The sequence below is a fragment of the Rhineura floridana genome, chromosome 7 (assembly GCF_030035675.1).
Source record: "Rhineura floridana isolate rRhiFlo1 chromosome 7, rRhiFlo1.hap2, whole genome shotgun sequence".
Classification (NCBI taxonomy): domain Eukaryota; kingdom Metazoa; phylum Chordata; class Lepidosauria; order Squamata; family Rhineuridae; genus Rhineura; species Rhineura floridana.
This window is the reverse complement of record NC_084486.1, coordinates 45,536,625-45,608,713: the sequence shown is the minus strand read 5'-3', so window position 1 is coordinate 45,608,713 and position 72,089 is coordinate 45,536,625. Positions and strand designations below refer to the sequence as shown.

Genomic DNA, 72,089 nt, shown 5'->3' with positions numbered 1-72,089 from the left:
TATCTGAAATTAAGTTTCTTAGATTGACAAGTGTATAAACTCTTTATCAATTCCTCACTTTTTAAGAATTATGAGAAATATAACAAGGATAAGAACATACGCTTGCTTTATCTATGTAATACTGTATTCCTTTCTTATGATTTTAATAACATTGTTCCTTGTTTTGCTTATGAAATCTATATAATGTTGCTTCAATTAATAAACCGTGCTCTCTTCCCTGGCAGACTGCTGTCTGTACAGTTTAGAGACCCCTTCTTGATCAAGCAGTATTGTGTGTGTCTGTTTATGTTTGGTATGTGGCTGAACCACTGAGACAGGTAAATTACATTGTCAAGCTTGCACTCCTATCCAGGGCGGAGGGGTGCATTAGCTCGCCCCTTTAGTAAAGGTGGGTGCTTAGATTTGGACCCAACACAACCATGCCACAGAACCACAAATGGGACATCTTTTCCTATACTTTGAAAGTGGATCCAAGGCTGAAGCACTTTAACCATGACTATAGCTCTATATGCCAGGGACAGCACCTAGGAAAACTGTCCTTTCTGTCCAGCTACAAAATGTCCCCTGGATTTACCTGAAATCCCAAAATTCTTGTTGGTCAATTGACAAGTTCTGGTGTCTTCTAGACAAAGTGTTTCCTCTTGTATTTATTATCCAAACATCAAAGCCAGCATCTCTGCTAGAAAAAAATCCAAGTCTATTGTTGGGAAGATTGGGGATCCAATACCTACCTTTATCAGTAAAACAACTGGCTTAGGCCCTGGGAAAGAAAACAAAGAAGGGCAGTTTGAGGATGGCCTTTCTGCCTAGTACCTAGAGAAGCAAAACTGCCCACTGTGATGCTCTGTAGTGATGCCCTCAGCTGGACACACCTGAACTTCCACAGTTAAAGAAGAAATGTCACTCTTTCTACGCCAGACATGTTCCCACGGCCATTTAATCTGAGATAGAGGCTCCCTGCATACCTGTTAAATTCGCAGTGATCACATGATGTAGGAGGCAAAGGGGAGGCGTCCCGCTGCTTTCCCCTTTCAATCTGAAGCAAAGTAACCCGCAGAAAATCCGAAAAGAGGAAAAATCATATCAACTTCTCTCCCCTGCTGCAGTGTAGTTGCTTCTTCTCCTCCGATGTTTGACACAAACATATATACCAGCACAGTCCACCAGGGGGCAACATCTCATTAGGACACAGTACAAATTTGGCCATGCTTATTTATTCGGTAGTAAAGTCCAAGGAACCCAATGCACCTTACTCCCAAATAACCATGCACAAGTCTTTGGAAGCTATTGTTCGAGAATAATAAGCCTAACTATTAATATAACTGCACAGCAGATGGATCTATTAGGGCGGCAGGGGTGGAATAGAATAAATACAAAGGCTCTGTACCAAACCCCCATTTTAAAAGACGAGTGCTCACAAAACCTTTCATTCACCGACTGAAGCTGCCGTGCTGGCCCTTTCACTGAAGCCCCCCTCCCCGGAAAAAGTCGCCCATTCTGAGCAAATTAAGGTTTCATTCCACAGCCCACCGAGCAGGGAATGGCCTTGAACTAATCCCATGGTCCCAAGGGCATCATTGGTAAATCTATTCAGGAAGAACATTAGCATTGCCTGCCAACTGTAGTCCCTGGTGCAGTTGTTAGGACCCACTGAACTTAGGAGAGAGTTCTGAGTAAACGCGTTTAGGATTGCACTGTTGAGGAACAGACTGTTAATGAATCCTAGTCGCAGTGGAATTTTTTTTCAACTATGAGTTTCAGGGAATATCACCCCTTCGTGCTTTTTTTGCCCACTCCTCTGGTGCAAAGGGCTTTTCTCATCTTTCCTCAAAGGAACACAAGGAAGTGTACATGTGTCTCTCCCCCAACTTTAATCCTAACAACAACCCTGTGAATGGAAGCCAATCAGAATGAAAAGGGGAGTGTGTTTGCCAATGAGAAAAGTCTTATAGCATGTTACCTGTACTTGCCTGCTATTGGAGCCAAGGTGAAAGGAGTTAATTCTGCCAATGAGAAGACTCTTCTAAGCAGCTAACATTATCCTCTTCCATGCTTATGGACTCCTAGGAATGTCTGTTGTTGTTGGAGAAGGTGTTAAAAAGCATCTCATTCTTAACCCAGCAGCAAAAAAAGGCAGGAGGGGGCATTGCTGTCACTATCATTAATATACCCTTCTGTTCTGTATTTTTTAGACTTTAATGCATATTTTAGATTTAATGTAAACTGTGTGTAGTTCATGATTAAGTGGTATAAAATCTCTGTTAAATAGATGCTAAATAGAAATAAATTATTTTTTGGCATCCACTTTACTAAACAGACTGCTCACAGTTTTGCAGGGGAATGTTAACCACTAATAAGTAAAAATGATTTTTTTTCACTTCGTTCTTGCTTTGCCACAATATTTAGTTGCTGCACATTTAATAGTTTATCTTTTTGTGCCAAATCTGTCTGCTCCATTTTTAAATACATGGACATCCACATAAAGCCCACTAATAGATCCATAAAAACTTGATGCTTTTCCTGTTTAAAATCCATAAATCAAGATAATACAGAACAGATGTAAAACCAGATGACCCGTGAACAGACACACATCAATTTTTGAATTTGGGGGAGTAATACTTTCTTCCTGTGTGGAGTTATACCTTTTGTGATGCAGATCTTGTCCCTCCTGCACAAAGAGCACGACAAAGGTACTAGCTGCTTAACACAACGAAAAAAGGTTCACCACTGCTTAGCCAGGTTGAAATGTGCATGAACGCCAACCCGATATCTTGTGATACACCAGTTATGCTCTTAAAAGCATAATGTTGTCATCTCAGATCACAGTGCTCCCCGCACTGAGCTGGTTTGATTCATTTTTTATTCATTTTAATTCTGAGGGGTAAATTTACTTATTATGTTGCCCTCAGCTCCTAAGAATTGTTTCTGGTTTACCATGTTAATTATAGGCAGATAGTATGAATAGTATCGCAGCCTTGGATCTTCCACAAAACATACTGAGAAATAATTCTAATTCTTCTCTGATTTTGTTGGCTTCTCTACTTTAATGTTTTCACAGACAGAAAAGGATGGGGAGGTTAAGCCATCCTTTCCTGTCATTTACAAAGATCTTTGAAAAAAGCACTTCAAATGAAGATTTCAGTTCTCCACCAGGATTTTCTACTCACATAGGAAGCTGCCTTATACTGAGTCAGATCGTTGGTACATCTACCCCAGTAATGTCTACACTGACTGGCAGCAGCTCTCCAGAGTTTCAGGCAGGAGTCTTTTGCAGAAGGTCTCTCAGGTTCGGATCCGGATGGCACCTCTCCTACCTGGAGATGCCATTGGGGACAGAACGTGAGGGACCTTCTGCATGCAAGGCAGGTGTATCAGTGGCCCTTTCCCTACACTCACAACTGTGCTGAGATACTAGGAGGCATTCCAGAATGCTTCTTATTGCCACATAGCACTGTTATATAAGAGCACCAGGGCAAGCCAAGGACAGAACAGTAGATTAGAGACTGAAAAAGGGGTCTTTCTAAGGTCAAACTTTTGGTCTCTGAAAGTGCCATGTTACCAAATTAAAGAGACACATGATAAGTAGGACCTCCTGCCAGACCTGGTGTGAAATCCCTGCACAGCCATGAAGCTTGCTGGGTAGCCTTGGGCAAATAACTGTCTCTCAGTCTAACCTACCTCACAGGGGTGTTGGGAGCATACAATGGGGAGGTGAAGAACCATCTTTGAGTTCCTTTCAGAAAAAGCAAGATTATCAATGAAAATAATACTAGGAGGTTCCCAGCTACAGCTGTAGTGGGGGGGGAGTGAATTCATATACAAAAGCCCCAGGACAGACCTGAACAATGGAAGTTTGAATGTAAAAGGAGAGGGAAGCTCTAAACACTCTCTTCTCGCTCTGATCAGTGGGGCAAAGAGAATGAGGGGGTGGGGAGGCAACAATTGTTATGTAATTAAGGCTGCAATCCCATGAATTTACCGTGCAGTAAATCCAATAGAACCCAATGGAGCTTACTTCTGAGTAGATGTTATTGGATTGCAGCCTTAAAAAATCAGGAAAGCTGTCTTACCTTCCTTTCAAGCTCCACATCCCACTCTTAGGCTGCAATTCTAACTACATTTACCTGGGAGGAAGCCCTTCTGAATTCAACAGGGCTTACTTCTGAGCAGACATTTGAATAGACATAGCTAGCCTCTTTTTCATCTCCTCCCTCTTCAGAAAGGCAGGTTAAAAACACTTCATAGCCACTTAGGAGACATAATGGAGATACACTGCTCTGCAACACTTTTTTATCTTTGCTAAAAAAAAAAAACCCAGCCACCCAAATTGAGTAAATACTTTTGGGTAATAACAATAATGAACAAAATAAAAGAAATGATACATTTTTTGTTGAAGCATTCAAATTTTCTGAACGAAAGGTAGTAATTTGCACTGTGAGGACCAAAGCAAGTTACGTGTGTATGTTAATATACTAATTGCACGCCTCCAAGAAATAATGTGAGATATTTTTCCCTGGATGTACAACTAACTCTATAGACTTTCGAGCTGTTCCCACCCTACATGTAGTTGTCTGAGAGGCAACTTCCTTATTTTTTCCCCATGCTGTTTCCACCCATAGGAAGCAATGGAGGCATCAAGCATTTTAGTGTACCGTTGATTGTGCAGAAGCCTGTCCACTCAGAAGAAAAAGGTAGCGCCACAGGAGTTCAAGCTCTTTATAACTTAAGTCTTGCTGCACGTGAAAACGATAATGCGTGTATGGCTTCAAAAGGTTTTTTTTTTAAATCCCTACTAATACAAATGCCCATTCCCATAGACTGATTGGATGTTTGCATGACTGAGGGAAATAGTGGCTTACAACAGCCCTGCAATGTAGTCCACTGTGTTGACATTGCAGGTTAGAGACGCGGCTGAGGATTTGCAGCCCAAAATTCTCCATTTGGGGTTGCACCAAAGATCATTAAATTGCCCCTCAAGCCTTCCAGCCCAGGTCCAGTTCTCGGTTGCATACAGCAGCGATGCTCCAGTGGCTTGCATGCCGAAGTGTTGAGGCTTTAAACTGATTTCAGTTCTCTGCCCCAAAATGACCTGAGTTAAAACAGAGGACGCACACAGGTCAGGAGGGTTTCCTCGTCAATTGCGTGCCTCCCCCATGGTCTCCAGGCTTAGTGTGCAATCAGAGAAAGGAAACAGTGATACTAACCTTTCAAGAGGAACACCATGTGAATTGAAAGTAAAAAAATCTATATTGGAAGCTGGGGAGTGTGAACCTAGCAAATCGATCACGATGGCAAAAGGTGCGGATTTACTTTGAAGTTAAGTTCCCGTGTGAACAGGCCCATGGTTACTTGTTATGGGGGAGGGGGTTGTACCCAGGGCCAGTTCCATAGGGCGGCCAGGTTGGGCACTGGCCCAAGGGTCCTGCAGCTACAGGAGACCCTGGAGGGCCCCTGAGGGGCCCTCCTCTCCCCTTCCACGATCCATAGCATGAGCCACGCCGCGGATAGCAAGACAAGAGCTTCCAAGCCACCCGCCGCTGCCGCCCGCCACCCACCACCATCCCCCCCTTCAGTCCCTTACAGAAACCTTGGCCGCCATCTTCATTGATGGCAACCCTGCATGCGCAGTGCATGCAGCTGCAAAGAACAGCAGAGTAAGGTAGGTGAAGCGGCTGGGATGGTGGCGGTGGCGGCGGCGGTGGCAGGTGGTTGGGAAGCTCTTGTCTTGCGATCTGCGGCGCAGCTCATGCCACAGATCGTGGAAGGGGAGTGGAGGGGCCTGGGGCAGGCTGATGCCCAAGGGCCCTGGCATTCCTGGAGCCGGCCCTGGTTGTACCACTTCTTATCATCTAACACTTCACCAATGAAAATAGGGATGCTCTTATAGTACCCCTCATACACCAAGAACCACTGCCTTCCCCCCCCCAAACATAGCACACTACACATTGCTGTTGAAGGTTTTCCTTCGCTGCCTACATTACTCAGCTATAGCCTGGGCTGGCTTTAGACTCAGACTGTGTTATTAAATACTTGTTTTAAACTTTAGAATGTTCAAATGACTGAATGTTTATAGCCCGATCTCATGCATGTTCACTCAAAAGGTGAGTACTGTTACAAAGTTTACAAACACTATTTGTTAAGTAGGAAGCATGCCATTTCTATTTTATTCCTGGATGATGGAATGAAAAATGAATCTTATACCAAGGGTAGCCAACCTCACACACTCCAGATGTTGAGAGCTCCATCTCCCTTCAGCCCCAGTCAGCATGGCCAATAGTTTATGGGAGTCGGGAGTCCACAACATCTGAACTGATGTTGGCTACTCCTGTCTTATACAGTGACACTGGAGTGTCATGGATCCAAAAAGGCAATAAAATAAAATAAAATAGAGACAGCATTTTACTAGGGACAGATTCCATAAAATAGGAACTGCTACTAGTAAACAGGAACAGTTAGGGTGTAGGCTTCACATAAATCCTCTTATGATATCTTGCTCTCTTAAGGGGGAGAGATTCTGTGAATGGTACCTCCATGCAATTGTACAGTTTTATGTTCCAAAAATACCTGTCTTTCCAGGGCTGTGTTTTCCATAAGAAATTCTGTTTGCCTTCCCATAATAGCCATCATCGGTCAGAATTTCCTGCTCTTCACTGGGATATTCCCAGTATTGGATTATTTCATTCTGCAGGTAGGTAGGAAATGAAATCAAAAAATAAAATACAATTTAAAAACCCAGATATATAAAGGTATTCAGGATAAATAACTTTACTAGCCTCTAGGTCAGAGGTAGAAAACCTGTGGCCTTCCAGATGTTACTGGACTACAACTACCATAGTTCCTGTGCAGTAGCCATGCTGGCTGAGACTGATGGGAGTTGGTGTCCAATAACATCTGGAGGGCCAACAGGTCCCCCACCCCTGCCCTTAGCCTTCTTAAGATAAGAATCTAAACATGAACTGTTTAAAAAGAACTGCCTAATTTGATTCAATAACTTAATTTTGAAAGCTGTAGTTCTTTATTGAACTAGAAAGTGCTTTAATCAAATTTTACCTCAGTCATATGTCACTCAGCTGGTGTAGCACAGTGGGGAGGAGAGCCTGGCTGGGAGTCCAGAGTCTGCGAGTTCAAATCCCCACTCGTGTCCCCTGGGTGTAAAGGGCCACAGTGAGTGGCTCAGGTGTTATGGGGGCAAGCTGCATAGTCCCAAGGAGCCCAGTTGCCCCCCAGCCGGCAGTTGTGGATAAAGAAGGGGCTGACTTGTGTAGCTGCAGCATGCTGAGCAGGCCCTAGCCAGCTGGGGAGGACTAGCCTCAGAGGGAGGCAATGGTAAACCCCTTCTGAATACCGCTTACCATGAAAACCCTATTCATAGGGTAGCCATAAGTCGGGATCAACTTGAAGGCAATCCATTTCCATTTTATGTCACTAGGTGCCTTTAGGTAATCTCTCAGCTTCAGTCTTTTGTGTCAGCAATATGTGTGCAATAATACTAACACACTTTGGAGGGTTACATTAAGGGTTTACTAAATAACACATGTGAAAGACTTTGAAGTTACAAAAACACTGAAGGGCTGTTACAGAGAAGATGGAAAGGACTTGTTCTCTGCAGCTCCAAAGGGCAGGAGTAGATCTATGGTTTTAAGTTACAGGAATTTCAGCTGAACGTTAGGAGAAACATTTTGGTGGTAAGAGTTGTTTCAGTTGTTGAAAAAATTACCTAGAGAAGTGGTGGGTCTCCCTTGCTGGCCGTGTTCAAGCAGTGGCTAGACAGGGAGTGCTCTCACTCTGGATTTCTTGCATCAAGCAGAGTTGGATTAGATGGCCTACAAGGTCCCTTCTAGCTCTGTGATTCTGCATAATTGAAAAGTATTATCATTGCCTTAATCATAGTTTTCAGGAGATGCTTCAAGTATTTAAAAGTGTACTTCCATGAAGGTGTACTTCAGGAGTTCAACAGAGGTGAGCACAAGTGGCAGAGAAGGGGACAGTTTCAGCAAAGTCCAAAGAGGTGTTCATGGGAACACCTTCATAAATTCAATGAGCATATAGTGATAAATGTGCCAGCTGCCTCACTCTGCCACCACCTAGAGGCCCCATGCTCAGCTCTAGTAGAAAGGAGTGTAACAGCAATCCAAGGAAGAATATGTAGAATCTGTAAACACCCAAAAAAGCTTTAATCTAAAGCTCAATTCACACATTAGAGCTGTCATAGAGGCTGCTTTCCATGTCACCTAAAACACGGTTCTTCAACTTTAGATCTCCAGTTGTTTTTGGCCTACATCACCCATCATCCTTGGTCATTGGCTAAGCTGGCTGGGGTTGATAGGAATTGTAGTCCGACAACATCTGGGTATCCAAGGTTGAAGAACAGTGACCAACACAAGGATAGCCACTGTGTGCCCTCTACAACTCCCATCATCCTTGACCATTAGCCATGCTGGCTAAAATTGATAGGAATTATAGTCTGCAACATCAGGAGGGAACAATGTTGGCTATGCCTGTTCCAACACCACCAATGAACATTTGGGTGATATTTTTGTGTGCAGTGGCCTACCCTGCTGACCTCTGCTGGTTTTCTCCATGCTGCCACAAATAGTGAAATAAAAGCTAGTCTACAGAGCTTAAGGCAAACAGACTAAACTGTGCTGTAAACCACAGCACAGGAATGTGTAATAGGTATGCCAACTATAAGGTTTTTCATGAGGAATTATGTTTGCCTTCAGGTAATGGCCTCTTATAAACAGAGACATTATTAGTGCACACTCAGCTAATGTCAACATTTGCAAGTGAAGGGGCGAAATAAGACAAGGACACATCAGCTTGGGTTGAACAAGGGCCACTTTATTAAACTATACAAAAACACCTTTTAAAGTGACCTGCAGAGGGAAACCTAGGTGCGGAACTATCTATAAGCAAGCATCTTGCCATACAGCTCACGGGTGACCAGCCCCTGCTTGGGACAAGGGCAAGCCCCATCTGCTTACCCCTTCCACTAGCCACACCCAGTAGGTGAGTAGGGGCCCCTTCTCAGGTCACCACCCCCCGGGGCCGCACAACCCTCGGGTGGATGAGTTAAGTTGGCCCCAAAAGCAGTCCATATCCTGCCCTCAAGCTGCAAAGCTCTGACAGACGGGCCTCTGGAACCGCCAATCACCTCCAAAGGTGCCTAAGGGGGCCACCAAGCTGTCCTTACTTATTTCCCTTTCTGCACCTTCCCACACCCGTGCCCCAATTATAAACTGCCCTCCTAGGGCAATTAAACTTCGACCATAACAAAATAGCCAAATTAACCTATTAATCACAACGCCCCCTAACCTGATTCCATCCCACTCTCACAGTGTGGAGTAGGCAAAAAACCTGCCCGCCAAACAAGGGTGGGCAGGGTAAAAATTCCTACTCAGTCCCGAAGCGACCATTGAACACACTATAAGAGAGGGAGGGCAGGGTGGGCGTCGCTTGCTGAAAGAGGAGGTAGGAGGGGCGGCCTGGCCTTAAATAGGCCCATGGCCCCTCCCCTCCCTGCCGCATGTCACGCACACATAACGCTGCGACACATGACGTTGCCCTTAACGAAGATGGCCGCGGCAGCATCGCTCCCTCCTCGCAACTATGCCCCGCTTATCCCTGCTGCGCACGTAAGTGGGGCTTCATTTGCGAGTGAAGGGGCGAAATAAGACAAGGACACATCAGCTTGGGTTGAACAAGGGCCACTTTATTAAACTATACAAAAACACCTTTTAAAGTGACCTGCAGAGGGAAACCTAGGTGCGGAACTATCTATAAGCAAGCATATTGCCATACAGCTCACGGGCGACCAGCCCCTGCTTGGGACAAGGGCAAGCCCCATCTGCTTACCCCTTCCACCAGCCACACCCAGTAGGTGAGTAGGGGGGCCTTCTCAGGTCACCACCCCCCGGGGCCGCACAACCCTCGGATGGATGAGTTAAGTTGGCCCCAAAAGCAGCCCATATCCTGCCCTCAAGCCGCAAAGCTCTGACAGACAGGCCTCTGGAACCGCCAATCACCTCCAAAGGTGCCTAAGGGGGCCACCAAGCTGTCCTTACCTATTTCCCTTTCCGCACCTTCCCACCACAAAAGGGGACAAATCTCTATTTAGTCCCCTTTTACCCACTGCCGAGTAGCACCTCTCGCAGACACCTCTGCAGGTCTGCCAAAAAGACGTTACCTGCGTCAGACAGGTGAACGCCATTGGCCCTGTACAGTTCACCCATCCAATGCTGAATGCAGGATGTGAAATAGCCAAACCCCCCTGCCCCAGAATAGCCAACCGAACTTGCCGGTTGGCCTTCTTTCGCGCTTGGTCCATCCCTATCGGGCTCCAGACACCACGCCAAACCCTTCGCGGGAGTATGTCTGACCAAAGCAGACGTACCAAAGGCCGACGTTGCCTTATTAACTGCATGCCATGCATGCCTGCCAAACTGAGGGCCATGCCCTTTCGTTGCAACTGAGGGCCATGCCCTTAAGTAACCGAGGCCATCGTTGCCTCCTGAACTGCATGTCCACACATGCCTGCCAAACTGAGGGCCATGCCCTTCCGTTGCCTCCTGAACTGCATGTCCGCACATGCCTGCCAAACTGAGGGCCATGCCCTTCCGTTGCCTCCTGAACTGCATGTCCACACATGCCTGCCAAACTGAGGGCCATGCCCTTCCGTTGCCTCCTGAACTGCATGTCCGCACATGCCTGCCAAACTGAGGGCCATGCCCTTCCGTTGCCTTGCCAACTGCATGTCCGCACATGCCTGCCAAACTGAGGCCCATGCCCTTCTGTTGCCTCGCCAACTGCATGTTCGCACATGCCTGCCAAACTGAGGACCATGCCCTTAGGTAACCGAGGCCATCGTTCCGAACTGCATGTCTGCACATGCCCGCCAACTGAGGGCCTTGCCTCAAATACTGAGGTCATTCCCAACTCGGGGAATGACCACCACATGCGGAGATGTCCGCACTGAACCAAGCTGAAACAAAGTGGGTAGGAGCCCATCCCAAAGTATTCCTCGCCAGCCAAGCCACCACACTGCAGCCCATTGACTGAGGCCTAACTGTAAGCCCAGGATAGGGTGCGCAGCTGCTCCATCCCTGTCCAGCAACATTGCCGGTCCATCAATGTTATACAGGTACAACTCCCTTCCATGGAGACATCTGATTGCTGGAGGGCCTGTTGAGACAAATCTCCCTTGGGTCCGGCCACCACCTCACCTATCCTAAAAGCTCCAAAAACCAGCATAAGGGCTGCTGCCTGGAATAGTCTGGCTTCATAGCTTGAGGAGGAAAAATAAAGTGTCTAGCATCCACAAAATGCAAGAAAAGGAGGTAAAAACCAGAATGCTGAAAAAGTATTTATTGTATGTACAAAAGTACTAAAAATATATATATATACAAAAAAGATTTTTTGAAAAATAATAACAAAAGCTTAGAAATGTATTACAAGATGCTCTGTAGAAGCTTAAAGCCCAACGCGTTTCAGCTTGTGCAACCAAGCCTTCATCAGGGGACACATTGATTTTTCATCAAAATATTGTAGCCAACTCTTACTAATAGTTTTTTTCAATAAGAGTTGGCTACAATATTTTCATGAAAAATCAATGTGTCCCCTGATGAAGGCTTGGTTGCACAAGCTGAAACGCGTTGGGCTTTGAGCTTCTACAGAGCATCTTGTAATACATTTCTAAGGTTTTGTTATTATTTTTCAAAAAATCTTTTTCATATATATATATTTTTTAGTACTTTTGTACATACAATAAATACTTTTTCAGCATTCTGGTTTTTACCTCCTTTTCTTTCATAGCTTGAGGAGCACAGTGTTTTTCACTGGCCCACCATACTCAATAAAATGTCCCGTGAGAAAGGGCAACGGGGATCAAGAGTGGCAGGGTGTTCTCTAGCCCACCCAGCTAACATACGGCGGACTCTAAAGTCCCTGGAATAAGTGGGGAAATCATCAGCCTTTACTTCGAAGTGCTTGGACTGAGAGGCCCAGTCTCCAGCCATTCACTAGGCAATCCCAGCAGGTGACTCACTGAATAGGCCACTCTGGTGCATAGCCCTTGCCGGCCCAGAAGTCCTTTAAGAAATATATCTATCAATTTTTCTCCTAATAAACATGTCGATTAATCCATCTCGTTAATAATAATAATAATCTTATTGTCATAACCATAGTCCAAATAAACATATCGATTAATCCATCTCATCAAAATCTGTTAGGTCCAATAATTTCAATAGCCATTATTCCATTATCCATATTAATTCCATCTTCCATCTTCAATAGTCCTGTTAAGTCCAGTAATTTCAGTGTCCAATCTTCCATTATCAGTATTCCATAATAATCTTGCTGTCATAACCATAGTCATATAATAAGAGTCTGATGGGAATTTCCTCTATCCCAAATATTTTCTTGCCATCAATTCTGAATAAGTTGCTGAAATATTGTTGTAAAGTCATATCTCTGTTCTTCTTTTTTACAAAATGCACTGGCTCATCTCTTGAGAGTTTTTCCATTGTCACATGGCTGCAGTTAATTCCATAGATTTTCTCTATATCAAGCTCCATCACGTCATTCCAGTCCAGAAGATTATCCAAGTCATTGATAACTTTATCTCTAATATCTTCATTAATTTCTTCAGAGATAACGTTAAATTCCAAACAGTAGATTTTATTTCTAATATCCATAAACTCCAGATCTTTTTCCAATTCCACATTTGTTCCAATCTCCAGGGCTTGTATCTTCCCTTTATTTTTTCTTTTCTCATCTCTGATCTCATTCTCCTCTCTCACAGGATCCCCTATTTCTTTAAGCTCCTGCGTCATTTTGCTCAGTTCCATTTTCAGCTCCTTACTGCCCTGTCGCAGGGTTTGTTTCATTATCTCAATCTCATCCATTATTTTCTGAAACATAATTACTTCCAGATTCTCAGCCACTTTCTTGATTGCCATTTTTAAAACCACGAAAACAAAACAAAAATAAAGAAGAACCACTTCTTATTTCAGCAACAATTGGGTTAATATTCCAGGCTTGATGACATCACAGTATAAACAGAGCAGCCTGCCTTATCTCTCTATGTTCAAGAATACAAAACAAATTTAGTTCCCAGCATCGAAACAGTTAGTGGCGTCGTGAAGAAGCAGATTCGTCAAAATAAAATAGACCAAAAAGAGAATAGTCCCAGACAATATAATGTTCCTCGGAATAGAAATCCCTCTTCTGTTTATATCTTTAGAATGCACTTCCAGGACAGCTTTTTGCAATAGAAACAGAGATAAGCTGTTAATTTCGTGAATAACAGAGAAGAGTTATAGCTCACCCAGAAGTTCTTTAAAGCTGATTCATTTGACAAATCTCTTTTTGCTGCAACAATTTAAACCAATTAAAAAAAATAATAGAAAGAAGGGTGCTTGCCTGTTAGTCCGTTTTCTCTTTGAAGAAAAGATAAACGTATCGCATTAATCAGATAGAGCTTGTTCGGAAGTCCGTCCGGCATTGCTGGCTGGACCTTTTCTCATAAATTAATGAAATCCAGTCCTCCCAACAAAAACAGGCTTTTGAGGTTGATCTCTACATTTCTCCCTGCCCGGGAGAAATTTCATCAGTCAAAAAAAAAATGTTCTGACTGATTTATATCTGAATAAGCTTCTTTTGAGGCGGGAGCCCGTCTCAAAAGCAGGCACAAGCGAAGTCACCCTTCCCGGAAGTCCCCCTCCTGCATTCTGATAGCTGTTGAGCATGCTGGGGTGACAGACCGGCTTATGGCCATCTTTGACTCTGCTCCCCAATCTCCTAATGTGCGGTTGCACAGCACAGCTGAACCGCTCCACCTGAGTCTACCTTACCATGCCCCAAAAGATAACATTAAAATCTGGGCACTAGAGAACAAAGGAACAGACAAGGGCCATAACCCTACCGTTCCGAAATAGAAGAAAGTCACAGACCTATCCCATGACCATGTTATCCCACTAAAATGGATGGGAGAGTTCCCAAGCCTCACTGCCTATAAGTCCAAGCCTGCAGCCAGCACAAAACCCCCGATGCATCCACAGACTTCCAGTTCTACATCCCAGCCCTACCTAGAGATGCTATGGACCTTCAGCCTGCAGTTCAGAGGCTCTAGCCCTGAGCTATGTCACGTAATTCTACAGCAAGTTAGTTAGTTCTTCTCCAGGAGTGTGGGAAAACTAGACCAGAATATAAAATGTAACCTGCAGTTTGGCTCTAATTTCTTGATCAATATTTGATCACAACAAGCATTAAATTATTATACAGCCACAAACCTGAACCTGTAGTAAGGCTGTGAAAGCCCTGCTACGACCTCATAAACCACCGGAAAAGACCTCTAATACCTGGAGGGCAGACAAGAAACACTTTCTCGGCCTAACTGGCATGAAGCCCTTACTGACTGACCACATGAGTATGATTGGTGGTGAATTAGGTGGTATGCCCAGGAAGGTTAACACCGGGCAGGAGATGAACCAGTTACATAGCCATTCCATAATCTGTGACATCAGGTGTTAACATGCATCCAAATTTTTTACCCTCTCGTCCCGACAGCCCCTTCAAGGAAGGAGCTGAAGCGCTCTGTGTGAGAATAGAGCAGCCTATATGTAATGCTCTACCTCATAGAATTGACTGAAAAGGCAAAAACCCAGCAGCTATAAATCCCCTTGTATCCCCACAGTAGATGAAAAAACAGATTAGATGTCATACTTTCCCATAGGCAGTGCATTAACTAACTGGTAGGAAGCCATTACTGATTGCCATTGCGTCTATGCCCAAGACAAATTTAAGAGCGCAGGCCCTTAAGGCAAGCCCTGAGACTACAATCTGGGATCCAGAAACTGAAAGAAAACCCCATAACTAAACAAACCTCCCCAGGAACTGGGCAGTCTGCAAGCAAGGTCCCAGTAACAGGGAGGAACGCTTTCCTTGAGCAGCTACTACTGGGTGCTTCTCCTCACTGCTGTGAGGGCCACTGGCCTCATATTACCCTGTTTCACATAAAGAAAGGAAATAATTTATGAGTAAGCACACTTTCCCAGCCACCACTTTAGTGCAGCTAACCCAGTTCCCCAAAGCACAGATACTGGAGATATGGCGCTGCCACCCATATTTGGCCCACTGCAGTGGCCTCCCCCTTGTAGGCTTCCAAACACCTATCATAATATATGTCCAAAATGCAAAATTAACATCCTATATCCCTTTCTAGTAAATGATATCATAAATCCAAGAGCAGCAGATGCTGAAGATGTGTTGCTGTCACCAATGTGTGGCTGCACTATAGCAGGTTTTCCAACACATATCAAAACAGATGAGCCAATGCAACAGTTGCACGCTATATGTAATTCCAGGTAATGATATCAGAAGTCCTAACTAAAATGTAATTTCAGGTAATGATGTTTCGTTGTTGGTGCCACAATCCTCAGTAAAGGGGGAAAGAGTCTGCCTGGACCTTAAAAGGCAGCCCTATGTCAATAAAAGTCTAAGATCCTGTAATATGAGGGATCTCTATTAGGCAAACCGGGCTTTCCTCTTTGTTCCTATTCCCCAATCAATATGATTACCATCTGCTAAACTTTCCATTCCTAACTAAATTCAGGTAAATGCCTCTTCTGTCTCAGAGTGAACAAATAGCCTGAAATTAACACTTGGAATGCAAAAGGATTGCTCACTTAAGATACAGCGATTTAGACATTTTCTAGCAAACTGTTATCTCCGCCCTTATTATCATATAACTATGAAAGGCCCAAAGGCTAAAAAGGCTCACTAGGCCCCACCAATATACTAGTATGTAGTATAATAATCATATAATTAAGTACTTCAAACCTCATACAAGCCAGGGCCTAGCAAGAAGTTGTACCTATGCCTGGGCCTAGCAAGAAGTCATAAGCCTCACAAAAGGGCTCTGCTATCACATCATGCATCCACCCTGTAATAATATAACAAAGAACCAACCTGTGTATATCATCAGGGGGGTCTAAGCTGGTGACATGAGGGAGACCCTGTCAAGCATTGGCCTTTTGCTTACAAAGCATGTGCCCTACCACTGACCTATAGCCCTCCCCATTTAAAAAGTACACAGTATTTTAACATTGTTCTTTTCAACTCACTAATGAATAAACAGCATACCTAGGCTGAATCCATACTATGCATTTAATGCACATCCAACACACATTTGAAGCACATGAATCCCACCACAGAGTCTTGGAACTGTAGTTTGTCATGGGTGGCGGGAACTCTAACTGCGAGGGGGAAACTACACTTCAAAGGATTCTTTGGGGGAAGTCATGCACTTTAAATGTGAGTTGGATCTTTATAATTGCTGTGAGCTGCCTTGGTTTCCTCTGGAAGCTAACAAGTAAGGCCACAGTACCAAAACAAAACAAAACAAAACATTAACACATGGAAGGAATAGGAACCATAGGACTTCCAGTTATGCTTCTGGTCCTGGGGAGTTGCAATTCAGAACCTTCCAGAAGGCCTAAAAAAAAAAAAGCAACCCCCCCTTTTTTATTTTAAAAAAAATTGAAATAAAAGAACACAAGGTTGCCAGTGGTAAACTTACCAGAGCCAAACCCACAAAACTTTAAAGGAATTTATACACCTACATTCCTGCCGCAGATTGTGGAAGGGGAGTGCAGGGGCCCTCGGCCAGTGAACCGGCCCTGAACAGAAGCTACAAATTGTTTCCCTTTTGGAAAAGTGGATAAAATTTGCAGGCCCTTCAGAGTAGACAATGCCTGCCAAATTATAGGGAAATAAAGCAAGAAGTTTAATTATTTTTTGCAGAATCGTATGAAATTTACAGGCATGGTAGACCCTTCTGAGGAGATGAAACCTGCCCAATTTTGAAATGATTCTGCATTGGTTTTTCCACAAGGGCAATCTTCACAGTTTTGCCATGTGTAAAAAAGGAATCACTTAATCCCACCTCGTGTTTTGTGGCCTCACATCTGTCTGAAGCTGCCCTACTTCAGTTCAGGAGGAACACAGGAAGCTTCCTTATAGTGTGTCAGACGATTGTCCCAGCTGGCTCAGTACTGTTTTCAGTGACTGGCATTAGTTCTTCATCGTTTCAGGCAGGAGCCTTTCCCAGTCCTGCCTGGAGATACCAGGGATTGCACTTGGTTCCTTCTGCATGCAAGGCAGATGTTTTACAAATGAGCTATGAGTCTTCCCCTCAAAATATTCAGCAGAATCTTTTGCACAACCCTACTATTTTGCTGCATGGTACACATGGTGAGAATATGAAGCAAAGCAAGGCTTTCCTTTTTAATAGGCTATTGGAAAACTGCCATGAAGATAAAAGTTCAGCCCTAATAAATGTTTGTAATTTGTAGCTTTGAGTTTTATATGGTTTTGTAATGCGTTTCATAAATTATTTGTTTATGATGGAGAATACAAATAGTATTTCATTTGGATATATAATAACTGCTTCATACATGAGTAGAATTTAGATGTTGGAATAATAATGAGCAACAGTTAAGCACGTTGCTTTCCAGAATGCTCTCAACAGTGAAACCCAATGGAGAGAATAGAACATTCACTTCAAGGGGCAAATTCAGCCAAATTCAGCACTTTAAAACCTCATTAATTTTAACGGGACATACTTCAGCATTTGCTTAAAGGGGTATAAAAATCCTTAATTCCAGCTGGATAATGCTGAACAAGTCCTTTTCATTTTCATTTTAATCTTTACCTTTATATCTATTTTCTACTTTGCCCTATTTTTTTTATTCCAGATTGCATTTTTTCAGATCACCAAATGCATTTCAATGTACATGTTACATGATAAATATGTGCTTTAATTAAAACGCACACACAGTATACACATCCATTTAAATGACACACTCATTTATTCTGTTAAAAGCAAGGGAGTATTCTGGAACGTGGGTCTTATTGTTGATCCCAAAAGTAATTCTGATGCGAACAATCCTTTTATGGGAAATTCTGGATGATTTCAGCAAGATCATAATAGATTTCATGATGTGCATCAAGCCCAAAGAGAAAATCATAATGCATCCAGTGAGGAATTTCTTTGTAGTACATCAGGTTCTCCAGAAGAGGAAATAATGATTTAGTGTCCTCTGGTGTAGTATGTCTTTTCCAGCACTCCACACAATTGTTGGTACATCCATATATTTTATGTGGTGTAAGAGAGGGGTAGTCTAAGAGGAATAGAACAAGAATCTTTCAGGTCCAGCAAGTGCAAGTAAAATAACTATGGAACATCCTGTTAATTTTTGGAAGCCAGTACCAGAAAGTCAAAGGCAACACTATTTCCCTATCATTTTTTTCTTTAGTTATACATCACAGGTAAATAGGCTGTTTTTGCACTGGAATTTGCTCTCAGACACCCACCAAATTGCTGGGCTCCATGCCTGAACCCACCAAACAACACTAGACATTGTCCTTTTGCTCCAGCCTCAGAACCAATGGGATCTTCTCAAGATGAGCTCCAGGTTTGAAAGGTCCCCTGGGAAGGGGCCTCCCAGTGCCTCCCACCAAGCTGGAACACACATGGTAGCAATGTTAAGTTCCCACAATGCCCCAGAACCACAGTACATTGGATGCTCTAGGGTACTATGTTAAATTTAAAATTGCGGATGGCTTCCCAATTCCATTTACTGTCACTAGATAAATCCATTGCAAGGGATCAGGTAGGCAAAATATTTATCAGTGCTAGTTGGGCCAAGGTAGACATCAGTACTGGTGGACCCTGTCAGCAGTGGATTGCCAGCCCTGGACCCACCCGTAAACCCAGAGAGCTTTTCTCAGGTACCAGAATTTTAGATTTCAAGACCTGGCAACTTTTTTTCTATACATTTCCCTTCAGCCATGTATTAGCACCACCACTGTTTATCTCTTAAGTTGCCCTCTCCTTATGTACTAAACTATAGGCACCTCTTCTCCCAGGTAAAGCCAGTAGCTGTTGGGTTTGCATTTCTCCCTTCAGAGCTGGAACTGTCAAGCTAGCCTGCAAATGTGCAGTGGGGCAACTGAGTTGAGGTCCAGAGGCATGTGGCATCACTTCGCTCATGTCTGTGAATGATTTCTTTTTTAAAAAAATGTTGGTCATGAGTGGAGATGGCAGAATCCCTCAGTGGAGGAACAAAGGATGAAGAGAGTACAAATGTTGTGGCTGTTTCCTGTAGACTGAAGGAATATGCAGAGCACACCTCATTCATTACCTCTAATAATCTAATAATAATCTAATAATTCCTGTGCTTGCCGAGACGTTTACTGACCTTGGGAGTGCATTAGTTCGAAGTAATTTATTGGAGATGGAAAATATATGTGAATTACCTATTGGGCAACGACTGCTACTGTAAGTCAGCTAATTTATCTGTAATTGGAATTTATTTTTGAACTGGAATGATCCATCCCACTTATGATGGAAGAAGAAATTATGTTCTTTGAAAGTTCATTATTCTATCTACAAGCCGTTAGAACTTATTAGAAGAAACAATTCCGGTAAACAGCCTCATTACCTTCTACCTTAGTGCTTGCTGGATTTGGTCTAGGAATTTGTGATGAGAGCCATAAATTAAAGCAACAGTTGAAGTTGTGGGGGAGGCTGAACTACTCTAAGGAAGCCTCTTCTAAATCTAATATATCTGTGTTCACTTATTTGATAAAAAGAATTTTTATAGTGCTAACAAGGAAGAAGTGTAAAGTATAAAGAATTGGGCTTAGCAACATTCAGAGAAGAGAAGCTGTTAGAACTTATTAGAGGAAACAGTTCCGGTAAACAGCTTCATTACTTCCTACCTTTAGTGCTGCTGGATTTGGCCTAGAAGTCTGTGATGAGAGACATAAATTAAAGTAACAGCTAAAGTTGTGGGGGAGGCTGAACTACTTCTAAGGAAGCCTCTCCTAAATTTAACACACCTGTTTTCACTTATTCGATAAAAAGAGTTTTTATGATGCTAATGAGGAAGAAGTGCAAAGAATTGGGCTTAACACCATACAGAGGAGAGAAGCCTCTAAACCCACAACAAATGAAGGCCACTCAGTTTTTTACACCTAAGCAAGATGGTTCCGATATTCAGGAGATACAAGAGACTGTAACACCTTCGGATCCTTCCTTAGATTGGTCATTGGATCATAAAATGGGAACATACCATCTGAGCAAAAATTCCCCCTTGCAAAATCTAGTAAATGAATTACAGGATGCAGACCCTTATATTTTATCCTTCCCTGACGAGGGGGTGTTACCACAGGTGATGGAGACCTTGGAAGAAGTGGGGTCATTGGGGGAAATGTATTCACAAAGACGAGAATTACTACATCCTATATCTAGAACCGCTACAGATAATAAATCCATAAATAATGTGACTAGATCTCTTGCAACTTCAGGAAACTATATCCATCCTTTAGGTGGGACTCTTTTAATACTGGAGGAACTTGATCTTGTAAAAGGGTATATCTCTGAATGTAATAGTTTACTGAATACTCTGGCGAATGCAGTTAAGATGATCTTACAGAATAATGAAGATATAGCCAGAAAAGTGAACACCCCTTTTAGGGAGCGGAGACAACTAAATTCATCGGATCCTAAATGTAAAGAAAGGAATGCTACTAGAAGAATTATAACAAAAGGAAAAAAGAAAAAGAAAAAATCTAAGAATCTTAAAAATCAAAGACCGTGCTGTTATAAAAAAATGAATTATAAACCTCTTTTTAAGATTCTGGATACACTTATGCACTCACTGACGTCTTCCTCTCCTGAAATGAGACCCCCTAAGATGACCCGAGGGGACGGGCCTGAGCCTGATCCTGAGTCCCTGCCGACAACTCTTACCACACTATCAGTATATGGGTCCGAACTAACTCCTTTTGTGCCTTTGCCTGCTTCTAAACCCCTGAATGATTGCCTAGCCGATATTGGTGATCGACCTGAGACACAATTGCAACATTCCTGTGATACCGGCTATTCAATGGAAACATAACTACAACTTTGTTCAGACATATTTAAGAAGGAGCAAACACCCAAGAAGAAGTCTAAGAAGGAAACTAGTTTGCTACCCCCTGTTCTTGAGACATTTACTACACCCCTTGTAGCTTTGTCTTCTGGGGGTGTTAAGGAGTATATGGTCCCTCAAACAAAGGATGAAACAGAATGTTGGTCTTTACGACTCAGTCGGAACAAGATAATCTTATCCCTTTTCCCATATTCAAGTAATAGTGGTCAATACCTGAGTCGAAAAACTTACATTCTTAAAGTTTTACAGTCCTTGAATGTGGTCTCAATTAGAAGTGATGATATAGTCAAGGTTGAAACCTTGAGTGATAATCCCTCTACCATGGTAGTATTATTAACCTTTAGATCTTATAGTATGGTTAATACATTTTTAGCAAGAAGATCTTGTTTACTGAGGTTCGGCATCCAGGTGCAAAGACATTTTACTAACGTAGCAAGATCACGCCCTTTATGCGTAAAATGGCGCCAATTCGATCTAACACCTCAAATTCAGCCATTGGTTATGGAAAAACAGCCTTTGGATAATTGTGTATCTATAACATCCACCCACTTTAACATCACTAGTAGTGATATTGTTGTTTTGGACAGTTATAATGACTCTGCTAGCCTTCCATCTACAAGCACCCCAGCTCAATTGTCTCAATTGTCATCACAGTCTTTTTCCCAGGGAGATCATGAGGACAAAGTGTCTGCCTCCTCTTATGATGAAGCAGATGAGTTATCTAAATTTACCAGCTTTTCTGATACTACTCAACAAGATATTATTAACGACCTACAAGAACTTTTAAAATCCTTACAGAGCAAACGGTTGTTGGTCAGATCTTTTAAGGATGTAGAATTGACTCCCCCCTGTAAAGCCCAGATGACAGAACTGAATACTACTCATTATAGTTTACACAATGTAGCTTTAGTACATCAAGAGGTTTCTAAATCACCTTGATGTTATATGAGTCAGCAAGTTATTCTGTCTTCCTTATCTAGAACGATATTAGGGAATTCCAATATGAACTTGCCAAAGTCCCCAAGGGACCCTAGCTTTGGAGAATATATAACAACTTTACTCGGGAATGGGAGATATGATATGAAGAAAGTCTCATATCATTTTAAGAGGAAGCAACTTCATCGCTGGCTATCTATTCCTACTCGACTTCCTCGGCCAAATAGACAGGTGTACTTGGAGGACAATTCCCCCGGGTTATTAGTCCTGCTTTTCAATGCCAGGTCGGTGAATGATCTTATCCTGGATGAACGCGCCGACCTGATATGTATTACAGAGACCTGGTTGGATGAATCTGGTGGAGTCAATCTCACTGGTCTTTGTCCACCAGGTTTCTGTGTACAACAACAGGCTAGACCTGGGGGATGGGGAGGTGGAGTCGCAGTGGTCTATCGTGACTTCATCTCTATGACCAGGTGTCCTCTCCCACAAACTATCGGGTTCGAGCGTCTGTACCTAAAGCTTTGTGGGCGAGATAGTTTGGGGATTTTATTAGTATATCGCCCCCCTCGCTGTTCAACAGTTTCCTTACCCGGGCTCTCTGGGTTGGTTTCGGGGTTGTTGTTGGAGTCTCCCAGACTGTTGGTTCTGGGTGATTTCAATATCCATGCGGAATCCTCACTCTATGGAGAAGTCTGGGATTTCATGGCTGCTATGACAACCATGGGGCTATCTCAATTAATATCTGGCCCCACTCATATAGCAGGTCATACCCTCGACCTTGTTTTTTATGCGGGATGGGAGGATGATGATCCAGGAGTGACGGATTTTTCAATAACTCCGCTGTCATGGACGGATCATTACCTGGTCAGTTTTAGACTAACTGCGACTCATACCCTCTGCCGGGAGAAGGGACCTATTAGGATGGTCTGCCCTAGGAGATTAATGGATCCGGTTGGATTCCTGTCAGCTCTTGGGGAATTCCCTGTCCCTCAAGTAAATGATTCTGTCGAAGCTCTGGTCGCACTCTGGAATAGTTCAATTACCAGGGCCATAGACACGATCGTTCCTAAGTGTCCCCTTGTGCGTGCCAGAGCAAAATCAGCTCCTTGGTTTTCCAGCGAGCTACTGGCGATGAAACGCACTTGTAGGTGGCGGAAAACTCGCAGCGAATCTGACTGATTTCTCGTTAAAATATTTTCTAGAATTTATTCGGCTTCAAGACGATCTGCGCAAAAGGCTTTTTTTACGGCCTCTATTTCTTCAGCCGCCAATCAGCCAGCAGAATTATTCCGAGTGGTCAAAGGTCTAAACTGCGATCACTCCAAAATTAATGAGGATTCTTCTCCAACCCGTTGTCAAGAATTAGCCACGTATTTCGCGAACAAGGTCGATCACATCCACTCCGACTTGGACGCCAATATTAATGCACTCTCTAAGGATGTACCTCTGGCCTCTGTCTGTCCTATTAAGATGGATTCTTTTCAACTTGTTCAACCTGGAGATATAGACAAGCTTCTTGGCGGAATGAGGCCTACCACCTGCCCACTTGACCCTTGTCCATCTTGGATCTTGAAACAAGCTAGAGATGGACTGGCCACATCGGTATGTGGGGTAGTTAACGCCTCCCTTCACCAAGGCTCTCTTCCAAGTTGCCTGAAGGAGGCGCTTGTAAGACCACCGTTGAAAAAACCCTCCCTAGATTCATTGTGTTTGAGTAATTATTGACCAGTCTCCAATCTACCTTTTCTTAGTAAAATAGTGGAATGGGTGGTGACCATTCAATTGCAACGTTTCCTAGAGGAAACGGATTATCTCGATCCATTCCAATCTGGTTTCAGACCTGGCCATGGGACTGAGACAGCTTTGGTTGCCTTGGTGGATGACCTTCGCAGGGAACTAGACAGGGGGAGTGTGTCCTTGTTAATTCTCCTGGATCTCTCAGCGGCCTTCGACACTATCGACCATAATATCCTTTTGAGCCGCCTAGCCAGGATGGGACTAGGGGGCACTGTTTTGTGTTGGCTCTGCTCTTTCCTGGAGGGTTGGACTCAGAAGGTAATACTTGGAGACTCCTGCTCAGCTCCTTGGCCCCTGACTTGTGGAGTGCCACAGGGCTCTGTTTTGTCTCCTTTGTTATTTAATATCTATATGAAGCTGCTGGGTGAGGTCATCCGGAGGTTTGGAGTTCAATACCACCAATATGCAGATGATACCCAGCTTTATTTCTCCTTTCCTCCTGATGCCAAGGAAGCCGTCCAGCCCCTGAACCAGTGTCTGTCCTCAGTGATGGATTGGATGAAGAACAAGTTGAAATTAAATCCAGACAAGACGGAATTGCTCTGCGTCAGTCGTGGGACAAACCTGGAAATAGGGAACCTACCTGTGTTGGATGGGGTTACACTCCCCCTAAAAACTCAGGTTCGCAGTTTGGGTGTGCTTCTGGACTCGGCTTTGACCCTGGAACCCCAGGTCTCTGCGGTGTCCAGGAGCGCTTTTGCCCAGCTAAGACTGGTTCGCCAACCGCACCCATTCTAGAGATGTCCGATCTGACGACAGTAACACACACCCTAGTTACATCCCAGTTGGATTACTGCAACGCACTCTACGTGGGGCTGCCTTTGAAGACAGTTCGGAAGCTTAAACTGGTTCAACGTGCGGCAGTGAGAATGCTGACGGGGGCTGGCCTTCGGGCTCATACAACCCCCCTATTACAACAACTCCATTGGTGCCGTTTTGCTTCCGGACTCAATTCAAAGTGCTGGTATTAACCTTTAAAGCCCTACACGGCCTGGGCCCTGTCTATTTGTCCGATCGGTTGCTTCGTTATGAACCCTCCCGTCTTTTGAGGTCCTCTGAGGATATACTTCTCATGATCCCTTCAGTCTCACAAGCTCATTTATCAGGAACCAGAGATAGGGCGTTTTCTGTTGTCGCTCCTAGACTCTGGAATGCTTTGCCAGCGGAGGTACGGTTGTCTCCTTCACTTTTGGTATTCTTCCACCAGGTTAAGACGATCCTTTTTCGGACTGCGTTTAAATTGAACGTGGAATAGGAATTTTAACAAATTATGTTGTAAGCATTAGTTTTTTGTATGTTTTTAATGATATTGATTGCATGTAGAGGTTGTAAATTTTATTTTATTGTGTTCTATTTTATCCTTCGTTGTTCGCCGCTCTGAGTTTCTGGTTAAAATAGAGCGGGCTAGAAATATTTTTAAATAAATAAATAAATAAATAATCAGATTCTGTGTCTGCTACTATGTACTTAGGTTGCAAAACAACTTATGCTGAAGGAGAACATTTCTCCCTTCAATGAACAATGAACAGACTTCCACTATACTGCTCCTAAGTCATTTGCCTCATTTCCTGAAAACTCTGCAGTTGTAGATCTCTCACTTACGCTGAATCCCAGAAGCAGCTTGCTGTGTAGGGCAAAGCTGGCCTGCTACCTTTCCAACAGAAAGGTCACTGTTGCTTTACTGGGAGGGAGAAGGGGAGGAGGTCAACATGGAGCAAATGCACCAATAGGAATGCTGAATTGGCTCCCCTGTGCGTTTGCACTGCACCAACCTCCCCACTACAGCAGGGCCCGGCTTTACGGTGCTCTGCTTTTTGGTGCTTTGCTAATGCGGCGGTTTTGAATTGTGTCCTTATCCCATATGTTCGGCGCTTGTTCCGTTTTTACGGCAATTGCGATTTTGCGGCATGATGCGAATTGATGGCGCCCAACGCCCTGAGCACATCGTCACAGCTTGAGAACATTCCTTTTTTAAACTACAGTTGGGCTGATTGGACTTGTAGTTGAAACAAGGAACGTTTCCAAGCTCTGAGTCTGAGAAGAGCATCGGGCGCCATTTTACAGTACTGTATTGTTGGTGAGCGGGTAAGAGGGAACAAGCAAGAGAGGCGGCGGAGAGCGAGCGAGAGCTTGAGTGAACAGGCAGGGGGGAAAGAGAGTGGGCAAGGGGGGGATGAGTGAAGGAGATGGCGGAGGGTGAGCAAACAGGCAGGGGGAGTGCGAGTGAGCAAGGGGGGATGAGCGAGGGAGGCGGCGGAGGGCGAGCAAGCAGGCACGGGCGGGTGGGCAGCTCTCTCCCTGTGATCCGCAGCAGGGAGGCTGCCGCAGAAGGGGAGCACTACTCCCTCACCATAACAAGGGTGAGCAAGTGGGGAGGGAGAGGGCAATGCATGGAAAAGTGGAACATCAATCAGCTGTTGCAGGCGGAGCTTCAGGGGCCAAGCGCTGTCAGCTGGTGCTCCCCGCACTACAGCTGATTAATGTTCCGCTTTTCGACAATTTTTGCTTTACGGCAGGGGTCTGGTCCCTAACCTGCCATATAAGTGGGGCCTTACTGTACTTGCCCCTCCCCATCCTGGTAAGCAACTGCAACTCACCAGCTGGGAAGCCAGCATAATAGCTCTGTCCCACCCAGCAAGTGGCTTCTGCTGAAACATCAACAGGTCAGTACTCCATTGACACAGGGATCCCTGCCTCTAATCAAAACCAAATACAGATAAAGCTGTAATCTTTGGTGCCACCTTGCAAAATAAATCAATAACAACTTGGTTTTAATAGTTTTCATTCTTATTTATCAAAATCACTGATTTCATTTTAAAATTATAAATCTTTGTTTACCTGATTATATTTCTCTATCTTCTCTGAACCATAGCCATATGCTCTGAACTTTCCACTGTTCCTTATCTAGGGGGAAAGAAGGAAAAGGGGGGAGGAATCAAGAGAAAAAAATTGTTTTGATTTATCTGAACTTTTAAAAGTCATAGGACATGAAATATAATTTAGTGTTGTTTTAAAACCGCTCTTTCTTCTAAGCTGTTTTATATAATACTTTTACTCCTGTCAGAACTATCTTTAGCAGTGGGACTCCAATAAAGTCTACCACATCAGGGAAGAGAAGACATCTTTTTGGGGAAAAAAGTCATGGTATGGTGAATTATTAAATTTTAGATTTTTAGTGAGATGTAAAACCAAATTATCTATCACTTTAGAAAATTCCCATGAAAACATGGACCAACAAGAGCATTTCCCACATTAAGAAAATCACTTCCTTCTCATACATTACAGATGATTAAAAATTCAGAATTTCTACCTGTGCCCAGTGTAATATAATTTTTGATGATGTACAGCCAGGTAAATGAGATGCAATAATATCAATGTGGCTCTGAAGAAGAAGAAGAAAATTTCAAGAAACATTTAATCTAAATAGGAACATTTGTGATGAAATTACTTTGATTTTTAAAATAAAGTATACATACACATACCATGTTTACATTATTTTTGCTAATTCCACCAGATGAGAAAAGTAAGTTGACACAAACTTTGTTCCAGAAACCCTTGTTGCATGTCTTAGCAATGAATCGATTGTTCATGAATTCATGTTGTTGTTATGTGCCTTCACGTCGATTACGACTTATGTTGACTCTATGAATCAGCGACTTCCAAGAGCATCTGTCGTGAACCACCCTGTTCAGATCTTGTAAATTCAGGTCTGTGGCTTCCTTTATGGAATCAATCCATCTCTTTTTTGGCCTTCCTCTTTTCCTACTTCCTTCTGTTTTTTCCAGCATTATTGTCTTTTCTAGTGAATCATGTCTTCTCATGAGGTGTCCACAGTATGATAACCTCAGTTTCATCATTTTAGCTTCTAATGATAGTTCTGGTTTAATTTGTTCTAACACCCAATTATATGTCTTTTTCACAATCCATGGTATGCGCAAAGCACTCCTCCAACACCACATTTCAAATTATTTGATTTTTCTCTTATCCCCTTTTTTCACTGTCCAATACATCCATACATAGAGATCAGGAATACCATGGTCTGAATGATCCTGACTTTAGTGTTCAGTGATACATCTTTGCATTTGAGGACCTTTTCTAGTTCTCTCACAGCTGTTCTCCCCAGTCCTAGCCTTCTTCTGATTTCTTGACTATTGTCTCCCTTTTGGTTAATGACTGTGCCAAGTATTGATAATCCTTGACAAGTTCAATGTCCTCAACTTTAAAGTTACATAAATCTTCTGTTGTCATTACTTTAGTCTTTTTGATGTTCAGCTGTAGTCCTGCTTTTGTGCTTTCCTCTTTAACTTTCATCAGCATTCATTTTAAATCATTACTGGTTTCTGCTAGTAGTATGGTATCATCTGCATATCTTAAATTATTGATATTTCTCCCTCCAATTTTCACACCTCCTTCATCTTGGTCCAATCCCGCTTTCTGTATGATAAGTTCTGCATATAGATTAAATAAATAGGGTGATAAAATACACTCCTGTCTGACACCCTTTCCGATGGGGAACCAATCAGTTTTTCCATATTCTGTCCTTACAGTAGCCTCTTGTCCAGAGTATAGGTTTGCGCATCAGGACAATCAGATGCGGTGGCCCCCCCATTTCTTTTAAAGCATTCCATAGTTTTTCATGATCTACACAGTCAAAGGCAGTCAAAAGCACAGGGTGACTTTCTTCTGAAATTAATTGGTCCGTTCCATTATCCAACATATGTTTACGATATGATCTCTGGTGCCTCTTCCCTTTCTAAATCCAGCTTAGACATCTGGCATTTCTCACTCCATATATGGTAAGAGCCTTTGTTGTAGAATCTTGAGCATTACTTTACTTGCATGGGATATTAAGGCAATAGTTCGATAACTACTGCATTCCCTGGGATCTCCTTTCTTGGGAATGGGATGTATATTGAACGCTTCCAGTCTGTGGGCCATTGTTTAGTTTTCCATATTTCTTGACAAATTTTTGTCAAAATATGGACAGATTCAGCCTCAGTAGTTTGTAGCAACTCTATTGGTATGCCATCATTCCTTGTGATCTGTTTCTTCCAAGTATTTTAAGAGCAGCTTTCACCTCACATTCTAAAGTTTCTGGTTGTTCATCCTATGGTTCCTCCATGAATGAATCTATCATCCATGCATCTCTTTTATAGAGTTCATCAGTGTATTGCTTCCATCTTCCTTTTATTTCATCTCGGTCAGTCAGTGTGTTTCCCTGTTGATTATTCAACATCCCTACTCATGGTTTAAATTTCCCTTTCATTTCTCTAATCTTTTGGAATAGGGCGCTTGTTCTTCCCTTTTTGTTGTCCTCTTCTATTTCTGTACAATAACTATTGTAATAGTACTCTTTGTCCCTACGTACTAGTCTCTTTATTGTTGCATTTAGGGTTCTGACCATGTTTCTATCTCCTTTTGCTTTTGCTTTCCTTCTCTCTTTAACAATTTTAAGAGTTTCATCAGTCATCCATTGAGGTCTTTCTCTCTTTTTAACTAGAGGTATTGCCTTTTTGCATTCTTACCTGATAATGTCCCTGACTTCAGTCCATAGTTCTTCTGATTCTCTGTCAACTAAGTTTAAAGCCTCAAATCTGTCCCTTATTTGATCTTTATATTCTTCCGGGATGTTATTTAAATTGTATTTTGGCATTATTATTATTATTATTAATATTTATTACATTTGTATACTGCCCCATAGCTGAAGCTCTCCGAAACATTAAAAACAAATACACAAATATACAAATTTAAAAACACATGCTAAAATGCCTGGGTGAACAGGATTGCTTATGATTGCTTTGTTGTTCTTTAGCTTTACTCTGATTTTCGATACGACCACTTCATGATCTGTACCGCAGTCTGCTCCTGGTCTTGTTTTGGCAGAAAGTATGGAACTTCTCCATCTTCTGTTGCCAATTATATAATCAATTTGTTTCCTATATTGACCATCTGGTGATGTCCATGTGTTCAGTCGTCTTTTCGGTGGCTCAAAAAAATGTGTTCTCAAGAAACAAATTATTGGCTTCACAGAATTCAAGAAGTCTTTCTCCAGCTTCATTTCTGTCTCCTAAGCCCCATTTCCCCACAATTCCTAGTTCTTCTCTGTTCCCTATTTTTGCGTTCCAGTCCCCCGTTATTATCATCATATCTTGTTTTGGTGTGTGATCAATTTCCTCCTGTACTTCTGCGTAAATCTCTCCAATTCTTCTTTTTCTGCGTTCGACATTGGAGTGTAGACTTGGATGATGGTTATGTTAATAGGTTTCCCATTTAATCTCATTGATGTCATTCGCTCAGACCTTGCATTGTAGCTCCTAATTGCTTTTGCTACATCACTTCTCACGATAAAAGCAACCCCATTTCTTCTTGATTTCTCATTTCCTGCATAAGATATTTTGTAGTTGCCTGATTGAAAATGTCCCATTCCCGTCCATTTTAATTCACTCACGCCAAGTATTGTAATGTTGATACATTCCAATTCTTGCCTGACAATTTCTAACTTTCCCTGGTTCATGCTTCTCACATTCCATGTTCCTATTGTGTGTGTCCACAATTCCAGACTCTCCTTTCGCATCTGTGCACATCAGCCTCTGGGCTTCCTTTCAGCTTTGACTCAGCTGCATCATTAGTCACAGCGCTACTCGTACTTGTCCTTTGTTTTTCCCCAGTAGCTCGGTGAGTGCTTTCTGACCTGGGGGATCTCATATTCCAGCACTATGTCATGTTGCATTTTGGATACTCTGTTCATAGGGTTTTCGTGGTAAGAGGTGTTCAGAGGTGGTTTACCATTGCTCTTAACATTTATGTTAACACTTATGTTAATAAGAGGATTCATAAATGTTATAGGGGAAGAAATTCTAGAAGAAATCCATAGGTTCTGATATGCATAATTCTTGTCCTTCTTTATAGATCATTAATACACATGAATTTAAATATTTTGACTATGGCTGCAAGAACAAAGTTGCGTATAATATGGTAAGGAAAAGGGTGGTTTTGGCTTCTGCTTTGAAATTTAGTGTAAACAATACTGTAATGTTTGAATCCCTGTATACTTTCTTTGACAACTGTGAAAGACTGGGCCTTCAACATCAGTGAGAATGGTTTTTCTTGCTGCGTTTTGAAGCGACTCTGGACTCTTCTGGCCACATCTCCCTTCCCACTGCTGACTGCAGACATTTCAGGACCCTTCCACAGCAAAGTGTTGGCCCAATCACTGTTTCTGCCCAAGCCTGCAGCAAAGCGTTTCCATTGGCCACACCTGGAAGGCAAATGGGTCAATCTACCAATCAGTTGCAAAATCTGCCTGAAGCTGAATTTTAAAAAAAATACACTTGGGCTGATCTGACCAAAGAAAACCTTTTTAAAAAGGGGGCAGAGTTTGACTAGCATCATGTGCCCGTTTTCAAATATAGAGGTGGAGACACACTGGAACTGGCACAACAGTAAGTGCGTCTCTTCCCTGAGAGCACATCAAAGAAGCACACAGAATCTGCTGAAATTATAGGTTGCATCTAGTGGAGTTCTGCTTGCACAATAAGACTCAAACCTCCCTTAGAACTCTCACTCATGCACCTCCTCCCACCTGGCAGTCTTACATCATTCATACTCCCAGGCATTCCATTAACTCCTTCAAACCTGTAACACATTTAATAACAGTTTCCAACAAGTGGTTTTGTTATAGTCCCCCTCCCCTCAGTCCCACCAACACCACACCCATAGAATCCCCCTATTTGGGACTTATGCCAGCTTAATTTATGCTGGTCTCGGCTGAGCCAGGAGGGGTGGGGTTTTGCTGGCTGAGCCATGGCTGAGCTGGGATGAGGGAATTATGCTGGTAGTCCAGCTGAGCCAGGATCTGCCATATCCTAACTCCCCACAGCCCGGCTTAAATACCTATAGGATTGTGTCAGTCAGTGTGTTCCTCTGTTGATTATTCAACATCCCTACTCTTGGTTTAAATTTCCCTTTCATTTCTCTAATCTTTTGGAATAGGGCGCTTCTTCTTCCCTTTTCTTGTCCTCTTCTATTTCTATACAATTGTAATAGTGCTCTTTGTCCCTACGTACTATGTACTACTACTATGTACTACTGCTACGTACTAGTCGCTGTATTGTTGCATTTAGGGTTCTGACCGTATTTCTATCTCCTTTTGCTTTTGCTTTCCTTCTCTCTTTAACCATTTTAAGAGTTTCATCAGTCATCCATTGAGGTCTTTCTCTCTTTTTAACTAGAGGCATTGTCTAGTTAAGATTATACTAGTTAAGATTATAGAGGTATTATAATAATATAAGTATTCATATATACTCTAAAAAAAGAGATATCTCAATATATTGACTTGATTGATTTAGTTTATTTATATGCCGCATTTCCACAGCAAGCTGTGCCCAAAGTTGCTTACAACAAATATGCAAAACACAAAACATAACAATAAATCCAAACAGAAGAAAAACCAACAATTTAACAAACAAAACAAATTCAGTATTACAAAAGAAATAATCTAGATTTAAATGCATAAGTACAAAGCAAAACAGAAAGACAACTAACAGACAACGGTCTGCCTAGTAAACGTCGCAAGATGTCATCCTAAGAGTCGGAAATGACTCGCACTATAAGTGCGGGGACACCTTTATCTTTACCTTTTATAGCACAGTGGGGGAGGAGAGCCTGGCTGGGAGTCCAGAGTCTGTGGAGCTTGAGATTGATAGACAAATGGTCAAGGAATACCTAATCACTTTGAACGAGTTCAAATCTCCAGGGCCTGATAAACTGCATCCGAGAGTATTGAAGGAACTGGCTGAAGAACTCTCAGAACTGCTGTCTAATATCTTTGCAAAATCATGGAGGACTGGTGAAGTGCCAGATGACTAGAGGAGAGCTAATGTTGTCCCTATCTTCCAAAAGGGCAAGAAGGAGGAACTGGGGAACTACAGACCAGTCAGCCTAACATCAATCCCTGGAAAAACTCTGGAGCAGATTATAAAGCAGTCAATCTGTAAGCACCTTGAAAGCAATGCAGTGATTATTAGGAGCCAACATGGATTTATGAAGAACAAATCCTGCCAAACTAATCTTATCTCACTTTTTGATCGGGTAACCTCCCTTGAAGACTGTGGGAATGCTGTGGAAATAATATATCTTGACTTCAGCAAAGCTTTTGACTAAGTGTCCCATGATATTCTGATTAGCAAGCTAGCTAAATGTGGGCTGGATGGAACAACTATCAGGTGGATCCACAGTTGGCTCCAGAATTGTACTCAAAGAGTGCTTATCAATGGTTCCTTCCCAACTGGGCAGATGTAATGAGTGGGGTACCACAGGGCTTGGTCCTGGGCCCAGTGCTCTTCAACATTTTTATTAACGACTTGGATAAGGAGATACAAAGCATGCTTATCAAATTTGCAGATGATACAAAATTGGGGGGCACAGCTAATACCGTGGAAGACAGAAACAAAATTCAAAGGGACCTTGATAGGCTGGAGCATTGGGCTGAAAACAACAGAATGAAATTCAACAGGGATAAATACAAAGTTCTACACTTAGGAAAAAGAAACCAAATGCACAGTTATAAGATGGGGGATATTTGGCTCAGCAATACGACATGTGAGAAGGATCTTGGAATTGTCATTGATCACAAGCTGAATATGAGCCAACAGTGTGATGTGGCTGCAAAAAAGGCAAATGCTATTTTAGGCTGCATTAACAGAAGTATAGTTTCCAAATCGCATGCAATACTAGTTTCCCTCTATTCAGCACTGGTTAGGCCTCAACTTGAATACTGCATCCAGTTCTGGTCTCCGCACTTCAAGAAGGATGCAGACAAACTGGAACAGGTTCAGAGAAGGGCGACAAGGATTACCACGGGACTGGAAATAAAGCCCTATGAGGAGAGACTGAAAGAACTGGGCATGTTTAGCCTGAAGAAGAGAAGACTGAGGGGAGATATGATAGCACTCTTCAAGTACATGAAAGGTTGTCACACAGAGGAAGGCCAAGATCTCTTATCGATCATCCCAGAGTACAGGACACAGAATAATGGGCTCAAGTTGCAGGAATCCAGATTTCAACTAAATACATAAAAATAAAATAATGCATTAAAGTGAAGGCATGATGCCAAACTGTAACTGCATATTACAAATCACAGTGCTTAGATTAATCATTTTGTATTTTGCTCTCCTGCTGCAAATCCACATAAACCTATACAACAAAACAGAGGCAGACCTATGAGACAAGTATTCTGAAGCAAAGTTATATGTAACAAAAGATAGATCCTTAATCCCATATAGTTTCATAATGATTTCTCAATCAGGTCAAGGATTTCCTTGTACATCAGCTGATGGGCATCAATGCCCCAAATGAAGTCCCAGTGAGCCCAGTCAGGATATTCCTTATCATGAATGAGGTGAGTGATTCGAGACCGTAACTCTGCAGTTTCCTTTGGCTGGCAAACCCAGTCTTGTCCTCCACTCCACATAGCAATTGGGACAGTGATATCTTCTATCCTGTAGGAGGGTGGAGTTGTCTGTGAAAAAGATAAATTGAAAATAAACTGCAGAAGCCACTGAAATGTAACCTAAAGCAAACTTGGAGGTTCTTCCTTGGGTGAAAATACCAAGAATTTCACGGGATTTCCAAGTGTTTTTGACAGACTGTTGTGCAGAAAATGACTAGGGTTAAAATTCAGATACATTTGTTTATGGGTTTGCAAGGAACTGCCTATATTCATTTTCTTTGTTTGTGGAATAGCCTCACTTTCCCTTCATCTGTCCTCTACACTACGTGCCCAATACACCAAGTTTCCAAGTTCTCTCGCTCTGTTGTTTTAATCATTTCTACCTTTTGTAAATTGCTTTTCTATTAAAGAAAAAGGCCTTCGGACCTTAATTTTCTGCTTATCTTTTAGTGGGGGTGGGGTGAGTTGGATTTGCTCATATATATATATATGGTGCTTCTTAGATTGTTTTACTCTTGTCATTACACTTGTATTTAATATTTGTTTTTGTAAGTAGTTTTGAGTTCACCTTTCTGAAAAAAAGTGACTAATCAATATGATAAATAAATAAATAAGTGGATAATTTCCTAAAGATAATGTGATCTCATTGTCTCTTAATGTCTTTTATTTGGCTAGGAAAAACACTTAGAATGGCTGAAGATAGTTGTAGGGTAGAAGTATTACTATGCCAGTCAATTAATTTTTTGTAGAAAAGTTTCAGGGAACAAAGGTCTCGACGGAGAGAATTGAAACAATATTTTAAAACCACTTAAGTATGTTTTGTAATCTAAAGAGATAAACAGAAGTTAGAACAGCAAAGTAACTCTCAATGTTTCTAAGTTCCATTCGTTCACATTCTCCCATTCTGAGAAACTTCAGCTATTTTTTCAAAAGGACAAATTTCACTTTTGCAGAAGAGTGGGATTCAGGGCATTGGAACCAGACATTTACTATTTGTCCTTATCCAAACTACAGACAAGCATAAATATACCTACCTGGTTGTATTTATCGATGTTCTTTGAGCTGTAATCAAAGTATTTGAATTCCCCTGTTTTAGCTAACTAGAAAATGAAACAGAACACAACAGCTGAATAAATATATGTACTTTTCACCAACAAATCAAAATAAAGTTTATCAGAGAGGGAACAAATTAAGAGTATTTTCTGATTATTGTTCTATATCAGAGGTAGGGAAGCTCAGGGCCAGAGGCCAAATACAGCCGGCCTCACTATCTGGCCTTTGGACTCTCTTGCAAGCTACATCCCTCACTGATTCTGCTATGTGCCTTCCTCAAGTTCTTTTCCTGGTCAAGAATGTGTCCTTGTTGTCATAATGCCTCTTACTTGGAGGGAGGAAGGGACATTAGAGATGGGATCCATTGGCTGGAGTCAGTTCGAACACATTCTGTCGACCTAACAGGCTGGCATTGGTTCAAGTTCATTCTTTATCTGCTAGCTGCTTCTTTTACCAATCCATATTTTTTTCACTTGGAAAAAATATCGATTTGAATATCAGTATTTTAAAAAAGAAATACAATTTTTGAAAGAAATATCAATATTTTAAAAGGAAATATCAATAAATTATCACTCTTAAAATTAATATTTTAGAGGGGGATTTTTTTAAAAAAAGTCTGTTTTCAAAATTAGCCATGGAAATTCACTACATTAAAATCCAATCCTCAACTATTGAGAATAAGCAAATTATTGGAAAATTTGGTACTAAATCTGCATTGGGCGGAATTCTAACACATCCCTGCTATAATCTCTGATTTTTGCTTTGCTACAATGTAACCTACCATACAAAATTAAGAGGCACATGCATTGCCCCCCCCACTTCGGCCTTTGGACACACCTACCACTGCTCAATATCATCCCAATGAAACTTTGCTACAAAGAGAAAGCACTATGACAATTCGCAATTAGCCAGTGAACTAGCACCTTTGTGGGCGTCAGCAAGCCTGCTCCTTTCCTTCAATCCTTATTGATATATGCTACCTAGCATACCCCAGGGATGCTTGAGAATTTTGTTCAGGCCATATTTTTAAGCAGAATGACCTGATTTGCCCTTCCCAAAACTAACACATGGATGGAAACACGATTATATAAAATATACAAAACAGATTAGAGTAAAATCTCTTGACAGTGGAATTGCTACTGCTCACTGGGGGGGCAAAGCAGAAGGGAGGTCGGTGCTGTGCAAATGCACTGCTGGGGCCGATACAGCACCTCCTATAATGCCCCTCTCAGTCTACTTCCCAGTAAGCAGCCACAACTGTGCTGCTGGAAAGTCAGGTAAGTGCTGTTGCCCCACCCCCTTACCCACTACAGGATAAAATGCATACAAAAAAAAAAAAAGCCTGTCTTAGAGTAAAACATATGCCTTGTAACTAGAGATCTTTATCCCAGCTGGTATCTATATTGGATTTTAATTGATTTTATGTATATGCTGTTGTTTATATATATAACTGTTTTATATATGTTTTATTATACTGTAAATTGCTCTGGGATGCCTCATGGGAAGTTATTATTATTATTATTATTATTATTATATACCACCACCAAACTGGATGAAAACTGAAAACAGGATGGAATACAGTTGTGAATGAACACACGCAAAACTGACATGGACCAGAAACAGACTGATCCGTCCACCTCTAGCATACACACCACCCACACAATCTTTTGGTTCCTATTCGAGAGAAGAACAGTGTGTTATATTTTCCCCACTTTATGTAATGTAATGGACAAACTTCACTAGTGAAAACGCAATCAATCAATCAATCAAATTTATTGTGCGGTCATAGACCTGATACAATTGATTTTGCAGGTAGTAAAAACCATAGTTATAAAATATATAAAATGTGTCAAACGAAGCTCATGAGAATTAAAACAACATTAATTAGCTAAGAAGACGGAGGGATCTTCATACGTATATGTTGAGCGGCAGAGATAAACTTAGCAACAGAGAGTTGTTGTTGGTTTATCATGGCCAGCCAGAAGGTGTTGCAATAGTATGGGTTTAGGCCTGCCGGGGAGATTTTTTAAAATTGGATTTAAGTATTTAAAATGTTCAGCAGTGTAATAGGGGCAGACAAAGAAGACATCAGGCAAGGACTCGACGTCTGCGTTCTTGAAGGGGCATAAATGAAATTCAAGAGGTGTGCCCTGGAAGCGGCCCACTGAAAGTGAGAAGATGCAATTAAATTGGGCCCTAGAAAAAACTTGGCGGAATTTAGGCATGGTCAGATGTTCCAGGTAAGGAGCGGGTTTGGGGAATGTGAAATTTAGATCAGAATAGAGAGGGAAGCAGGTTTGGGCGGCATTAGTCATCGAGCTCTGGAGGTAAGTGTCCTTGATCCAAGTCTCGATGATCCATCTGGCTGTCACAGAATCCAGTGAAGATAGATATTCTACTGAAAAACCCAGCGTGGCCAACTTGGCAAGGAGAGCTTTGGACCATGAGCTGGAAAAGGAATCACACCAGAGAAAATGTAAATATCCAGAAGAAGGGCTTGTATAGGCTAGTTTATCTGAAAGTTAGGGACCAAGCGAGAGATTCTAGTGAGGGCAGGCCAGCCTCCAGCCTGAGGCCAGCAGCCGGGACACATCGGGGAACCCCAAAAATTAATCTTAGAAATGTTGATAATGTTGATTCAATTTTAGGGTTAAAACTCGGGGCCCAAACTGGAACACCATACAAGAGTTGAGGGAAGATTTTGGACTTAAAAACCTGGGAGGCTGCTGGTATGTACTGTCCGCCCCTGGTATAGAAAAAATGGAAAATGGCTTTTGATGTATTCTTGGTGGTTTGAACCAAAGTGCATATGTGAGGGGACCAGGAAAGAGAGGAATGAAACGTAACCCCCAAGTACCTATATTGCCTAACCTGGGCGATTTTATGACCATTAATTGTCCACTCGGACACCGAAAGGTGCCGGGAAAAGACTAGGATTTTGGTTTTATCAAAGTTTATGGTACAATAGGCCATGAAGGCATGAAAGTGTCTTTTCAGGCCTACTTGAGACAAAGATCAAAGTACAGCATCGTCTGCGTATAGCAGCAGGGGGCAATTTTGGTCGGCCACTTTTGGGGGATGGAAAGCGGAGGAGTGGCAACATGTAGTGAGGTCGTTCAGGAAGAGATTAAAGTGTGCAGGGGCTAGGATACAGCCCTGTTTGACCCCATTGGGGGCAGGAATGGGGTTCGTTAGTGTCCCATCGACGCCACAACGAACACAGAGGGTTGTAGTTTGATGGAGATGATAGATAAGATAAAGGATATCAATATTAGATCGAGAGAGTTTAGCCCAAAGCTTGTCTCTTGGGATGGCGTCAAAAGCAGATTTAAGGTCAACAAAAGCAACGAACAAGCCGTTACCCAGAGGGCCCGTGTATTTTTCTGCCATATGATTTACTAGAATGCAGTGGTCAAGGGTGGATCTCCCTTTTCTGAAGCCAGCCTGTTCTCAGCCCATAACATTCTCCTCCTCGAGCCAGCAGATCAGCTTTAGGTTTAAATAGCTGGTGTAGAGCTTGCCCACGACCGATAGGAGGCTGATGGGCCTGTAATTCGATGGATCATCTCTGGCTCCTTTTTTAAATATGGGAATGACGATAGCCTCGAGCCAGGCCACTGGAAAATGGCCGGAGTTGTTGATCAGAGTAAATAAACTGGCCAAGAGAGGGGCCCACCAAGCTTGGTGGGACTTCAATAATTCGGGAGAAATGGCATCTGGGCCGGGGGCTTTGCCGGATTTCAGGGCACTAATCAAGGACTTAATCTCGCTCTGTGCAACAAGTGGCCAAGAAGATAAAACGGTACAATCCGCAGTAGGTAGATAAAACAAGGGGTGATTACTTTGGGCCGCAAACAGGCTGGCAAAGTGTTGTTCCCAAATGCTAGCAGGGATATTACAGGGGGTAGGATTGGGAGAGATTAGGGCGTCAGTAACTAGGGACCAGAAGATCTTAGAGTTTTTAAGTTTGGAGGCATTTATCAGGGCCTTCCATCCATCAAGAGTTGCCTGTCTCTTTTTAATGGATATCAAATGTTTGTATTGTCTTTTGGTGGTGTAATACTCTGGAGGGAGCGAGTTTAAGTTTTCCCTCTTATATTGAAGGTATATCTTTCTTAGGTTTAGCTTGGCATCAAGGCAAGCTTTATCAAACCACCTTGGGAGGCCTAGTGTGGATTGTGACTTAAGGACTGGTGGTTTGGATTTTAGAATTGTGCTCAAGGCAGAGGTCAATGAAGAGTAGGCAGTTAGAACATAAGAAGAGCCTGCTGGATCAGGCCAGTGGCCCATCTAGTCCAGCATCCTGTTCTCACAGTGGCCAACCAGGTGCCTGGGGGAAGCCAGAGCGGAGAGAGGGTCAGGAGAGTCTATTATGTAGTTTTTAAGACTCAACCCCTGGGGGGAGTCAAAATAAGAGGTGGTCTTATGTAACATTCCTGCTGACCATTTAGTTCTCCAATATTTGAAGGATGGTATTTTGTCCTCAGGGTCACATTTGGTTACCAAAAGACTTTTCTCGGGGAACAGGATAGAGAAGTTTAGGGGGAGGTAATCGCTATCTTGTCTGTTTCCCATAGCGAAATTGGAGATCAAATTGATCAAAGAAAAGGGGATCAGAACATAATCGACAACACTACTACCGCGGCCCGAAACATAGGTGAACTACGTGCTGTTATCGACCTGAGTTAGACCGTTCAAGATTACTAAATTAAAGCAGCCAACCAGGCAGGTCAGGCAGATACCCCCGTAGTTCACCTTAGGGTCTTTAGAAGTCCTATCATATTTAGAAATGAAATTTTCAATGTCTGCAGCCCCTCAGAGGCCAGAAGAAAAAAGTGAGGTGTTATTGGGGCCTATCCTTGCATTAAAATCCTAATTATCTGAAAATTATCCTAAAAATTATCCTAAAATCATAATTATGGGCTAGGTTCTGGGGTAAAGGGATTCAAGGCCCATTATATATTGTTCTAGGGCCTCCCAGGCTGAAGTGGTTTCTTTCCTTGAGGGAAAGGGTAGAATATAGACATTGATCAGTAAAAGGGAAATAGATGGGAAGGCCATTAGTGCAGCTATTGCCAAGTTCCCACAAGGGGGGAGTTTTTTTATGTTTGTATGGAGAATAGTGGAGGACAATATGGCCAAGCCACCTTTTGGCCTGCCTTTTCCATTTGGGAGCCCGGCAGGAAGGTCAATTGTTGAGAAGCCATCCAAGAGAAGATTTTTAGTGAACCAGGTTTCCTGTAGGAAGATTATCTCAAAATTATTGAAAAAGGCAAGGATCTCTGGGTTACCTTGCTTAGATGCCCATCCTGCAATGTTCCAAGAGAGGAAGTTAAGCTGAGCTCTGGTAGGAATGGCTGGTTTCTTAGGCTCAGGGGGGCGGAAGAAGGGGGAACCTAATTTTACCCTGGTCGGGGTTGTAGGTTTAGTTTTTGTGAGATTGCCTTGTCAATTTATTTCAGAGATTTGATTAAGTTCACCAGTCAGATCTACATAGACAGCCCCAGTTTGTGTTGGAGGGATAACAAGCATTCTTTCCTTTTTGTCCGATACCCTCGAAAGGGAGCTTGATGGTGCAGGGCTCAATTCCTCAAGGCCCAGGAATCTAGTTTGTAACCAGTCTTTTCTGGACTGTAGAGGTCTGGACAGGAAATTCTGAGGATGTTCCTTTAAAGGTCCAAAGCACTCTGTCGCGATAGTGATTGGGTTTATTGAAGGTCCAAGAGTGGGGAGGACCTTGGCGGATGTGGAAGTCACCAGAGGTTGTTCAGACTGGCCAGTCGGCGGCTCCAATTTCCAGGTGCCTGGGGTCGTTAGGGGGCAAGATGGTTTCGATATTTGCTCCAATGGCCTACTAGCATTGTCCTGGAGCATTACGTGAATAAGTGTATCTCTGAGGCGAGCAAGTCTGGTGGTTATCTCTTTCTCAGACTGTAAAGGTAAAAAGGAAAATTACTCTAGGAGGTCTGTTTCTTCCGGAAGCTGAGTTGTTTTAAAATCAAGGGAAGACTGGGAAGGCACATAGTTTGAGATAGGTCCGATGGTCGGGGGGCTTTGAGTAGCCTGGAGATTGTCTGGAGAAATAGAGGGGCCCGTCAAAGCATTTTTTCCAATGGGATGTTGATTAATGTGAAACAGATTTTGGCTGATTTGATTCACAAATAGTCGGGTAATTATTATACCGGCATGTAGAAATTTATCCTTCGCTGTGTAAAAAAGTTGAGCAGACTCCCGGGTCTGCAAAGTCAGCATGGCCCGAACATGCCGAAGATTATAAGATAGATATTTAATGTCTATAATGTCAGCAATGGAGCCACACTGGGGAGCAATCTTTTTTACCAGGTGCAGAAAATGGGCTTTGCGTGAGTCAAAAGACTGGGCACTTGAAGGTTTCGGAAGATTGGAGAAGATCAAACTTTGACAACTGAGAGTCAGTTTCCAGGGTTGTTTACTTTTAGGATTATAGACAAATCCACGTTTACTTTGATTGTGGGACTGGGGGAACGTGGCTCCGTTCAGGAGTGGGTTGCCGAGAGTCCTGAGTTCCATTAGAGGACAGTATAGGGATTGTTTTATGTTCATAGAGAATCGGGAAAGGTTGGCAGTCACTGGGTTTGTCGGCTGGTTGGAGTAGGGGAGAGAGGATCTGGTCTGCTGTGTTTTTGGTGGAATAATCCACGTGGGTATGCTGGATGGCCAGTCCCTTCGATGGAGTTTTGAGTGGGACCTGTTTCGGTTTATCGAGCAGAGCAAAAAGCTTTTTATAATTTAGTCCCTTGGGTTTTGTGGTAGGTTTCAGTCCTTTCCCCTTTAGTTTAATGTTTTTTACTCTTTTTCTGGGTGTTAATTTTGCATTTTTTTCCCCACTAGTGAAAACTAAGTCCTTTGGATGTGACAGGAGATTTGTAAAAGAGAGCTCAGTTTGCATTTTGCTCATAGTATTCAGATACAGACTTTTACTTGAGTGCATATCTCCTGTGAGCTCCTCGTTTCAACTCTCTTTTTTTTACAGGCTTATGGGTAAAGTATTTAGGCAGTTACCTGACTACACAGCAACTGGAATTTTCTTTCAATAGCAGATTTCTTCTGTCTTGTAGTATTGTTGCATGATTTCCATTACAAAATGAGAATTCCGTTATTAATGTAGAATGATTTCTCTCCTTTTATTTATATTTAATATTTCATTTCCACAATTTTAACTCCACAATTTTATCTGTAAACACAATTGTATGAACAGGCAGATGGTTTGTGATTATGAAGTTGATAGTGACTTGTTGGGTTTGGTACTTCCTCTGCTTAATTGGGCTATTTTGTAAAGAAAACCCAGCATCTAGAACTAAAGGGAGATATCGCTTCCTTCTAATTAAGCAAAACTTACGATGTTGCATAATTGTTAGCAACACAACACATACATTCCATATTGGTAAGTTTACCTGGCCCCAGTGAATCACATTTTTCACAGAAGTATAATCTGGGAATGCTGTCAAGTAGACATCAGACCCGCTCTGCAAGAAAAGGTACATTTCAAAAACATTCCATTTCAAAGAGGCTTTTTACACCACAGCCTATGAGAAACAGACTCATAGCCTTTCATGCATGTACTGGCATGGGCAGTCTGGCCTCTTGATGTGTGTTAGGGAGGGAGCGGTGCTGTGCAGATCAAAAGCAGCCATGCACTATTGTATTAGTTGCTAATGTGTGGAGCTGATGGTGCAAGGGTCACATGCCTACAATACCTAGCTAACTGGAATACCTTCAGCAAGTCATGAGTTAGTCTTTGTTAACTTGAATTCCACTGACTCACATGCCAGTGCTGTGCTATTATATTTAGGCTAGCTCCAGAGGGTGACGAGTTGGCATTTATTGGATCCCCAAACTAGCAAAGGCCCATCACCAAAACAGTGATCCATAATCGCTTTGTACAGAGCACCCAACAACAGCAATGGTTTGTTGAGAAAAAATGGACACCAAGCTTCACTCATGGGATGTTTTAATAAGTATGTCCACCCAAAATGACTCAATGGTTGCATTTACATACTATGCTAAACCATGATATGCTCCCCCCATCCCTCTCCTCCTCCAGTGTGTCTGCAAGGAGGAAATAAAAAGTATCTGCTTCCATTTTTGATTAACCACAGTTTGGCATCACATCTAAACCCTAAACTGTGAATAATATCAAATATGGTTTACTAAAACAAGCCACCTTCATAAACCAGTCTAAAACAGGCTTGTTTTAGTAAACCATAGTTATGACTATCCACAGCTTATCTGCATTCAGAGTAGAGATAGGCAAAATTGTCAATTTTGGTTTCTCTCCATTTCTAATTTTTTCATTCTTCAGTTCAATTGTCCATTTCCTCATCAGTCTTGTGATTTTTTTTAAAAAGGCCCTCATGAAAATTCATCAGCATTTTAGTGTCTTTTTCCTAATATATACATTTTTGTCTGCAATTATGCCTAATATACACATTTTTGCAAAACATATTTTCTCTAATATTTATATTTCCCCTAATATAGTGCTTGTATGTTATTTTCATGAATATATGCAATTTATGCACACTTCACCTTTGTATATGCATATTTGTACACATTACTTGACTGGAAAACTGCACTGCAAAATTCAAAGGGTGAATTCTGAAGGATGGCTGTGTTTCAGAAAGTGTGAATTAGTCTGAACATCATGGCAAGTTGTGGTTAGTATAAAACTGAAGTGAAAGCTTCCAAACTCCTGGCATCTGCACTAGAGGGGGACGGGGAAGGAGAGTGTAACCCCAACGCTGACACAGGTTAGCTGATTGGCACCAACTTCAAATCCCACTTTTGGCAGTGATCAGCTGCATATGGGAGTTCCCAACTGCGAACGCCTGAGTGCAGCCAATCCCAGCACGATTTGCAGTCAACACTGCTCGACTGCAAACCCTGCTTTGGCATGGAATGGCTCCACTTGAGAATTTGCAGATTCTATTCATCTAAACCAAGCACCAGAGGTCATATCGCAAACATATGCTGGATAATGGAACAGACCAAGGAATTTCAGAAGAAAATTACCCTGTCCTTTATAGATTACAGCAAAGCCTTTGACTGTGTAAATCATGAAAAACTATGGAATGTTTTAAAAGAAATGGGGGTGCCACAGCATCTGATTGTCCTGATGAGCAACCTATACTCTGGACAAGAGGCTACCGTAAGGACAGAATATGGAGAAACTGATTGTTTCCCAGTCAGAAAGGGTGTGAGACAGGGGTGTATTTTATCACCCTATTTGTTTAATCTATACGTAGAACATATCATGCGGAAAGCGAGATTGGACCAAGATGAAGGAGGTGTGAAAATTGGAGGGAGAAATATCAATAATTTAAGATATGCAGACAATACCATACTACTAGCAGAAACCAGTAATGATTTGAAATGAATACTGTCATGCCCCCAGACCCTCAAGGTACTGGGTTCATGCATCAGGCTCAGACCCCCACCCTTAGGGAAATGAGACTGGAACCAAAAAGCTATTACTTCACCCTTGCCAAGGCTGTGTACGCTCACAACAACCCTGCAAGGTAGAAGGTAGGCTGCCACCACCCCTGTATACTGGTCCACTCAGAGCCAGGGGATCTCTGAGCCCAGAAGATATATAAAACCAAGGTCCTAAAAGGCAAGAGTCACAGTTACACGCCTTGCCAGGCACCTCTGGTTTAACACTTAAAATCCAAGCCTTCAACTTCTTAACCCTCTTTGGTAGTGAGTGACTGAGATGGGTCAAAGTACTGAATTCAGAACCACCCCTTCTCTCAAATGAACACACCAGGTTAAATAGAAGTAGCTTTTATTAAGAAATATAAGTGCACATATCATATAGCAGCAAGTAATCCTTTAAGACCATTCACCCAACAGGGGTTTAGGTTCTTACAAGAGAATTCATACACACAACAAGAAAATAACAAACTAACTCACCTAACTACTTACTCACGAGGTAGTTGGTTGCGTGGCACCTCTCCTAAGAGAGATGGATGTTCAACATAAAGCAATGGAACCAGACATAGGTTGCCTTCCCATAAGCAACCCCTGGAACCATAAGGCAGAAAGGTTTGGAACTCTGGTGCCAGTCAGCATAGGCAGAGAACAGAGAACAAAAGCTATGGGTCTCTAGCCCTATACTTAAGGGAAAAGGATCCTAACGGTCCAAGATTAATTGACCAATCAGGAATTGGCTGATGTAACTTTCTTCTCGATGTTTCTCACATTTTCGCGCCTTCAGGCCCCCCTCCCAACTGTGTTTTCCAACTGTACAGGCCAAGGATGACCTTGAGTACCAGGCACTTGCTAATCAGCAAAGATAAACAGGTACAGCTTGTTAAGGCTTCTTCTAACCGTCTTCAGCTGGGAAGTGAAACTCAAATTTGCAAATTGGCAAAGGCTTGTCTTTTCTAACTATAACCATCTCCCAGAGTCCCTTACGGGAGCCAAAGTATTGTTATTAGCTTTTCAATAACTCATGACCATTACAGGTTCATGACACGCCCCTTTTCGGGAAGATGATGTCAGAACTCTAGATAGTTCTGCGTCATCACCACAGCAACCAGGGATAAGGAAACAATCAAAAATTTAATCAATATCTCAACATTACACTATATATATATAAAAAAGGATTAATAACATTTTAAGCAAGTGAGCTACTTCTTGACTTATGCCTTCTAAATATCTTCAAAGTTACAAAATAACAATAACAAAAAAAAATTAAGGGACCCCTAAACACCCAAGAAAATAAGACTTTATTAAAAAAATAAAGAGATAAAAAAATAAAAATAAAAAATGGGGTAATCCAAAAGTTGGTCCAGGTTCAAAAAAGGTCATAAGCCATAAAATCCTATAAAAGTCCATAAAACATGTTAAAAGCGTAAAAGAGTAAAACAAGGTCTAAAAACAGTCCAGAGGTCATCAGAGCCGGGAAATCAGTCAGTAAAATAGGCATGAAATATCAATCAACTGGAACAGATAAGCGAGATAGAGCATCAGCTACTACATTATCACGCCCTTTTATGAATTGGATTGAAAAATCGAAATCTTGAAGGGCCAAACTCCAATGTAACAATTTCTGGTTGGAGTTTTTCATCCTGTTCAACCAACACAAAGGAGAATGGTCTGTCTGCAATTGAAAATGACGTCCCCATAGGTACGGGCGTAACTTGTCAAGAGCCCAAACCAAAGCAAGGCACTCCTTTTCAATGGTAGCCAAATTGCGCTCTCTTGGAAGCAATTTCTTACTAATGTATGCAATAGGGTGCAATTCTCCAGCAGCATCTTCCTGGAGCAAGGCAGCTCCAAGCCCAAAGTTAGAGGCATCCGTCTGAACTACAAAAGGGCTTGAAAAATCAGGAGCTTTCAAAACAGGATAGTTTACTAACATAGTCTTTAAAGCATCAAAAGCACTTTGACATTTATCGGTCCAAATGACACGCATTGGCATAGTCTTTTTGCACAGTTCAGTTAGGGGGGTAGCAACACTGCTAAAATGTGGGGCAAATTTTCTGTAATAGCCGGCTAACCCCAAAAAAGACTGAACCTGTCTCTTGGTCCTAGGGACAGGCCAATTTTGAATAGCTTCGATCTTAGCCTCCAGGGGTTTGACACAATCCTGCCCCACCCTGTGGCCAAGATACACAACTTCCCCCAACCCAAATTGACATTTCTGCGCTTTGATGGTTAGTCCAGCGGCCTGCAGTCTCTGTAAAACAATTCTCAAATGATTCAAATGCAACTTCCAGTCAGGGCTAAAAATGGCCAGATCGTCCAGATACGCGCAAGAAAATTCGCCTAGGCCATTAATCACAGAATTAATAAGCCTCATGAACGTTGCTGGAGCATTTCGAAGTCCGAATGGGAGAACCTTGAACTGGAACAAGCCCATATGCGTGACAAAAGCAGATTTCACAGCAGCGTCCCCATCTAGAGGCACTTGCCAATATCCCTTGGTTAAATCCAGTGTAGTGATGTATTTTGCTGCTCCCAGCCTTTCTATTAAATGGTCCATCCTAGGCAAAGGATACGGATCCACTTGGGAAATCTGGTTCAGCTTCCTGTAATCCACACAGAAACGCACTTCATTAGCTTCCCGTTTAGCCACTAGCACAATAGGGGAGGACCAGGGACTGGTAGAGGGTTCAATAACTCCCATTTCCAACATAGCTTGGACTTCCCTCTCTACCACCTCTGCATTCCGCCCTGTAACTCGATACGGAGAAGCTTGCATAGGGGGATGATTCCCGGTGTTAATAGAATGAATAGCCAAGTCAGTTCTTCCAGGCTTACTGGAAAACATAGGTTTAAAGTCCATCAGGATTTGGACTAATTGATTTTGTTGCTCCTGAGTCAAACCTTCGGGTAGGGTAATTTCAGTTATCCCCCCTGCTTGTTGGCTCTCTGTAACCAAATCCAAAGAATCCTCTGCAAATTCACACACCTTGGCACAAGCCATAATTAAATGTCCATTAAGAGACTCAGATTTCTCAGCATGTAATAAAACAGCCGAGTTAGCTTCCGTTTTGCGTTTACAACTTTGGAGGCTTCCCTTCTTTAATAGAGCTGTCTTAATTTCTTGAGAGCCAACAGGCGGCACTTTGCATTCCATTAGCCCCCCTCCTCTGGGTTGCAAAGGCGAACTTCTTTCCTGTGGCTCAGGCAAGCGCACGGCCCGTTTCTTCGAAGCCTTGGCTTCTCTCCCACTACACTTCAAGGTGTCTAACAAAACTTGAGACTTAGCAAGAGCATCCCTCTCCGCCCTACGTTCAGTCTCTTTATGGTGCAGGAAAAGCAGGTCTGTTCCTATCACAACGTCCCACAAACTATTGGTTGAATGAACTAGAACTCTATGGCGCCCAGTCCAATTCTTGTACGAAAGCACCAGCTCAGCTACACGAGCTTGCACTGTCCTGGGTCCATACGCCGTGACAGTCACTTGTAAGTCGGGGACATATTGCTCTGGCTTCACCAGGTGTTCACCAACACTGGAGAGCTCAGCACCCAAATCTACCCGTCCCATGACCTGAACACAATTAACATATATGGGTTCTGAAAACTGCGTTTGAACCCATTCCTTACATTCCAATGAAAGAGGTTCTGGATAGTTTCTCCCTGGCAGCAAACCATCCTTTTCTTCTCCCTCTTTGCCCCCAGGTATATTTTGTGCAACACTCACCGACAGGGCTTTGACTACTGGTCCACGAGGAGTCTCAGGACGGTCTTGTAAATTTGGGGCAGAAAATACAAAGTCCGATTCCGCTCCTTCATTCTCCTCGGCTGACAACCAAGAAGAAAGTTCAGGGGGTTCCGCTCCAGGGGACGCTAAGTCTCTTACACGCACAACTGGAGCAACCCTTGGATTCTTCCTCCCAACAGGATTGGGCTTAAGCAAGGTTTCAGAACAGGAATTAGCCTTATGTCTGATTTTCCCACATTTAAAGCAAGTTATTTCTACACGGGGCTTCTCTTGCAATGCAGCCTCTGTCCGGGCGGAAGGTACTTTGAAGTAGCCGGCAGGCCCTCCCTTCACTTCCCTCGGCGGTTGCCATGGTTTCTGCATACCTGAAGTCTCTCGCCCCGGCGGTTTCACAGGAACGTTCTCCGGTTTCCGAAACAAAGTAAACTTTTCTCCAGCTCTGTTTTTAAACATACGATCTGCTAGCACGCCTGCTTCAGCCAGCGAACGGGGCTGCTGGTCTCCCGAGGGAGGCGTCTATAAAACAGTTCTTTAGCAAACAGGTCTAAAACCTCCCCTCGAGTTGCAGCTTCAGCTGTGTCTGCCCAGCACTCCACATTCCTGCCCATTCGTGCAGAAAAAGCTGAGAAGCTTTCCCGAGGCTTCTTTTGATCTGCCTCTAAACGTCGAAAACAATCCTCTGCTGTTAAAGTAAAGTGGGACCTGGCCAGAGCATAAAAGTAATCAAAATTATCTGCATACTCCACTGGCAAAGAGTTCAACAGTTCTCTCAATTCGCCTTCAGCGTTAATGCGTAAAGCACTCATCCAGTACTTTTTAAGCACACCTTGGTCTCTACAAGAGTGAGCAAAAACTTGAAAAAAGGTAAAGATGTCATCTGTCTCACGAAAGGTCGGAAAAGATTTTTTATGGAGGTCTGGTCTTCCTCCTCGCGGTTGTTGCAACTCACAAGCAAAACTTTCCCTACTCCGGCGATCCTCCTTCATAGCCTTGAACTGTAGAGACAACAACTTCATTTGCTTAGCTAGGTAGCGCTGCATACTCCTAGGCAGCTCTTCCTCATCCGAATCTTGTTCCTCCTCATCTTCGCTATCTTCCTCACTTTCCTCAGTTTGCTTAAACACGATCTCCTTATCATCCGCAGAAGGCTGAGGTATAAACGACAGAGCAGCAGCGCCTTCCTCCAGCTGAACAAGCTGACTAGGCAACGCAGTGTCTGCCAGGTGCACATCCTCGGCTCCATTCTTTTGAGATCTGGTTTTTATCTTTTGCGACATTCTGCACTGACCTTACTACCCAAAGTAACAAACGGTTGTGTCAGAAGTCTCTTTCAAATTTACAACTTGCTGCAATGCACTTATCTCACACAGCGTGTTCACTTAAGAGCAGGAATGGCTTCGATCCTCACCGCTGCCAGCCATGTCATGCCCCCCAGACCCTCAAGGTACTGGGTTCATGCATCAGGCTCAGACCCCCACCCTTAGGGAAATGAGACTGGAACCAAAAAGCTATTACTTCACCCTTGCCAAGGCTGTGTACGCTCACAACAACCCTGCAAGGTAGAAGGTAGGCTGCCACCACCCCTGTATACGGTCCACTCAGAGCCAGGGGATCTCTGAGCCCAGAAGATATATAAAACCAAGGTCCTAAAAGGCAAGAGTCACAGTTACACTCCTTGCCAGGCACCTCTGGTTTAACACTTAAAATCCAAGCCTTCAACTTCTTAACCCTCTTTGGTAGTGAGTGACTGAGATGGGTCAAAGTACTGAATTCAGAACCACCCCTTCTCTCAAATGAACACACCAGGTTAAATAGAAGTAGCTTTTATTAAGAAATATAAGTGCACATATCATATAGCAGCAAGTAATCCTTTAAGACCATTCACCCAACAGGGGTTTAGGTTCTTACAAGAGAATTCATACACACAACAAGAAAATAACAAACTAACTCACCTAACTACTTACTCACGAGGTAGTTGGTTGCGTGGCACCTCTCCTAAGAGAGATGGATGTTCAACATAAAGCAATGGAACCAGACATAGGTTGCCTTCCCATAAGCAACCCCTGGAACCATAAGGCAGAAAGGTTTGGAACTCTGGTGCCAGTCAGCATAGGCAGAGAACAGAGAACAAAAGCTATGGGTCTCTAGCCCTATACTTAAGAGGAAAGGATCCTAACGGTCCAAGATTAATTGACCAATCAGGAATTGGCTGATGTAACTTTCTTCTCGATGTTTCTCACATTTTTGCACCTTCAGGCCCCCCTCCCAACTGTGTTTTCCAACTGTACAGGCCAAGGATGACCTTGAGTACCAGGCACTTGCTAATCAGCAAAGATAAACAGGTGCAGCTTGTTAAGGCTTCTTCTAACTGTCTTCAGCTGGGAAGTGAAACTCAAATTTGCAAATTGGCAAAGGCTTGTCTTTTCTAACTATAACCATCTCCCAGAGTCCCTTACGGGAGCCAAAGTATTGTTATTAGCTTTTCAATAACTCATGACCATTACAGGTTCATGACAAATACTAATGAAAGTTAAAGAGGAAAGCACAAAAGCAGTTCTACAGCTGAATGTCAAAAAGACTAAAGTAATGACAACAGAAGATTTATGTAACTTTAAAGTTGACAATGAGGACATTGAACTTGTCAAGGATTATCAATACCTTGGCACAGTCATTAACCAAAAGGGAGACAATAGTCAAGAAATCAGAAGAAGGCTAGGAATGGGGAGGACAGCTATGAGAGAACTAGAAAAGGTCCTCAAACGCAAAGATGTATCACTGAACACTAAAGTCAGGATCATTCAGACCATGGTATTGCCGATCTCTATGTATGGATGTGAAAGTTGGACAGTGAAAAAAGTGGATAAGAGGAAAATCAACTAATTTGAAATGTGGTGTTGGAGGAGAGCTTTGCGCATATCATGGACTGCGAAGAAGACAAATAATTTAGTGTTAGAACAAATTAAACCAGAACTGTCGCTAGAAGCTAACATGATGAAACTGAGGTTATAATACTTTGGACACATCATGAGAAGACATGATTCACTAGAAAAGACAATAATGCTGGAAAAAACAGAAGGGAGTAGAAAACGAGGAAGGCCAAACAAGAGATGGATTGATTCCATAAATGAAGCCACAGACCTGAACTTACAAGATCTGAGCAGGGTGGTTCATGACAGATGCTCTTGGAGGTCACTGATTCATAGGGTCGCCTTAAGTCATAAACAACTCGAAGGCACATAACAACAACAAACCAAGCACTCAAGATAAACATTTTTATCAGTGTTGAGTTTTACCTGCTGCTTTTCATAGCATATTCATAGCATATTAAGTAGCTTTATTGTTTGCTGAGTATGTGCATTTTTTCAAAAAAAGCAAGCCTATTTGAGTACTATGAAAAGAAAAACAGATAGTCTAAAAAATATATCAACACACATAATTACCACATTTAGATTGTTCTTGTTGAATCCACTGCTAAGTAAAAGAGCTTGTTTGCAGACTACATCTACCAGCCGGCAGCTGCACATGTGAGCCACAAAGTCTTTGAGTCTTGGACTCAGCAGGCAGAATTCTTTCTTGCCAAATATAATCTGTAAAATATTCAGAGATTCTTTACATTGTGAATCAGTGCATTTCCTAATACAACAGATGTGTTTTTGTAGCTGATTCATATAAGAATAAGACTCATTTTACTTATTTTTTTCCAGAGATCACAGATTTTGTTGCCATGACCTAATGCTTGTACAAATTTCTTTACTATATTTATAGGCCAGCTTTCAGCTGTAAAAGCTTCCAAGGCAATTTACAATAAATAAGTTAAAAAAAAAACAACTTTGTGGGTTGTATTCCACCTAGTGCTCAGGCAATTGTTCCATCAGTGCAAGGATTTCTCCTGGTGCAATGGAACAATCTCCCCCTCTCCTCCCTCTGTATGCTCCCTAGATCTGTTCTGAATTTTCCCCCAATCCTCCAGAGCAGATTTCAGGATGGCACACATAAGAGGACCCAGAGAGGAACCCCAAAATCCAGAGTATCCAGCCAAAAATCAGACATCTGGTAACCCTAGGCACAGGTACAGCTGTTCACTCGCCGTCTTTTCCACTCCTCTTTTCTCCTTGGAATCCACATGCACTCCTGCAGATAGTGTCCAGTTAGAACTATTCTCTCTCTTCTCTCTTCTCTCTACGGGTCCTGTCCAATTAGAACTGTTATCTGAGTTCTAATTAGTGTTCCCATTGGAGAAGAAAGGGGACAGTTTTAACTGGTCTCTCTTTTCTCTGCTGGTAGTGACCATTTCTGATTATGTAGCCAATTATAAAGGTAGAAGGCCTAACTGTCTCAGTGATAGTTAAAACAAGCTGGTGGCCATTATAATTTTTAATTGTGCAATGAAGGGAGCAGAGACCATGGAGGACATTCTGGTAGGTCTCTATGAGCACACTGGTGCCTTAAGGTTTTTCACTGAGCTAGTGTATGTGCAGTCACTATGGTGTAGTGGTTAGAATGTTGGACTGGCTTCCTTATTTTTATATTCTTGTGCAGTACACCTAGAAGCATTGCCCAGGCTAACTTAAGATAATCTATCCCTCCAGATGTAGCGATGGCCACCAGTATAAATGGTTTTAGAAGAGGGTAGGCAAATTCATGAAGGATAAGAATGGCAATTGCTACAGAATACCAGTTGGTGGAAATCACAAATGGAAAGAGAGGGGTTGCACTCAGGTCCTGCTTGCAGGGACTAGATGAACCTCAGGTCTGATACAGTTGGGCTCTTCTGAAGTTCTTAATACATATGAATTGAAGGTGATTAATGGATTTAGTTTATTAATATGCCACCTTCCCACATTGGACTTAATTTATTAATATGCCACCTTCCCACATTGAGCTATGCCCAATTTCTTTGTTGAGTCTACATGCCCATTCCTAAATGGAAACACACATACATACCCATACACTGTTAATGCTATCACAGTATTGTTATTTAATAAACCTCTAAAAGCTAAGGTTATTTTAAAACTTGTTCTTTTGAGTTTTTCCCCTAAGAAGTGTCTACAGTAATATTTACTGTCTAAAAAAAATCTTTTGTGAAAGTGTTCAAGTGTGTGCTTTGAACAACAGAGGATTGTTGGGGGGCAACTCTGGCCTATGAGCCAAATGTTCAAATTTGACCCACAAAGTCATTCTCCCTGCCTCACACCTGACATCATATGTGGTATGAGGCAAGCTGAGATGTGTTTGCCAACGCACAATCAGGAGCCTTAAAGTGTGCTCCCAACTATTCATTGGTAACGGAAAGTAGGCTTTGGTTCTACTGCCCATCTGCTGTTGGGTGGTAAAGCTGAAGCTTGCTGGATCAAGCGTGCAAGTGGATTCCCTACCTGTGGGGAATTCTATTGCACCTCATCCTGATTCTTTGATACAGCATCCCTGGGCAGCCTTCTCCAGTATTTCTATAGTTCTTAAGATGTGGCAGTAAAGAGCATAGTCACAGATAAGAGAAGACAAGACTTCCTCTTCTACACAAGTGAATGCCAGCCTTCATGTTTGACATACCTATAGTGGCTCCCTGAGAATGGCCACCATAGTAGATCTTCTCATGTTCAGTTTTCTGCAGAATAGCCTGCAGAAAGCTGATGGATAGTAGAGCTGAAACAGCTGTGCATGGTGCTTTGAAATTCCAATTGTGGGATGCCAAAGCACCAATCACCTGACATCAGGTGAGTGATAGGTGGGCAGACCCATTCACCTCTCAAATTTGGCCTGTGAGGCTAGATCCAGATAAGGATCTGGCCTGTGGAGCGAAAAAGATTCCTCACCTGTGGTTTAGATCCCAAAACTATCACATCCCGTCAAGTTACCTATGTTTTGAATGCTTTTTTAAAAGCTATGAAAACATGGTTAGATAAATAACATTTGACATTACTAATCTTGTAACACTCCCCATATTAAAAAATATCCATTTCACACATACCTTTATCAATGTGCGTGGGAAACGTAATAATTGTACAAGGGGACTTATATTGTACTGAAGCGTATATGCGGGCCCCATGGCAAAAAATATCTTAATTTTCTCAGCCAGTTCAGGAAATACAGAAAATGCAATCAAAGCTGGAAAACGGCAAGAAAAGCTCCATTTAGCATCCTTTAAAAGTAGGGGGGGATGCAATGCAATGCAGTATTTACAGTCAAAAACTTGTTTAAAACCAAGTTAGTAATTTACCATGTCAACCTGTGTTTGTAGGGAATTAGATATGATACAAAATTCAAGGCTACAAAGTATTCCAATTTTCTAAACTCTAGATGTCTGGTGTTATATATTGGTTGAAGCCACCAGTTATGTGGAAGAAAGGCAACGAGGAAAAACGGCAAGTTAAGAAAAATGGGAAAAAGGCTATTCAGTTTATCGCCACATTTATGGTGGGTCATTTTCACAGCAAGTTATTTTGAGTCTCAGAGTATAAGTAGCTACATGCAGGTAAAACAATGCAATAGGTGTGTATTGTGCAACAATGCATGCAAGGACTCGACCAATATTTTCATTTCCACAGACAGCTGGGAGAAAGTTCAGCACTCACGCTTTCCAACTCATCCTGATTCTTTGATACAGCATCCCTGGGCAGCCTTCTCCAGTATTTCTATAGTTCTTAAGATGTGGCAGTAAAGAGCATAGTCACAGATAAGAGAAGACAAGACTTCCTCTTCTACACAAGTGAATGCCAGCCTTCATGCTTGACATACCTATAGTGGCTCCCTGAGAATGGCCACCATAGTAGATCTTCTCATGTTCAGTTTTCTGCAGAATAAAGTTTATCATGGTGGGAAGGTCATAGATGCCCATTTCATGTAAACTGCAAACCAGGATCCATCAATCAGAATGCAGTGCATTTATAATATGCTCACATATCCACCCTAGAAACCACTAGCTATAGTATAGTAAACTACTATAGGGAATAAAAGACAACTAAATACCTAAACTATGTGCTAAGGTAGAAAGAAGGCAGATATTTTCCAAGGACATTTGGTTTCAAGCTGCAGTAAACTGCAAAAAAAGACCAATAATTGGGTGTTAGAACAAATTAAACCAGAACTATCACTAGAAGCTAAAATGATGAAACTGAGGTTATCATACTTTGGACACATCATGAGAAGACATGATTCATTAGAAAAGATAATAATGCTGGGAAAAACAGAAGGGAGTAGAAAAAGAGGAAGGCCAAACAAGAGATGGATTGATTCCATAAAGGAAGCCACAGACCTGAACTTACAAGATCTGAACAAGGTGGTTCATGACAGATGCTCTTGGAGGTCACTGATTCATAGGGTTGCCATAAGTCATAGTCGACTTGGAGGCACATAACAACAACAATGGGTGCTGCTCAGACCTCATGACATGGCCACTGATGTCATTGGGACTGTGACAGGTTTCAGAACAGAGCTAAAAGAAAAAGCCATGCTATTTTCTGAGCCTGATTCTGTATCAAGCTGAGAGGAGTTCACCCATTACTATTCTGAGTAAGTGTGTAGAAGTGTCAAACTGCTCATTTGTAGGATTCTTTCTTTAAATTCACCCATGGGAAGCCCAAGGTGGATTGAGACAGTGACATTGAGACAGAGAGCAGGGGTGTAGTCATCCAGGGTCATGGGGGATCACAGACCCCTTACATTTTTGGGCATAGGGTCCCAGCCAGGTCCCTATGTACGAGCCAATCATCACCAAAGAGAAGCATGTTAGAGTCTTTATCCTTTCATGTTGATTGGAGCCAATCAGAGTTAAAGGGGGTGAATCAGTCACTGAGAAGACTCTTCTTAGGATCTAACATACAGCCTCCCCTTTCATGATGATTGGCTCCTAAGAACATCTGTTGTAGTGATGTGTGGACTCAGAGGCAACACGGAAAGCAAGAGCGATGAGGGAAAGTGGAAAGGAGGGCATGGCTGTGAGGGAGAGTGGTATGACTCTCATGAAGAGACTCTGCACTTTTCAATTTGCCACTATACTACTGCATGAGGGGGTTCTTCTAACATTTGCCCAGTGTCCTTCCTTCACCCCTCCAATAAAATTGTGACCAAAATGGTGCCTATAAATTTTCTGCGGAAAAGTTACAGAGCAGTGGTGTAGCACCTGATCTGATTTAATCCCAGGATCAATCCCTAGTATATCCAGATATTGCTGGGAGAGAACCCTGCTCAAAAACTGCTGCCAGTCAGTGTAGACAGTACTAGGCTAGATGCACCAAGGGTCTGACTCAGTTTAAGGCATCTTCCTATGTTCTTCTCTGCTGCTTGGAGGGTGTGTGTGTGTGATCAGGACTGTGATGCAATCCCCCAAGAAAAACTATGATAAGTTTTTCCACCCACAGAATTCTTATATGAAATGTACTTTGGCCATAGCACTGGGTTTTATTTGATTAAAAGCAATGGCACTGAATTAAATGTAGCTATAATTACTCTTAGGAGGCATATCAGGAAGCATATATTGTAAGCAGGGCTGGCCCCAGACATGCTGGGGCCCTTGGGCACAAGCCTGCCCCAGGCCCCAGGGCTCCCCTTCTGTGATTCGCTGCAGGATCGCTGCAGCGGATCACACGGTGAGAGCTTCTGGGCTCTGCCATTGCCTTGCTTAACCGACCTTGTTCTGGGGTTGTGCACACATCAGTGCCCTTAACAAAGATGGAGGCTGAGGTTTCCCTAAGGAGCTGAAGCCTCTGCCACCATCTTGGTTCATGGCAGGGATGCGCGTGCTGCCATCTTTGTTAAGGGCACTGCTGTGTGTGCAACCGCAGAACAAGGTAGGTTAAGAAAGGGAATGGTGGAGCCCCGAAGCTCTTGCCGTGCGATCCGCAGCAGCGATCCTGCAGTGAATCATGGAAGAGGAGCGCTGGGGCCTGGGGCAGGCTTGTGCCCAAGGGCCTCAGCATGTCTGGGGCCAGCTCTGCTTACAATATATGCTTCCTGTGGAAGGGGAGCAGAGGGCCCCCTTAGGGGCCCCTGTAGCTCCAGGGGCCCTCAGGCCAGTGCCCCACCTGGCTGTCCTTTGGAACGAGCCCTGATTGTAAGAGTAGATGACCAAGGAAACTTTACTTTCCAGAAAAGTTTTTAAAAAAACCTGTGCAGACATTTCAGAAGATTCTGTAAGAGCACTAGTAAGTCTTAGGATATAGCAAAATGAGGCAAAATTATTTGATTTGGTTTATTTTATTGCCCACTACTCTTGGTTAGCCTACTATTTTATGAAGAACGTATGCTGTAAAATGCTTTGTGGTTGAATAGAGGATTATATAGAAAGCTGAAAGGAGTGGGCTTTTGCCAGACCAACAGTGGTTGTTGGGGATATAGGCTTTCTTCCCTATGCCCCTAGATATCATTGTATTAAAGCTATTTTTATGCTGCTTTTCTATTAAAACATTCAAAGTATTTTACATATAAATGTTAAATATAAAGGTTGCACAAAGCTGTCAAAAATAAGCAAGGGATTGTGTGGCCTTGCAAACTCCCACGATCATTCACTGCCTGCAAATGCTTTCCACAGGCAGGAGATTTTCTTTTCCTGGCCAGACATCACTTGGGTCTTACTTGGAAATGAGCAACACCATTTTCAGATTTGGAGTGGTGGTGAATCAGTTTATTGCCAAGTCAATAAAACCATGATTAGCTCACTCCTAATATCTCTAAACTTGAAGTCTGAGCTGGGATTCTTCCCTTCATTTCTAGAATATATTACTGTATGATCTACTGAAAAACACTTTGCACCTCCATAAAATGATTAAAGTTATCTCACAAGGATGACATTTAGCAACCACCAACTACATAAAATTAAGAATTATGTCATGCAGGGGATTCCTTCAAAGGAATAAAATTACAACAGCACCTTGAGTGGTGAACTGCAGTTATTTCAGACCAAAAAACTTACCTGAAATCCCAAAATGCTTCTTCATCAATTGTAAGATATCTGTGTCTTCTAGACCAGGAGTTTCCCCTACTATTTCCAATCCACACATCATAGCTGGCATCTGCTAGTATGAAGCCTAGGCTCTGATGAGGTGGATTGTCTACCCAGTCATCGCCTTCCAGGGTCAAACCATGAAGTAGCAATATAGGTGACTTTGAACCTGAAAAATAAAAAAGCTTCAAAAATTAAACTCTCTGTAATGTAACTCATAATATTAATACTAAGAGAGTAGTGTACAGCGGCTAAAATGTTCAGTTTGGATGTGATGAGGCCAAGTTCAAATCCTAGCTCTGCTCAGGACTGAACTAAATATTATGTGAAAATGAACTGGGGAAAAGAGTCCAAGTTGTTATTTTTCTTTTGGAATGGAAAGGCAACTGGCTCTGTGTATGTGAGTGTATATGAGAGAGAGAACATGTGTGCACATGCACATATATACATTATCCACTCACAGATTCTCTGCTCCAAATCACAGAGTTCCTAGCGGCTTTTCCTCTGAAAGATTGAACTACATGGTTCCTCTCTCACAAATAGTTTGAACCGTTGTATAGAAGAGGTAATTTCAACAGATGTAGCTTTTGTCTCATGTGCTGCTTCACTTGGCATTGTGTACCAACCAAACATGCCTGCATCTCATAGCCTTGTCAACATTCTGTCCAATCACTCACAGGAGTGCATCCTAATTGGCTGTCTTATAAGAGTCTGTCCTCCACTATTGACCCTTAGGGCTACCTGTTTAAGAGGGTGAAGCAAAAAAACAAACACTTGGTTGCTTTCCTGCTATACAATTTTTTGGGGTAGAAAGGTGAGCACATCTTCATAATCTGCACAGCAAGGGGAGGTGGAGGTTGAATGGTTATATAATTTCAACAGCTGCAACTCATGAGTTTTCTAGCCTCAAGGCAGTGCTGCTAAGGAGCAAACATTGGCAAGGCAGAGTGGGATTATTATATTCCCTATAGCCCATCATTAGACCATTGTGAAATGGATTTTTTTTAAAAAAAATGATATTTATTAATTAAGATATTTATAAACCACCATCTCATAAGAAAAATGCCATTGAAGTGTACAATAAAATCATTAAAACATCATAAAATCATACAATACGGAACTAATGGCCGACACTGAATGAAATTAATCAAATTCATTCTCTACAAACACTTGGTAAAACAAAAAGTGTTTTGGCAGCCAACAAAATATAAACATTCTAGTTGCCTGTCTGAGTTCAATAGGAACAGCATTCTAAAGTACTGGTGCCACTATAAGACTGAATAATACATTATTAAATAATAGTAATAGTATAATAAAATTATTATGATCATCATCACCATGACCACCACCCACCCTTCACCAGTGGGTCTCAGCCAGGGTGGGTCACAACATATAAAATACATTATTAAAAAAAAGTTTAAAATAAATTACATTCACAACATGAGAGGGTCCTAAAAATATATATATATCACGTATAAAAAGCCTGGGTGGAGAGATGCATCTTCAGCATATGACAAAAACTGTTCAGTGAAGATGCTAGATACGCCTCTGTTGTAAGGGAATTCCACAACTTAGAGGCTGGTATACAGAATGCCCTCTCCTGGGCCATTCTCCCCCCAAAACTACTGAGAGTGGTGGAACTACCAAGAGGGCCCCTTCTGCCATTCTCAACATCCACGTTGGTCTGTAGGGAAGGTGGCAGTCTTTCACGTGTTTGGGACCTAAGTTGTTTAGAGCTTTAAACACAAGCATGAGCACCTTGACTTGGGCATGGAAACAAACTGTCAACTAATGCAACTGTTTTAAAATAGGGATTATGTGAGCTCTAAATAGAACTCCAGCAGAGCTTGGAAGATTACTTTTAAAAAGTAATAAATTACAGTTACAGTTACATGGCCCAAAAAAGTAGTAATTACTGTTACAATTACAATTGCTCTGAAAGTAACTGATTACTTTACTTTTCCTCCAAAGTAATCACTACAATTACATTCCAGTTACTTAGAAAAAAACACCTACAAGGTGCTGGCCTTGGCTGCTGCACATCTAAGTAGCCTAAAACAACATTAAAAATAAACACATACAGAGGTAGTACAATAATTATTTTTGTTCATAAGATAGCAATGGTGGTCTCCCCGCTGGTAAGGGTGGGGGGGAGAGAGGCTGAGGCCACTACTCAGATCTTTGCATGTCAAACCAAGTGCAACCCCCCCCCCACTTAGCCAGCCAGCATAATCTCTCTCACTTAACCACCTCCCAGACCCTGCCCTGCCACCAACTAAGGAACACTCACCCAAGCACACATTTCCCCTGAGATGCAAAAAAGTTAAAATACTGCAAATGCAGCACAGTAGCCAGAGAGGGTGGTGGAGGCCAGTTTGCCAAGTGCAAACACAGTACTCTCTCTCTCTCTCTCTCTCTCTCTCTCGCACGCACGCACGCACGCACGAACGCACGCGCGCACTTTGTCATCTTTCACCTCCACAGTTCTTTATCTCCATTCTGCTGCTGCCTCCTTTATCCATATTCTTCACCTCCGGCTCCTTTTTCCCTCCACTCCATTCTTCACCACCACTATCCATTTTTTAAAATAATTGTTTTCTCCACTCCACCCCATCTCACTCTCCGCCTCCTCCCTCATCACCTCCTACCCATCCACAGAGCATGAGGAAAGAGTGACACTGCACAGAAGCCCAGTTTGAGGCACATGATTTTCATCCACACATCAGAGGAGCAGAAGACTTCCCCTGCTCCCCCCCAAGTAATGCCCAAAAGTAATTCTGGAAACGTTACAATTACTTCACAAAAGTAGTAAAATTACTCCTAGTTCTATTACAATCAAAATGTAAAGGAATTACCCACTCATTACTCAAAAATGTAATGAATTACAAGTAATTCATTACTTGTAACTAGTTACTTCCAAGCTCTGAACCCCAGCCAGATATCTGGCCGCTGCATTTTGGACCAGTTGAAGTTTCCAAGTTGTCTTCAAGGGCAGCCCCACATAGAATTCACTGCAATAATCCAATCTGGAAGTTACCAGAGCGTGGAGTACAGTGGCCAAGTCATTTTTGTCCAAAAGGGGCTGAAGCTAGAAAAAGGCACTCCTAGCCACCAAGGCCTCCTGAGCCTCCAATGACAAGGCTGAATCTAGGAGCACCTCCACTACACCTCCACTTTATGCACCTGATCCTTCCAAGGGAGTGCAACCCAGTTCAGGACAGGCTATCTCTCCATCTTCTGGACTTGATGCATTCATACGGTGTCTGCTTTCTCTGTTCTGGAGAATATTTCTGCCCTCTTTTTATGTGTGTGGTTTGTTTGTTTAGTGTCCTAATAATGGTGTTACTCTACTGTAGAATTAGGATTTTTTTTCTAGTGGGCCAAAGTGGATACCTTTGAGCTTTTTGAGGGGGAAGCAAGTGCACGCCCCTTTCTTCCTTTTTTTAAAAATGCACAAAGGTAGCCACTTTGGCCCATAAGAAAAAAAACACAACTCAAAATCTACAGTAGGCCACACTACCTTTCTATTTTTTTGGGGGGGAGGTGTTCAAAAATAATATTTTGGAAGTTGGTTTTAGCAACAGTACAAGAAATTACAGGATATAATATCTCTGAAAATCCAAAGGCTATACTCTTATTTTGGAATAGTAAGATCCATGATAATATTAGTCAATATGACTCCTTCTGATTCATATGATCCTCTCTTTCTTAATTAGAAAGTTGTAGGTTGTTTTTAATACTGTGTTTTAAAATTGATGTAATCTGTCCTGGAACCTTTGGGTAAAGGGCAGGTAGTAAATGATGATGATGATGATGATGATGATATGTATAAAGTGTGGACAGTGTACAAATAGATAGACTTGATTTCATATATTACAATTTATTTGGGTCCTCAAGTTTCTACCTGGAATTCTGTTCACATTCAGATAATAGTCATCCACTGTGATGACTTCGTATTCTTCAGAAGGATATCCCCAGTACTGGATTTTTTCACTCTGCAAGAATGAAAAACAAACATTAGTGTGACCAAATTCCCCCCACACCTGAGCAGAAGCTGAAAGCAGCTGCTGGAAGTTGAAGAGGTGCCCCAACGCTTGGTTCTTACATAATGCAGGATGGCTGTTTCTGACTTGACTATCCTATGAGTTCAGTTCGATCTTCAGAACTCTGTATAGGAATTAATATATATGTTTCTATCTCTTTGTATTCATGAATTTGGATATTTGGAGGACCATGAGCACACCATCTTCGAAGTGAATAAAGACTACCAAAACAGGCAAAAGCAAACAGTGAGTCATGCCTCAAAAAAATAAAAAATGTTCATGTCTCAGAGCAATTCATTTTAAATATTAATTTAAATATGAATATGTTTTGTTTTATTTTATCATATATGCTATAAATCACTCTGAATTTTTTTTAGTATAAAGCAATATATGTCTAAAAAATCAAATATTTCCATGGTGGTAATCATGTTAATCTGTTGTAGCAAAAAGAATAAAGAGTCTTGTGGCACCTTAAAGACTAAGGGTGCAATCCAACTCACATTTACACCGAGATGAGGGGAGTTGGATGTGACGGATCTTCAACTGAGCTGTCTGGGTCCCATCTCAGCCAGGCTACGCTGGTGTAAATCCCTCAGCTTGGCTCAGCCGAGGCTCAGCTAAGACCAGCATAAATGAAGCCAGTGTAGATCCAAAAAAGGGGCATTCCTGGGGTGTGTCAGGGGTGTGTCGGGGAGGGGCCAAGGTGATGGGACGTAGGCCACATCCGACTCATGTTTGGAGTGCTCCTGCCGGTCCCAATCCAGGCAAAATTTGCACCAGGAAAAAAGTCAGTCTAAGAAAGAAAACACAATAGATTTCAGTGGAGAGGGCTTATTCCTCGGTAGGAGTATTTAGGAGAGCAGAATTTTACTTTCTAGTCCCTTTGTGCAGCTCCTGGCTCAGCCAATCCAGAGGCTCCTGAACAGCAACTGGATGCAGCAGAACTTTACACTGGCTTCTCTTGTGCCAGCGCCACTTATGCCAGCTTCCCCTGATTTGCATTGCTCTGTAAGGCTCCAATCCTGTACCAGCTCACCTGAGAGTAAGTTACATTCACCTCTATGAGACTTACTTCTGAGTAGGCATGTACAGGATTGCACTCTTAGGGTGATATCCAGTTACACAAAGTAGACCAACTGAAATCAATTGACTTAAGTGGGTCTACTTTGAGTATGACTTAATTAAATATCATCCTAACAAATTTATTATGGCATAACCTTTTGTGAACTACTATCTCAGCTGATACATGAAATGTTCTGAGGTAAAGGAAGTCAGAACAAAACAGAATGCAAAAAAAAAAGTATTGTACAAGGCATTTTGATCACTTTTAAAAGACTTAAGTTTCTCTGGATCCATCCCCTCCATGCATGGATATAGCTATGCCAGAAACTTTATCCCCATGCAAACATAGTGAATAGTAGCATTTATCCATCTGTTAGAGAGGGGGGAAATCCAGAGTATTTGACTAAGAACACTCACATCTTAAGAACAACATATGCTTCTATGTACATTTATGCTTCTAAACTTTAGAACCTATGATGGACATCAACTAGAGCGCTTAACTTCACTGAATGCTATAACATTGGTTGATGATGTTATTCTAGCTTTCTTCAAGTGTCTTCAGGCCCCTGTGTATGCTGGCCCTGTCCTCTCCACTCCTGAAATTTGTGTGTTTCATAGTAAAGTCTGAAGGGGCTCACAAGTGTATTTGGCTGAATGATCGTGAATCCTGATAATGCAAGGTTCCTAATCATAGGCAAGCTTATACATGTGAACAAGTCCTCTTCACAGGGGCATCACTACCGGGGTGCAGGGGTTGCGGATCGCACCCGGGTGACACCATGAGGGGGGTGACACCCAGAGCCGCACCCCCCTGCACTCCCGCTAGTGACGCCGCTGCCCTCTGGCACCCGGTCCGGTGCATGCCGAAAGCAGGCACCCGCTCGCTGGCAGTGAAACCTGGACGGACCTTCTACCGTCAGCCTGGAGCGCACACGCGCTAGACCAGCCACCCATGTCCATGCCCCTGGGAGGGCGCACGCTGGAGGTCCGCACCCCCCGCACTCCCGCTAGTGATGCCGCTGCCTCTTCAGACCTTTATGCTCAACACAGGAAGGCCGGAAATGGAGCAGGTGCACCAAGAGCTCCCTACACGCTTTTTGTTCTTACACGTTCAGGTTAAACACCTGAAGAGGGCCTCTGTCACAGCACATTCTGAAATATATTTGTATGGAGACAGTCTTTGTAAGGACTCAGCCATTTCATTTTAATCGTAATCCTTTGTGAAATACTGGGTATACATTTGTTCTTAGAAACAAGGTGTTATAAGAATGGCTTCATAAGCATCACTGAATATTCAGTACCCAGGAGTAAGAACAATATAACCCCAGTTTCCATATTTGGTCAAGTATGGCACTGCAATAGCCCCTCTACTTCACCATGAACTATGCCCTCCACTTGAGATCTTATTATGTGAAATCATGTGATTTCTCTCCTATGAATGGGAAAGGAAGAATCACATTAATGCAGATGGCCCTGCTCTCTATGAAAGCCACCTGCATGGTGGAGGGGAATGGCTTGCCACCACTTGCCACCACTGCAGTAGTTCTGTCAACCAAATGCATGAACCAGGTCTGAGCCATTAATTCAGCTATAGTGCTTATCTGCTTAAGAGTTCAACTTACAATATTCATAGTTCTTTCAGGATTCATTTGGGCTTTGCTTTTGAGTTCTGCTGGATTTGCAGTTCCTTGTACAATCATCATGATGACCAACAGCCACATCCTGGAACTTCTGAAAAGGAACTGAATCTTTTTAGAAAGAGATCTTCCTTGATTGGTGAAATGGGTGATTAGGTCCACATTTAATAGATCAGTAGCTTAACTAGAGCCAGCAGTGTGACACGAGGGATGCAAAGATCTGTCCATTTCAGTTCTCTCCATTTCTTTTTTCCAACCTTAAATTCAGTTCTCCACATCTGTGAATTCAATTTGTGAATTTATTTTTAACAAAATCCTCATGAAAATAGTCCAGCATTTTAGTGCAATTTTTTTTCTAACAAACACATTTTTGCAAGCCATTTCTTATCAAACAGGTCATTTTTACATGTTATTTTCACTCATATATTCATTTTTATGCACTTTCCCTAATATATGCATTTTTGTAAGCATTGGTTGGTTGGAGAACTGCATCGCAAAATTCAAATAAGTGTGAAATAGGATTGCAGTGTTTCATTTCTCATAATGTTTCAGAAAGTATGCATTTGATAAATTCAGCTCGAAATGCAACCTGAATCGAAATTTTCACCCATCCTATAGGACACAGATGCTGAAAAAAAAACTGCTGCAATATTAAACTTCATTTACAGAAGCATTTTGCCCACATCACAAGAAGCACTCTGTTCTGGACTGGTCAGGCAGCATCTGAAGTGCTGTGCCCTGTTCTAAATGTCACATTGTAAGAAGGACATTGACAAACTACACAGCCAGAGAAGGATGACCAGAATGAAAAGTGGGCTGGACACCAAAGCGTATGAGTTGAAAGAGGTGGTTGTGTTTAAAACGAAGAAGGGAAAATAAAGGGGAGACATAATAGTGGATTTCAGCAGTGGCTCACAAGGTGGGGGAAGAGCAGCAATGCTAGCTTCCTGACAGTGGTGTTGCTGCTGCTTACCAAGAGGGAGAGGGGTAAGGTGGCAATGAGGTCAGGGCTGTGCCGGTGCCAGATGGGGAGGGAGTGCACCTGCATGTATGCTTGTGTAAGAACATCAAAACATCTGAAATAGCACAATAAAAACTTTACCCCCAGATTGTCCTAATTCTATCAACTGGCCTTTTGGGAAGCTCAAAGGCAGCCATAGCAAAAACTCTGAATCCAAACCTTCCTAATATGCTGATTACTGCTTTGGGGCCTTTGGGCTTAAAAGATATATAAATATATTGTAATAGCAAAGCTTGGAAGATTACTTTTAAAAAGTAATAAATTACAGTTACAATTTTGTTGTTGTTGTTGTGCCTCCAAGTCGACTATGACTTATGCTGACCCTATGAATCAGCAACCTCCAAGAGCATCTGGGATACATGTCTTTTCCTACTTCACATGCTGTTATGCAAGCCTTGAGAGTACCACAGGAAATGCTGCGCCAACATGCACAAGAAGACAAAATCTTGTATGAAGAACCTACCAATGTAGGTGTTTTCTAGCCATGTGACAGCATCTTAAGCCTTTTGCTATCTCCAGTCCAGCGCCTTCTTGGAATCTTAAAGATGATATCACTATGATTTCATTCAGAACTTAAGCCGTCATAAAGCATTCACCTTGTACTCATTATATTATAAGCCCAGCCCAAATTTCCACAAGATGCAGCTTGTAAATGTTGCCAGTTCCATCATGAGTCCTTGTCACTGCCACTGTTCTCTTCTGCCGTCCCAAATTTAGATGCTGACTCTCCTGGTCACTTTCACACAAGCTCTTGTTTTTATTATTCTCCATTATATGACAGCAGATTTTTCTGACGGATAATGGGATAAATCCAACAAGCCCACTATCCAACTTTTTTTTTACCTATTCCATCCTTAATTTCCATCAAAAGCATTCCAAATACCATATGTGCTGAAATTCTTCCACACTTCTTCAGAAAAAGATGCTGTAACCCTGGGAGCTGGCAACTGTCTACAGTTAAAAAATCACCACCACCCCAATCTAGCCACTATTGGAACACAATATGGGCATTTTACAAGCTAAGAAAGTGATAGAACACCTCTTCTGCAGATCTTTGCCAGAAGTAGCTGCAGCAAACATTACAAGCTTCCATTCGCATGCCACATTATGCAGGATCAGCCAAATTCCTGAATGTACAAATTATAATGTGGTTTAGTTGCTAAAGCAAAAGGATATTAAAAAATGCATGATCATAGACTATTGTACTCTCAGAACATACAATTATAGAGCATACATTCCTCCCAGCAAGTGTCTTGAAGTATCTTTTAATTAACTGCTCGTTCAGTTTGGCTACACTTACACCCAATCGCAATATTATAGAAATGCATGCACAGCTATTTTTTGTCTTTAATAATAAAAAGAGGCAACATTACTTTTCTCAAACCATAGTTGTTCATTCTAGGACATGGATGAGGATCCCACAGCCCTCCAAATGTTGCTGGACTATAATTCGCATCACCCTTGACCATGCTGATGGAGTTGGAGTCCAAGTTTCGCTCCCGTAATCAGATCTGGAAACTCAGAATTTCTGGTGGTATATCCTTGGATCAACTAATATACCTTTTGAATTCTCATCTCAGAATAGTTAAGTTGTTGGGTTTATCCCATTATGTGTTGAGGAGTAAACTTGGGAGAGCATATAAGCATAACTAGGAAAACTCAGGGATAAGGGGTCAGTCATTTAGAGGATATTAGTTGCACTGTCTGCCATGTACGTGTGACCTGCAAGATATGTTGTAACTAATTGTGTGCTCAGGAGCAGTATGGCATGCTGAAAAGCTTACCCGCATTTGTCCCTCTTTGAGGACTCATTTATACACTATCTGCCATGTGATTGCTTCTCACGCCATGTGGATGGTCAACTGAGCTGCTTTCTTGTCATGTCACCACGCTAAACTAGCAGCAAATATACTACTCAGGCAACATGGGAATCAGCTCATGGCTGGTGTACAGTAGGATGCTGGAGCAGTGTATCTAACTATCATGGATTATAATCATTGGCTAAAGATCTCCAGCATTTCTTTTTTTAAAAATAAAATCAATCCTGTAAATTGTAAGCTCGTATTGCTCAGAGAAAAAATTGTGGCGGGTGGGAAAACACAAGATTTCAAAATATTAGAAAAAGGAGCCTTTCACATCATATGCTCAGTTCTAGATACTGTAGCAGTAAATTCCATAATCTCCTTGAGTACTCCACTGGTGTGGGCACTCGATTATTCACACAAAGTATCTTAATATTTCTTGGGTTTTGTAAAAGCAGGGATTTGCTTAAAATTCCTTCCCCTTTTGATCAATCACACTGTTCTATCTACACAGGTCAAGACACTGTTCCACCTCCCCACTCAAAATGAAATTGGGACTGGAAGTGTGCAACAACCACACATATGCCCTGCTAATTGGATTACCAATGCCAGGATGCCTGTGTTACCAGCTACTCTCCTAGTCCTTCCTCCTCCCCCATCATGAAAGACAGTCCTCAGCTCAGAAAGAAAATAAACATCTGGTCCTCTTCAAAGTACTGCTAAGCTTTTTGTTTTAATTAAAATAATTATAATTATTTTTGCTCTTATCCCTAATGGTAACAAATTATGAGGTACTTAAAAAAAATTTTTTTTGAAATAATTAAAAATCCTGTCTAGTCCAGTCCATTTTGCAAGCAGTTTGCCACCAATATTCTCCTTTCCCTCTCACCCGGACAATAAAAAGCTCCATTCCAGCCCATAAAGAAAACAGATTCTCCCCCCCACACACACACCATTATGATGCCAGCCAAACATTTCAGGGGCAGTTTGCCATCAAGTATTTCCTCTCCTCACAATAAATAGAGCCCAGTCCAGCCCATGAAGAAACCAGATTTTGCCAATCCCCAGGCCAGCCAAACATGTTTTTAGGGTAGTATGCCATCTCTCCTCTCACTGAAATGTGAACTCACAGAGTTGTATTGATAACGGGTAGGCTGGCAAACCACAGAAAGAAAGAAAAAGATTCTGCTTATTGCTGCTTTAACCTACAAAAAGAGAGGAAAGTATCTCTGCCTCCTAGGAGAGCAACATGCAACTTGTTGGGTCAGGCCTCTGTGGGAGGCTTCTCAAAGTCCTGCCTTAATGCTGTGGAACTTTCAATGCATTTCAAAGAGAAATAAAATCAAAATGGAGGTTCAGAGGGTTCCCTTGTCTCCCTTAAGACACTTCTTAATTATTTTAAAACATTTTGAACTCCTGCAGACCGGGATGGGAACATATGAATGATGTTGATTGGCTGTGTTGTCCAGAGATGATGGCCAGCACAGAAGATGGGCCAAAGTAAGCCCAGAGTGTCTCCAAATGTGAGGTAATGTATTAAATATGAATGTAATGAACAGAAAAGAAAATAAGCTACAGGTCTGGGAGTTTAGGGTGGGCAGTGCTCCTCTTGCCCTAATGGACCAGCCTCCACCGCAGGTGGGCAACTTGTACCCCTGTGACCACATACAACCCTTGGCCCAATTTAATGTGGCTCTTGACCTAATTTAATGTGGGTGACAAGGAAGGAAAAAGGGGCAAGGAAGCAATAGAAAGGCAGAGAGAAAATGGGGTTGCCCCCCCGATCTTTGGCTCTAGCTCCCTTTTGCCTCCAAAGGAATGTGCCCCTTAACAGAAAAAAAGGTTGGTCACCCTGTGCCAAAGGGTTCAGGCTTAGTGCTGGTTAACAATCCTTAACACAAGCAGGTGGGAGGGGATTCTTTAGGGTGGGAAGGGGGAAAATCCCGAAACATAACATTTAGGCAGGAATATTTTTAATATCCCTACCCTCTCCAGTCCAAAATACTGTAACCTATTAATTAAACCAATCATCACACACACACACTTAAACTGACTCTCTCAACATTCCATGGCTCCTGGCAGCTACTGAACATACTCAGCCCTTGACAGGGCGAGAAAGGTCTTTTTATCCATCCATCCATCCATCCATATAATAAAAATGCAAACATCATGCTGCAGTTTGGAGCACCATGGACAGGTAGCTCTAAGCAAACTGCAACATGAACACTTCCGACCCTTGCCTGCATGCTGCTCACCCTGCCCACCACTGCCCACCTCAGTAAGTAGGCAAGGCAGCAGTGGAAGCCTTGGCAAGCAGGCAGGCAAACTTCCCCACCCTCCCTCTAATCTGCATGCAACCCACTCCATCCACCATTGCTCACTTCAGCAGGCAGGCAAGGCAGCGATGGCTGCCTTGGTGAGCAAGTGAGTGAATGGCCTAGGTTAGATAGTGGCAGCAGCTGGGTGGGAGGCTGGTATGCAGCCTGGGTGGACTGAGCAGCCTAGGCACGCTGCATGGCATCAGACTTTGCCTGTCACGGTGATGGCAGCAGCCTGGGTGGGTGGGCAGAAGGCCCTTGTGTGGCCTAGGTGTGCTGCACTGCATGGCAGCAGAGTTTGTCCATGGCCGCAGTGCAGGGCAGTGGTGGTGGAGGAACAGGTGAGGCAAGTGGATTGGGGAGGGGAGGTGCCTGGGGTAGTGAGGGGAGTCAGGGGTTGGGGTGCGGGGGGTCATGGGGAGATGGCAAGTGCAGTGAGCAGGGGGGCAGAGCCCCCTAGTGCTAATATACTTCTACACACTTGGGAGTCTCCTGAGTACGTAAAACTACTACCTTGTCTGTATGTGACCTAGTTTTCACTCCCAAAGTGATAGTCATGGAAGCACTCTAGTTCAGTATCAAAGCAAGTAAGTGAGGATTCAGAACAAAATGTTGCCCCCCAACCCTCAACAGGAGTGGCTGGCTTCAATCAGCCTGGAACAGGAGCCTTATAAGAGTATTTGGGACTCAAAGAGGTGGGTGATGGAAAAGCACAACCTTTCTTTTCCATCTTTTTTAAACCTACAACTGTTAAAGTAATATCAGCTCCAAACTTATATAGTCAGTAGGGAGAGTTTTCTGGAGACTGCGAAAGCAAAAGTGTGTCCTTTTTCTTTTCCTTCTTTCTGAAACATGGTGCCCTCCAGATGTTGTTGGACTGCAAATCCTATCATCCTCAGCCAGAATGGCCATTGTTGTAGTCCAGTGACATCCTGAGGGCACCATGTTAAGCAAATCTCCTTAGTCTCCACTATCCCTACCCCATGTTCTCTGTTTCCTTCCTCAGTTGATACTCAACGTTTCATAGGTCCTGGAAGCCACTGAAAACATTTACTTCTGCATATCTGGGGAATCTTGTAGGTATGCAGAAATTGTTGGGTCTCTATTTATAGTCTGTGATTATGATTATGTTGCTATATATCATGAACCTGGCAGAGTTACTGTAGACACTGATCGGCAACTGCTGTCCAGGGTTTCAGACAGGGGATTTTCCCAGCCCTATTCAGCGATGCCGAGGACTGAACCTGGAATCCTTTGCATGCAAAGCAGATGCTTTATCACTGAGCTACTGCCCAACACCTGACCAAGCTATTTCCTATCTTCACCAACTCTGAGGACTGACAACCAGCATTGTATGGAATGAGGAATCTACACAGATGCTGAAGGGAAAAGATAAAGGGAAAACAAAAAGCAAAGAAACTTGAGCCCTGGACTTGCGACAGAGCAGAAGAGGTGTCTGTGTGTAGGCATTCTGCTAAATCACAGAGTTCTTTTCTGATTCAGATTCCAGAAAGCATTCATAAAAAAAACCTCCCCAAACTACAGCTTGGATCATTTCCAAACCCGCGTAAGTATGGTGACAGCACACACACAATTCCTTAAGGAAAATAATGTGGCATGAATTTTTCACAATTGTAACATCAGTTCCATTTATTTTTAAGTTCTATGTTATATACATATACCATTCCATAGGTGAGAATGTCTAATTTCATAAGCACTCTTAACTAGTATTTCATCTTTATAGATGGGTTCTATGAATCTTAAACATATGCTCCTGTTACCATGACTGGCATTCCCCAATCCACCTTGGTATACGTATAGCAG

General features: G+C 42.4%; 1 pseudogene; it reads right to left on the bottom strand.

The window, feature by feature from the left end:
• Positions 1–17,837: 17,837 nt before the first annotated feature.
• LOC133389655 (lipase member M-like) lies at positions 17,838–65,208 on the bottom strand (annotated as a pseudogene).
• Positions 65,209–72,089: the final 6,881 nt, after the last annotated feature.